The sequence below is a fragment of the Pinus tabuliformis genome, chromosome Q, assembly GCF_031772625.1.
Source record: "Pinus tabuliformis cultivar Carrire ecotype Pingquan chromosome Q, CPIR1, whole genome shotgun sequence".
NCBI classification, from domain to species: Eukaryota; Viridiplantae; Streptophyta; class Pinopsida; order Pinales; family Pinaceae; genus Pinus; species Pinus tabuliformis.
This window is the reverse complement of record NC_142296.1, coordinates 311,608,107-311,680,195: the sequence shown is the minus strand read 5'-3', so window position 1 is coordinate 311,680,195 and position 72,089 is coordinate 311,608,107.

Below are 72,089 nucleotides of genomic sequence, written 5' to 3'. Positions count from 1 at the left end.
CTTGGACCCAAAATACCTTGGACCAAATACCTCAGACCAAAACCTTGGTTTTCCAAAATGTACGCTCTTTTCCTCCTGTGGGAGTGCGTGTATATGTATACGTTCTTTTTATTTTGTGGACTAGTGTGTATACACTGTTTTGACTAAGTGGACCTGCGTATACTAATTAAACTGCTTTTCATCAGCCTATTCCTTTACCTTCTTTATTATGATCAGTAGACCTTAGTTCCATCTTCCTGTTCTTTTGTACCACTGCCTTGTTACCTCTGGATATACCCGTTGTACTGTGAGTTTCCTTTTACCAAAACTAAATTGACCTATAAGTGAGTTTCCATCAAGAACAACACTTGTATAATAATGCCAACACCATTGATTGCCGATATCGCGTATCGGTCGTCTGCGGGCTTGGAAGGAGTATATATTGTAATCAGCCATCGGTGGAGTCCTAGGGCACACACTTAAGGATTATTAATGATTCTCAACATCGAAGGTTGATATCGTAGTCCCGCAGTTCTGCGACATCGGCGTTCGGCGGATCGGTGGGGTTTCAACTTAAAAGACTCACAAACCACTGATCTTGCAGTATAATGGTACATCATTAGGGAGGCTGAGAAACCAAATACAAAGGAAAAATATGGAAAAAAAAGGTCGGGTCACCCCCTTCTCTCTCCTCCATGTGGTGGTACGACGATCAGTGACTTGGGGTTATCAGCCATCGGTGATCAGCGGGGGTCACAACTCCAAAATAGGGTAAACTGCCGATATTTCGATTTAGTGAAAAATCACCATGGAGGTCGAAACATCCTTTACAAAGGAAATGCCTATGAAAACAAGGTTGAGCAGTCCTTTTTCTCTCTCCTACAGGGGGCCACGTGGTGGCATATGATTGGTCCTTAGAGCTGACATGGCAGTATAGAGGACACATTGCAAAACCGATGTTGATGTGGTGGGTGGACATGTGTCACTCAGTTTCAACATTTTCAGGGGTCCTATGGGGCCATTTCCAGGTGACACGTGGTAGTGATGACATCACCCATCGTAATTGGAAATCGATAATTGCGTAATGTAAATTCTTTCTCTTCCACTGAAATTCCTGCCTGACTACGATTGTGATAAGGAAAGGGGCCCCCATATGTGATAGGTTATGTGTTGTATTGTATAGGGTTTTTGCGTGTGGGATATTGGCCAGTGTGGTGTAAGAGGCAATCAGAAGCAATTCAAATTATAAAGGGAAAGTGCCCCTGCACAACTGCTGAAAGCCTTGGTGCTCAAAAGACTAAACCCCTTGTCCCAGCCCCCAGTTATATTGAGTAATGTCACACAAGGGGCTATAATGAAGGGAGGCTAAGGGAGAAAAGAAATGCCCATTTCGCCTGTTTTAGAGGTACAAAGGCCCACGACTGAGAGATTTCACTATTACACTACAACAAGGCACTGATAGTGTAGGACAAAGATTTAAATGGGCAAATGGGACGACAACTGTAATAGTTAATAGAGCATGGCACAACTGCTGAGTAGTATGGGAGAGACTCAAGAAGTCTTAATGGCATGGCATGGTGCTCCACTCCCTCTACACAGAAAATGATCGCTCGAGCACATGCCTTTCCCACTCCGCTCCCTATTCCACTGAATAGGTCACTCAAGTAGTTAAGGAAGAATTGATAGAAACTGGCCAAGCAGCAAGTGGAACACATCACGACAGGGACGTGCCCAAATATTCCCCCAACATTTGGATCCATGAGTTGGCCTGAATCTACCTCATTGAAGGCTTATTGAACCAAGCCCCTCCTATTTCCTTTTTTTTTATGTGACAATTGGAGTGATGCAACCCCCTCACATATAACCTTACAAGCACTCCTCTATTTAAGATGTCCTAGGCACTAGTCTATAATCAATCCATAGGATGTCTCTAGGGAGCTTTGAATTCATTTCTCTTTGAGATTGCCCAAATGTTCCCCCAACATTTGGATCCATGAGTTGGCCTGAATCTACCTCATTGAAGGCTTATTGAACCAAGCCCCTCCTATTTCCTTTTTTTTTATGTGACAATTGGAGTGATGCAACCCCCTCACATATAACCTTACAAGCACTCCTCTATTTATGATGTCCTAGGCACTAGTCTATAATCAATCCATAGGCTGTCTCTAGGGAGCTTTCCTTGCCTCCTGCTGCACTTGTGTTGAAGGTGAAAGATTTAGCCACAAAAGCTTGTTAGCCTATACATTCATCAACCATTCAATCACTTATCAATCATAAAAAAGATCCATAGCTATAGCACATCATAGAACCATGCATATAAACAACATATAACCATAATATAAACCATGAAAAATCAAGAAAACCATATCAACATAATAACTAGTACATGTGTTGATTAGTGACAATAAGAAAATAGCTCATATAAACATATGCAAATTCCAACCAAGTCAGGAACTTCCATGTACCACCTAACCATAGATTGGCCTAAAACAAATCACTCTTTGAGCTAATCACCCTCGTGCCATATTCCAAGCATGAATGTGGGATCATATGGGTTAAATGGAAATAGAACCAACTAGAGCTTCTAGAGGTCAAACCACCTCAACCCTCAACCATAGTGATTTCACCTAAACGGTCTAGAAATCACTAATACCAAACCAAATCAGTCTCTTGCCAAGCTTTCCAAGACACCAGGGACTCCTATCTCGACCCGCAGTCTCTAGGGACCTAAGCTGTTATAGGGCTCCAAAGATTATATCGCAACCCATAGCCATATGGAACCTAGGAACCAATTAGAAATCCAAATGGAGAACCCACTGCATCATGGATATCCAGAAAATGGAAAGGAAAGGCTAAAACCACTTTCAATCCAATAAATTCTCCACACTAACGACAATAAATAACCAAGGAACCACATGCATGTACCATGCATCCAAATCTCAACAAGGAATTCAGACATGCAACTTATTACCTAAAATGAAATCTTGTTGTAGTTTTTTATCCAACGTTCTCCTTGTGCTCCCTTGATTTCCTTTACTTGATCTTTCTTTCCTTTTCTTACTTGCTTGCTCTCTCCTCTTGGAGCTCTCTCTCCCTAAAACTGATCCAAAGCCAAAACTGACAAAAAACTGTGAGTTGTTTCTTTGATTCCTTTTTATCATTGATGTTTATTCTCTTCCTTTCCTTTTTTCCTTTTTTCTTCACTTTCCTTCACTTTCTCTCTAATTTCCCTTAGAGTCATATTTGTGTCTCTTGATATTCCTTTTATCCTATTTTCCTTTATTTCCTTAATTAAATGCCATTTATTGCCTCTTTTCCTTTACAAATTTCCATAGGCATTAATAAATCACAACTAATGCCCACCATAATGTTTTACCCACCATTGAACCCAGAATATGTGTCTGATGACATTGGTCTTATTTTATTTACACAGAAAATCAACCAGGGGTCGTTACAAACTCCTCCTCCTTGGGGTAACACCATCATCAGTGTTCTATGATGCTTATAACTAGCAAAACAGATTTCCCATGGAGCTTTATAACACAACTCGATGCAACATTTAAAATGAACAACTACAAAACATGATCACCATACTGCTTATTAAATCTTTTTAACACAAATCAATGCAATATTTAAAACATACTTCTTATTGGAGCTTTAGAACTTAGCTCATTGAAGTATTTAAAATACACATATGCATATATATAAACCAAAACGCATATACCAAACACATATTCTCAACTAGAAAATAAGGAAAGGTACAAGGCTTGTATCTGACCAACCATCTCCCATGTAGCTTCATCAGACCAAAGTGGTTCCACTGCACCTTAACCTCCTCTATTACTTGGTTCCAAAGCATGAGCTATTTCCATTGCAAAATGCATTATGGCTCTACCTAGAATTCTCCCTCTAGTTCCACCTACAATACAGAGAAATTAATCACATGATAAACATCTTGCACATATCTCTTAAGAAATGAAACATGGAAAACATCATGGACTTCCATTATTAGTGGCAATGCAATTTTGTAGGCCACTGGTCCAATCCTCTCAAGGATCTCAAAATATCGACGTTCCATCTTGGGCACACATGACCCAATCCTCAAGGAGCTCCTCTTGGGATTCATGCACACGTACACATGCTCCCTAACCTGAAACACCATGAATTCTCTATGCTGATCCACATAACTCTTCTGTCTTTCCTATGTTGCCTTCAAGTTCCTCTTAATAACCTACATCTTAATATTTAGCCAATAATCCTGTACTGGAAGGAAGGATTTTTCAGTGGTTATTATTATTTTAGGAATTTACTTTTGAGGTGATTGTCAACTCGGGAAGATCGAATGTGGGGCCATACCATTTTTCCAAGTTAGAGTTAGGAGAATCAGGGGGATCAATTGATGATCAGTTGTTGAATGCTCATTTGTTTCGTATTGAAGTTTTCCCTGAGTACTTATAAGATATTGCCACTTTTATGGCTACAGGGAAATGCCCTCCTGAATATACTACTGTGAAAAAGAAGCATTTGGTAGTTAGAGTAACACAAAACCAACTTATTGTAGGACAAATTTATAAAATGGGACTAGACTAAGTTTTGCACTGTTGTATTGTTGATCGTGAATAAGAAGTCATATTATGGGAAGGTCATCCAATAATTACATGAGATCATGTTGGAGGAAAAGATACTACACAGAAATTTTTGCAAAGATGGCTTTTGGTGTCCAACTCTTATTGAAATACAAGGCTTATTGACTAAATATTAATATGTAGGATGTCAATATTCTGCACCACCGAATTTCATACAACACATCCTATGCACAACAATTCCCTTCTTCTAACCCTAACTTCCCACAACTTTCTTTCTCACCACTTGTCAACTATTCTTGCCCTATGAAACGCTCTAAAATATCTCGCCTTCCGCATCTTTTCTTGATTCATTATAATAACTTCTTCATTCTCCGACATCTACATGACATTCCTCTCCACTAATCCATTCACCTAGTACTAAGAATCTAATCTTATATTTGACCTCGTGGAAATGCCAACAAGCTATCTTCAACCATCAATACTTTAATCCAAAGAGGAATCTCTTTAAGCAATAGTCCTCGTAGCCCAAAATTGAATATGGCTTCTGCACGAGAGAAGGATTGGTTCTAATCAATCACAAATTCAATGATGTAACTCTCAAGAGTTGTGTCAACCCAAAATTTGATAACTCTCATTAAATCTGTATCCAATTGATGAAGATGAGTTAGATCAGTTGCAGTCCAATTTCTATTCAACCACTTCATGTTCTTCAGGAAACATGGACCAAAAGATCTCGTATTGATCACAAGTAGTGTCAGCATACAGAAACTCCTCTCAGAGCCAATCGTGATCCTTCTGTGTCAATTTTGCTTGCTAAAAAACAAAGTCATCAACTTTCTCATGCCACAATTCTTGGATTTCCCAGCCAATATACCTTGGTCATATGTTCTAGATCCCCTAAGAAGCTTGAGGTCCCGACAATGAAACCATTTGTTGGAATAAAAGTTTTAATGAATAATGACCTAGGGATCATCTTAGGGTGCAACAAATATTTCCGCGTATGCTAGCACTTCACCAAAATTTTCAATCCCTTAGATCAAAGGAGAATCTCACCCAAGGCAAGCTACGACCATAGAAAGATATAAGGGAATCTAGAATTAGATATTATGCAGTCTGTGCAACCATCCATACATTCATTCGAAACAAGCTAAATTATGCATTCAAAAGAGAATAATCAACATACATAAAATTTTAAGAGGGGGTGAAAAACACATAAACATGTGACAAAACTCCCATTCTCCTTTTATTATTAAACAAAAACCCTTAAGTACAACTTATGACACATTATAGACTTGTTCACATATATTACAGCTCAAAGTAATTATCAAAATACATCACTATATAATCTGATCTGCCTATAAGTAGTCTTTCTTTTACACCACTCATATTTAAACTTTGCAATGTCGTCTAAACTTGTTTCTCGTTGCTTTGCATCTTCTTTTATACCACACATTCACTTGATTGTTCTTCAATCCTTGTCTGGCTAGATCCGCAGCTTCCAAAAACCTTGAGCCATTACCTTTGTTTTCTGTTGACTATATCAAAATCAATTCCAGCTTTCTCAGTGTGCACCCTTGTTGGGAATGGGTTCCCTGGGGTCAAATTTTGTAAAGTTTTGTTAATATTGTAAAGACTCCACATTTTGAGGAGTGGATTGCAAGTAGCACAGGTAGATAGGAGTCAAAGGGGCTTTAGGAAGTTCAAAGCTACTTATTTTGTTAAGAGTCAAGTTGTTTAGTGACCTGCCCATGGTTCGCGGACCATGGTATTGTAATGAAGAAAGATATAAAAGTGAGTCATAGAAGAGTCATCGAGATATCAATAAATGATCTAAGTAATATATAGAAATGCAAGATTTGGGTCTGTTTTGATACTTAAGCAAATGGTAAGGCTCCTACAGTTGTGTGCATGGAGATCTTGGTAAGTCCGCAACTAAGTGCACGGGCCCCTACAGCTGTGTGCACAGGGTTGGAAGAGTCTGTAATTGAAGATCTAAGCATAATAAAGGTTGGTTTTGAAGAATTATCTGTGTATGCGTGTGTTACTGTTTAATTCTAAATTTACTTTATTATTGATCTATTGAATGCAATTAATCTGAGAAAGTACTTAATAGATGCACGAATAAGTATATTTGCTTAATTATATGATGTTATGAATGTTTAACGCAATCAGCGAAGGGTTTAGATCTGCTAACTATTAGTTGCTGTAATTTCTAAGTTTTAAGGGTTAGGGTTTGCAAAGGTTGGGATAAAGCCATAATTTTAACAGAAACACATCACATAGTCCTTTGGATGCAGAAACTTGGTTCTGACATTCCACAATACTACCTCGGGTGCGAATATAGTTTGTGCTACGCGGGTTGTTTCCGAAAAGGCTGGTACTGTAAGGTTTTATTGGTTAGTGTAGCTAACTCTGAACCTGGGTCCAAGCGCCCTTAAGGAAAAAAATGGTTCCGTTGCCAGGACTGGGACCTATCTGAGGAATGTGTGATGTGGCATAAGTGGATAATGACTAAAAAGGAGATTGAAAAGTGGATAGATCAGAAGCTTCAGGAGTTTGCAACCCAAGAAAAAAGGAATCTGCGCTTGTCAAAAGAAGAGTGGTTGCAGAGATACATGTATACAAAAGAACACAAAATTTTCTTCTGCTCTTTTCCATTTGAGTTATACGAATGATTGGCTAAATTGATGGATGGTCAAGGTACTTGGAAGTTGGATAACCCTATTGTGTGGACTCCAGATTTAGTGAAGCACTTGGAAGGATCATAAAATAAGGTCGCAAAGGCTGTTGATTATTGGATTGATAGTATTTTGTGAGGATTTATTATTGAGTTCGTGATTGATACGTCTGTCAGTTATACCAAAGTTGACCTTTGATTTTTCAAAGGACCAAGAGGTAAGTATCTGAAGTCTCATAAAACTTGGATTAAGATGCTATTGTGTGAGAAATGGGTTATGCCTTTAAATTGATGTTGAGATGAGAATTGACGAGAGCTATGTGAAGTGGGAGACCATTCAAAAGAGATCTAGATTCAAGTGCAAAGTACAATCCTTTGTTGGGAGCATCTGATAGTGACGAAGAAAGTAATAGTTCGAAGATGCCTCAAGGTGCACCGCAGATGGTAAATCAGGGTATTAAGGGAATACCACATCCATCCACTCCACCTCCGGCACCACCTATGCCTCACAAAACTACACCTCTACCCCCACCTCCACCTCCATTATTCAACATGGCGAATAATATGAAGATGCTTATATTCAATGGTCTAGGGATGGAAGACCCTGAACAATTTTGGTTTGTAGTAGATGCTATGTGGAAATCATAGTGGATAACGGAAAATGACCTGAAGAAAGCAAAGCTGGTCACAACATTGCAAGATAGGGCACTGAACTAGTATATTAAGTACAACATGATTCATCTAGCTGCGACATTGAAATACACAAAACATGCATTGAATAATGAATTCAAGAAGCTTAAGTCTCAAGCCCATTCTGTAACCGAGGTCAATGAAATTAAGCAGAAGGTGATCGAATCTGCATGGGATTTTAATCAAAGGTTGAAATGTCTTCTACAACAGGCTAATTTGTAGATATTAGATGAGCAGAATAAGGATTGATATATTGCTTTGCTGTTACCTCATTTGAGATTACCATTGTCAGAGAAGAAGTTTTTAATGCAGGCGAAAGAACTGGAAATTGCTATGAAGTTGGAGGCTTCACCTATTCAGGATGCAAATCTGAGAGTGTAGTAGATTCAGTGGTAGTTGGCTAGCCTGCATATGGAGTTACAAGATCTCAAAAAGGGAAAATAGGTCCAAAATGAGATCCACGCAGAAGTATGGTGCTTAAAGTTGATGAGTCTCATAAATGGGTAATTGTATGGGCTCATTTGACCTCCTAAGCTAGTCAAATCAACCATTATCTTAGCTTGTTGTATGATTTTCTAATTATAGTTATGCTTATAGAGTGAGTTGAGTTAGTTACTGTGCCATGTGGTTTAACATGTATTTAATGCAGATTATTGATGGATTTTGAGGTCAAAGTCAAGGATCTAGTGGACAAATGGCAACAATAACTCGAAGTGGATAGAGGAGAGGACCTATAGGAGGGAATCCCCCTCATTTATTACTCCTCACTTTGAATTCCCCTTCATTCAGCTTGGAGTACAAGCAGCCGAATCATGCACTAGAAGGCAACCGAGCAAGTGGAGGATAACTGATGATTATCTCGAGTTTTGGGAGCCAAGCCTCCCTGATTTTAAGGAAGCTATTGGTAGCTTCATTTGTATAAGTAGAGGGGCCTAGGGCCTCACTAGGGTTGGATTTTTGTTGAATCTTTTCTTATGTAAACTCTGCTCCAACTTCGAGCTTATTATTTTGTGACAGTTTCATGTAATCTTGCTATTGTTTTGATAATAAAGATGGGATCCTATTCGAGCTAGCACTAAGTTACCTCAAAGGGTTGAAGCTCTTGGATTAGGGCCCAATACAAGCAACCAAGCTCCTCTTTACTTGTATTTGTATTTTTTATTTCAGTTTGTAGATTAGGTTACTGTGAGATGTATTTCTTTTATGGTTAAGAATAGGTTGCTTTTGATGATTCAATAGTTTGCTTCCATTTGTGCTTTCTATAGCAGGTTAAAAAGTGATCAACAAAGATTCAAAATGCTAGCAACAGTGCCTTGGCCTCTCTTCCTCCCTTTGGGACCATGATTTGAGGCAAAGACCCTCTTGCTGCCCCAAAAACACATATTTTCCTCCTTCATAGGACTTCTAGTGTTTGCAGCTTTTTAGTAGGTTAATAGTCCAGATTTTCTTTACTTTAGATCTTCTTCATCATGCTCACTTCTTGATTTGCAATAGTCTTCTTTCATGCTTTCCTTTCCTACAACATTTCTTAGTATTTCCTTCCATAGATCATAGTTTAGACCATTTTTATGCAAAACTCCATTTTTCCTAAATGTATTCATTTCACTTGTTGCTTGATTTCCTTGGTTGACTGTCAGTTTCTATACAGTAGATCTCTTCCAACAGTAATCCATCTTATCAGCAATCACACCCTCCATCTGATCCATGCCATATAGGTCTCCCAAATCTCACCTCAATTCTGCCCTAGTTTCCTGCATTTTTCCATAGAACTTCCTCCTCTCTCCTTGAGCAAACCCAATCATGTTTTTCTCCCTTGGTGATTCATGGTAGACCTTAGGAACCGTAACACCTCATTCCAACCTTCATCCACCTTTTTCACCCACTCTCACACCCTCAAAACAGTGAAAACTTTTCTCGGCCTCCTCCTGTGGATTTCCTGTGTCGTCTTGTAGATTTTCCTGTAGGCTTTCTTTTGAAGGCTGAGTGTGGGAAAAGCCTCCAGAAGGCCACCTGAGACCTCCTAGGACCCATCCACGCCATCCTACATCCCCTCAAGTCCCAAAACCACCCTTCAGCACCACCTATTCGCTGCCACACTCACACACAATAAAATTACATGCATGCCAATTCACATAAAAATACATAAAAATCCAAAAATATGTTTTTTTGCTTATTTACTTCTAGAAATAGCATAGTTAGATGTTGTTTACTTCCTTTAATAGGTAATGGCATTCCTTTCATGGTTTTCATAGCGCTTTCTGCAAAAGTATAATTAGTTGGTTAATTAGGGTTCACTAGGTTTGCTTTACATTTCAGTCTTTCTCCTTTTTGCAGTTAGAATAACATCTATCTTTCCTTCCTTTCATCACATATGGAGATTTTTCTGGAATCCATAGAAGTTGGCTCAAGCTCCTAGTGATCTTGCGCTGGCTGACCAAGTGACAACCTGGAGTGAGAACTAGTACTTGTGCATACAACACCGACGCTTCCAAGTTTGTTACGAACTACTGGGTTGATAAGAGTAAAGTAGGCAGCCTAGGAGTTGCAACATTATTGTTGCAATACTGGTGCTCACCACTTTTTTGGCACCGTTTCCAGAGAAGCATAAAAGTATTCTTTGATTATTGCTTTCTTCTATTTCCTATTGCAACATTCTGCTAATAGTTTATTTTAGAAAAAGTAGACTAGTCATTTCTTTTCTTTCAAGTTCTGCATTTTTTTGCTTTCCTTTCCAATTCTGCAAATTTCATTTCGACAAAAGTAGACTAGTCATTTCTTTTCTTTTAGTTTTGAATTTCCTTGTTTTCCTTGTCAATTCTACAAATTTCCATATCAGCAAGTTCATTTAAGTTAGTTGCAATTTGTTTTTTCAATCAATTTCAGTTTTGCAGGTACTATCAGTGTGGGGAAAAAGAAACAAAAACCAACCAAAAAGATTTCCTTTCATGCCTTGTAGGAATAGAGATAACTCAGGAATTTTTTTTCCCAACAACCCCACTGCTTCACACAGCCAACCTTCTCTCTTCTTCGGTGGCTACGATCAGGAAGAACCCTTAGGTGAACAACCAAACATATTTGAAGAACCTATAGGGGAAGAAGAAGAATAAAACATTCCTTTGGAGCCAATGGCTGAAAACAAAAATGCTAGGGGGAATGGAGAGAGAATAGAGGGTACCTTTCCCATTCAGGAGACCAATGGGGACACCAAAATAAAGAATATAAGCCCTTCCACCCTACCTCATTTCCATGGTCTGACTACAGAAGATCCTGACACCTTCTTGTTCGACTTTTCTGTCATCTGTAGAACTTATGACTATGCAGAAGATGAGAAAAAGTTGAAACTGTTCCCTTCTACTCTCAAGGATGTAGCGCTAAGCTGGTTCATGGGATTACCTGGCAATAGCATCACAACTTGGGCTCAGATGCAGCAAGCCTTTAACAACAAGTATCCAGACTATTGTAGGTCGAAAGATACTAAAGAAGAAATTTTCCAAATGACCATAGGAAGTGATGAGTCCCTGGAAGACTATGAAGAGAGGTTTTAGCTCAGTTACAAAAGGGTCGGGTGTACACTTGATCCTGAGTCTCCAAAGTTGGTCCTGCTCAGGGGAATCCGGGAAGATCTTTTAGACACCCTCCATCTATTGGCTAGGGGAGACATCTACCAACTATCCTATGAGGTCATAAAGACTATTTTTCTAAACCATTCTAGAGCAGCCAGATAAAACGGTAGGGTGAGTCAACCCATAGCCAATACCTCTTCCTCCAACTCATCCATCAAAGGAGAAATTGGAAACATGCTAGAAGACTTCAAGAGTGAGATGCTATAGACTCTTGCCATGCAAATGGACACCTTACATATCAAAAGAAAACAAGAGGAAGCAGAGAGGGCTTTGGCCATTTTTTGCCCTAGATGCACCAGGAGGCATCCTAGGAATGAATGCCCATTGAACTCTATAGAGGTTTGTTCAGTCTGTGAGGAAAATCATTCTACAAATAAGTGCCCTTCCTTGCCTGGACTTAATGTTGTATATCAAGGGGCTGAGGGAGTCACTGAACATCTTTATTACATAAACCAAAGAAGGCCACATCGACCTAGACCATACCAGCAAGGGATGCAAGGGACTTCTCAGGCATACTACAACCCCAACCAAGTGCCCTGCATACCTTCTTGGGGCCCCCCTGCTCATCCTTCCTGGTCCACACCACCTCCTTGGTCCTTCAAATCTCAATATCATGCCCAACCAACCACCCATTCATTTCAATCCTATGCTCAGTTTCAGCCTCAGTGGAATGCATCTCATCAGGGGTGGAGGCCCCAATACAACTCTCTTCCCGCTCTTATGCCTCCAACACCTGCCCAACCACAACCGTTACCTTCTGCTCCACCAAGACAACCCCAAATGCCTGCCTAGCCAAATCCGAACCTGAACAACAGACAGGCTCAACAAGTGTATAGTGGGGAACCATCATGCCCAACTTATGCTATGGAGATTCAAGAAATCAACTTGTGATCTAGGAAAGTTCTCCCAGATAGCCAGCCTCCACCCAGGGAGGTTGAGGAAGATAAAGAGGAAAGCGAACCTAAAGAAAATCCACCATTTCCTGAGAGACTATCCGTAACAGTCCAACCTACCTGAGAAGAGATTGAACTCCTGGGAGAATTGAAACATTTATGTGTAAAGATACCACTTCTCCAAGCCGTAAAAGACATGCCTATCTACAATAGGTTGATCAAAGGGAAGTGCTTTAGGCATCCAGGGGAGCTCAAGGGAGATGCCCCAACCATCAATGTCATAGGACAACTGTCTGACTTGATGTTGGGGCAGGTAATCTGTCCAAAATATTTGGACCCTGGATGCCCAGTAGTTGATGTCCACATCAATGGCACAATGATCCCGCATACCTTGATTGATCTAGGAGCTGCCATTAATGTGATGACAAAGGACACAATGCACAAACTTAACCTCAAGGGCTCCTTGAGAAAGACCACAACCGTGCTACAGCTAGCAGATCACTCCACAATGACCCCTGAGGGGATTGTGGAAGATGTGATGGTCTCCATTGATTCTTGGGAGTACCCTACTGATTTCTTAGTTCTCCAGCCAAAGGCAAATCTCACTGGGTATCCTCTCATTCTGGGAAGACCCTGGTTGGCTACAGCCGATGCCTACATCAGCTGTTGAGCTAGGAACATGACCATAAAGAATGGGCACATGTCCAAGAAGTTAATCCTATATCCTCCTGCCCAACCCTTGCTAGAACATGATATACCTCTCTGGTTGGAGGAGGAAGATGAGGATGAAGTTTATTTTGCACCACTTTGTACATTAGAAACCGCCATGGGGGGAAAACCGCAAGATGAGGATGATATGATCGAAAATTTGATTCAGAATCCACCTCCTAGTGTATCACCATTAGAAGACATAGTAAGAGAAACCCAAAAAAACCCCTCAACTGATATCTGTGTGGAAAATACTACTTCTCTCCGTGTTAAGAATATAGAGTTCAGCCTAGAAAGAACCTTGAAAATCAATCCATCCCTATCCACTTCCCAGGAGAAGGAACTGTGCAGCCTATTGAGAAAACATCTAGATGCCTTCACCTGGAGCTATAAGGAGTTGAAGGGAGTGCACCCTTTAGTATGTACTCATCATATATACATCAAGGAAGATTGAAAACCAGTCAGGCAGCCTGAAAGGAGGATGAATCCAACACTTAAGGATATTGTTAAGGAAGAACTGTAGAAATTGCTTGATGCAGGATTTATCTATCCCATCTCTGACAGTGAATGGGTCTCTCCTTTGGTGCTAGTGCCAAAGAAAAATGGTAAGTGGAGAATCTGTGTCGACTATCGGGAATTGAACAAAGCCACTAAAACGAACCATTTTCCTTTACCTTCCATAGATCAAGTGTTAGACGTTCTGGCAGGGAAAAAGTGTTTCTCTTTCCTAGATGGGTTTAGCAGGTACAATCAGATTCAAATCAGCCCGGAAGACAAAGATAAGACCACTTTCACTTGTCCTTGGGGTACCTTTGCATATCGGGTCCTTCCTTTTGGTTTGTGCAATGCTCCAGCCACTTTCCAAAGAGCGGTATTTAATATATTTTCTGAATTAGTTCATTATGCAGTAGAGATATACATGGATGACTTTACTCCTTATGGTTCGGACTTTCAAGAAGCTTTATCTAACCTAGGAAGAGTTCTAGACAAGTGTATTGATATGAACTTATCCCTTAGTCCGGAAAAATGTGAGTTTTTTATGAATGAAGGGACCATGCTAGGTCATGAAATATCTCAGCAAGGATTGCAGGTGGACCCCAACAAAATTTCCATCATCCAAAGGGTCCCACCTCCTCAAAAGGTGAGAGATGTCAGAAATTTCCTAGGCTTAGCTGGGTATTACAGGAGATTCATTAAAGATTTCAGCAAGCTAGCCTCTCCTTTGTTTGGCCTCTTAGGCAAAGATGTTGAGTTCATATGGTCGGAAAACTGTCAAGAAGACTTAGATACCTTGAAGAGCAAGCTAGTGACTGCCCCAATTCTCATAGGACCAAACTAGGCCCTACATTTCCACATTCACATAGATGCCTTGAATAAAGTAATAGGAGTAGCCTTAGGACAAATTGATGACAATTTACCTTATTCCATATACTTTATAAGCAAGAACTTGTCAAAGATAGAGTAAAACTATACAGTGACCCTGAAGGAACTCCTAGCTGTCATGCATTCCTTAAACAAATTCAGACATTATATCACAGGCTATCAAACCTTTGTGCACATTGATCATGCTGCAATTAGATATTTAATGAACAAACCAAATGTAAATGCTCACATTATTAGATGGTTTCTTTTACTGCATCAATTTGATTTGACCATTATTGATAAGCATGGTAAAGAAAATGTTGTTGCTGACTTTTTGTCTAGAGTAAATTTTCTTGCAGGTGAAGAAGGAATGGTGGATGACCAAATGCCAGACGAACATCTATTTTCTATCTCAGTACTCTCTCCATGGTTTGTTGATATAACAAACTACTTGGTTTCAGCACAGTTCCCACCTCACTTGTCCTCAAAAGAGAAGAGCAATATAGTAAGGAAAAGCACCCCTTTCACCTGGATTGGGGGCAATCTCTTCAAACCTAGCCTAGATCTGATCTTGAGAAGATGTGTTAGGGAGGAGGAAGTCTTTGACATCCTCTTGACCTGTCATGATGGGCCTTGTGGAGGTCATTTTACAGCAAAAAGATTTTCCTTCAAGATATTGAAAGTAGTCTACTACTGGCCCACTCTTCATCAGGATGTGAGGAGATATACCAGCTAGTGTGATCGATGTCAGAGGATGGGGAAACCTACTCCAAACGATGAGATGCCCATGCAACCTCAAGTGACCTTTGAACCATTTGAGAAGTGGGGCATGGACTTTGTGGGTCTTATCAACCCTCCTTCAAAGCAGAAACAATACATCATTGTGTGCACTGATTACCTGACAAAGTGGGCAGAGTCAAAAGCAGTCAAAGCAACAACAGAGGAAAAAGTAGCTGATTTTTTGAGAAAAAACATATTCTACAAGTCATCCAAGAGAGTTGGTCACAGATCAAGGCAGTCAGTTCACTTCCAACCTGATCGAAGACCTGCTCACACATCATAAGATCAAACATAGGACTTCCACCCCTTACCATCCACAAGCCAATGGGAAAGTGGAGGTCACTAACACAACATTGGAAGGGATCCTAACCAATGTAGTGAGCAGCAACAGAAAAGACTGGGTGGACAGATTAGTTGAGGCCACTTGGGCCTACAACACAACATGGAAGACCACCACAGGGTTCACACCTTATGAACTGGTCTATGGGAAGAAGGCTTTGTTGTCAATAGAATTTGAGTTCAATACACTAAGGATGGCAGCTCAGTTGAACCTAGACCTCAGCCATGCACAAAAGGAGAGATTACTTCAGCTCAATGGATTGGATGAATATAGATTTCAAGCCCTTCCCCATACAGAGGTAGTTCAACTTCAGAGAAAGATATGGCATGAAAAAAGTATTAAGGAGAAGTAATTCCAAGAGGGAGATTGGGCACTACTCTAGGATTCAAGATACAAAGATTTCAAAGGCAAGTTGAGGACAGGATGGCTGGGACCCTACACTGTGGAGAAATCTAATGACAATAGTTCAGTTCTCATCAGAACCATTGATGATGAAGCCATCCCCATGCTTGTAAATGGACATCGGTTGAAAGTCTACAAGAAATCCCTCTCCAAGCGAGAGTTTATTGAAGGTCTGAATAAAACAGTGATGGTAGTGGAGCATGTCTTAGCTTCCACTTCACCCACTCACTGAAGAAAAAATAAAAAATTAATAAGGAATCAAGTGAAAACCTCCATGAGGCGATTGAGTCCCATCATTGGGTTGAAAACCTCCTCTGAGGCGGCCCAGTGATGTCAAAAAAAGAGAGAGAAAAAAGAATAAGATCCCTGGGTGAAAACCTCCCTTGGAGGCGCCCAGGGCAGGCAATTAAGGTGAAAACCTCTCTGAGGCGCCCTAGTTGTTTTTCAAAAAAAAAAAAGAAAAAAAAGAAGAAGAAAGAAAATGAATTTTTTTTTATTGCATTGCAGGTTTGCAGGGTGCCAAGGGGACCCTGACATTCATACCAACACCCATCTCATCTTCTCCACTCCTTCCTCCATCATTTTTGGCATTTCTTTCACCCCACTGTGCCTCTTTTTCAAAAACTGCGTTTTCTACAGGAGGCTCTATGTTTTCTACTGGAGGCTCTTACTGGGGGTCAAAGAAGCTTCATGAAGGACCTATAAGCCCTCCTACAATCTCCAAACCTCCTTTCCATCATTTCCAAACCTGCATCACACCCCAAGTATCATTTTTCTTCCTGCACAAGAAAAACACAGAAAAACAGTTTTTAGTTTTGTAAGAAAAAACAAAAAATGAGAGGAAAAAGCACCATTGACCTCACCTGAAGCCTATCAACTACCTCTCCATCTTTATCTACACCTCTGGCATCATCCTCGAAGCCCCAAGCATAGAAAGAAGCTGAATTTTCAAGGGGAGAAGTAGCTACAGGAGCTCCTGTAGGAATTCCTGTAGCAGTTGATCCAATTAAAATCCAGCACCAACAGCAAGAGAGTGCAAATATGAAGGTTGAGGAGGCACCTGAAGCTTAGATCCAGCCAGAGAAGAACCTGTACAAGCACACCGCCACACATCAACAAGCAGATAGCATGCATCAAAAGAAATAAAGGCATGCAATAGAGAGAACCACAACACCTCACAACAAATACATTTGGATCACAGGTAAGTAACTAAATCGCTCCTCTGTTTGCATTTGTGTAATTAGAAGTCATGCAAAAGCAATGATATGGTTGAGGTTGAATGAGGGAAAGGTGGCCAGTTAACTTGGCCACCTTCATCTAGTTGACTCCACTCATTTGAGATGTCACCCACACGTGTGCACAGTCAACTCTAGCACAAGATGCCAAGGACAGGTAGTGGAGGAAGTGTGAACTCTGATGCAATGATGGGAGATGATTACGAGGAGAAGCCATGATGACCAAGCAGGTGGGGAACAACGGTCCAAATATTGCCAACATATACCTTTCCAGCTCACCGCTCATCACCGGAAATATCCATAAAGGGTAATAAGTACTCCTCCCCGAGCATTCTCACCACCTTTTCCTTCATTCTCTCCTCGTAACTCATCTACAACAGTCTCCTTGTGCCCCCATAGCCTCGTAACCATCGTCCTCCATCGATCTCTCCCATATCCCTACTCTCGGCATTTTCTACAGGAGCACCTATAGGTTCTACAGGAGCACCTACAAGAATTCTACAGGAGGGACAACAAGCTTCTACAGGAGGGGCAGTGAGTTGTTTTGAAGGGAGAAAACATGAGTTTTAGCACGATTTTCAGTTTGAAGAGGTAGGGTTCATGCATGCCCCCTATTGAATATCAATATATGCAAGAAGTGGTTTCAATTTGAGGAGGAAATAAAGTCTTTAGGAGAGGAGAAAATACAAAAAAAATTCTGCTTAAAAAAAAAAACACAGTCTCCTTTGTTTCTCTGTTTTTCTCAAAATTTGTTGTCTCCATCTCCACATTTGGTTTCCCAAAAGAGTATAAACAAAATGACAGGAGGGTTTATGAGAAAGGATCCCACTAACTCCACTAGGCTCCATGCACATCCACAAGTGGTGGACATCTTCACAAGGGCAAATTGGATGAATTTCTTTGAGAAATTCCAAGGGTTTGATGAGGAAATTACCCAAGAGTTTGCTCTCTCTCTAGTACCCCACACAAGAACTCATGCCACTATCACCTTTAGAGTTCTTTCCATGGAGATAACCCTTGAATTTATCAGTAGGGTCACTACCCTTCCTCTTGGGTTGCCTTGGAGTAAGGATGAGAAACCAATTGCCCAGGCTGCCAAGAAAAACTTTTTCCAAAATAATGAAACCCCTCTAGAGGATAAAAATAGCATTAGAAGGGCTAATGTACCATATCCTTGGGATGAGATTAGCTATCAAATAATCAAATACATTTCCTGTGAGGGGAGGTACAACATTGTCTATGGTTATCACTTTAGAATCCTCCATGAATTAAGGTGTGGCATGGACACTCCAGCACCTTTGTCACACGGAATGAGTCGTTAGTGCGGACACAACCGACCTCCCTAGAAGCCTAAGACTTTCTAGTGACAAACAAGACAAATAACAGCAATCCTTCTCTAAATATGCTTTTACAATATGAGAAATCAAGTGTTTAGATCCTACCTATAACCCAACGCTGTTGTAGTAGTCCAGCTTCGTTGATCCGGATGAGCTCCTCCTTCCCTTCGAAACCTGCATTCACTAACAATCAAACGATTAAATAGCACCTGAATATCACATAAAATAAAACATATTTAACATATAGACCAAGGAGTATATGAAACAACTCATAAATAACAAATTGTTGAGAAGAATGGACTAATTTGTATTAAAAGTTAACAAAAGGAACCATTACAACCTGAGCCTTGGTGTTGTGCAAGTCCCTCCCAGGGTCCACAAGAGTTCTCCTTTACTCTGATCAGCTCACCCACTTCCAAATAGAACAAGCAAAGATGGTAATCTCTCCTCACAAGCTTCTACAAGGAAATCCTAATTCCAGTAGCATCTACCCTTAGGAATGTTCAGCTTTCAACCTCCCCTCCCTTTGGCCCAATGGCTGTATTTATAGTGCTCTAGAGGAAGTTATTCAGGTCCACCATCAATGGGATAAGCCCCTCCTTGGATGGGATAGCTCCCCTCTTGATGGGATAAGTTCCTCTTTGGTAGGGATACATGAACCATCTGGAGGCGCTTCATACACGTCAAACAAGCTTCTAGAAGACTCTAGAAATGGCCACAAGTAACTTTTTTAAGATGAAACTCGCGACTTTTGACCTTTACAGGGGTACGCACCCACCCCTTTACATACAGAGTGTACAAGTACGCAGGTATTGTGAACTTGGGTTGCGTACACGCAGGTAAGGCTAAGAGAAATTGCGTACCAGAGATAATTAACTTTAAATGACTTTTCTCTCTTTTTTGAAGTTTGACATGAAGAGCAGAGGCATGAGACTTGCCAAGGAGGATAGTATGACAGTGGATGGAGCCATACTAACTGCAAATAGTCATGGTGACATTTTTTAGTGTAACAGATTGCCCCCTAAAGTGCGAAGCCTGTAGTAGATTAGGGTTTTTTTTATGATCTAGGAAGGGTGAAGTACTTTATCATTTCAAGGAGTATCTTGCAGAGAGCCCGGTCAGAACCTGCAAATATTCAACACAAAATACATATATAAGATGTTATCATCGCTGAGGTAGGCATTCCCATACTCAGATTGAAAACTTTAACTAACAATCTAAATCGTAGACTTTTGTAGACACAATATGGACGCAGCTATCTGTTTATGGTTAGTCTACTATATAATGAATACAAAACTCCTCGCAGCCTGGATGGTGGAAACTAGATCCAGGCTCTTCATCTCTACTTCCTGAATTGGTACGATTCTATCCATGCGAATAAATGAGTTGATGTCGAACATGGTAGAAACCACTTGATTACCATTCGATGATGTAAACTGTTAACAAGTGTGAGAGAGACCATCAGTAATGTCAATGGTTCTCAAAGTACCCAGTACAATCCGTGAAATGTGAATGAATGGGTTGATGTCGAACACGTCACGGAATCCTTTGATCGAAAGTCAATGATGTAAACTGTCGTCAAAGGCGAGAAACCTGCCATTGATGCATGCAGACTCCAAGGTACTGACGATTTCTAAGTCATATTTCGTCATATTTCTAGATAATGTGCTGATGTCGATAGAAAGCGACCCGTTGCAGGCAAGCCCGCAACACGAAATCATTGTTCAAGTTGAAGAAATGTTGCTGTAAGGACTGACTCAGGGATGGTCAAATGGATGACAAGTATTTTGCATATGAATGGTTTATTTGCAGAGACCTCTTGAACACATAACGACACGACAGATGGCTTGGTGACGATTGACCCAAAGTTAATACCCAGAAACAGTTGAAGAATTTCAAAGTGGTTTTATCAGCTTTAAGGCAAAGGATTTCCCAACCCAGGTGAATGAAACGTGTCGTGTTCAAGAGCGGTGATAAGGTTCTTCTGTAACAAAGGATAACAAATAGGTTCATTCTTCTCTCTTTTCCCCCACCATTTCTGGCAAGTACCTCTTTATTTTTTACAAGCTTGAGGAGGATAACATATGCTTGATTATAAGCTCATCCTTTGGATGAGTCCAACTTAGTTTAGATTCGGACCCTAAGAAGGAGTGGTCCGTTCCTGTTTGTAATCGAACAGGTCCTTTACTGTGAAATTTTAACGAGTCTAGTATAGGAGAAACTCGGCGTTTTTCAATTTTAGAGAGTTTGAAAAACTAAAGAAGACTCCAAGATGAACTTTTTCGTAAATTTGTGTCTCCAAAGCCCAAAAAAGTATAAAATAATACCTGAGAGAACTGCTTGATCTTGCGACCAAGGAGTACTTTCATGATTAATGCCTTTGACCTGAAAAGTAAAAAGCAATCAGAGGCATGTCATTTTATTTCCAGTATCAAATTTGAAACGACAAAAATCCGGCAATCTTTTCTTGTTTTTTACGGTCAGAAAAGGGCTGTAAGAGGACCGTCTTTTAATTCCGTTTTAACGAGTGTAAAAGAAATGCTCGGCAATCTTTTCATGTTTTAGGAGTCAGAAAAGGGCTTAAAAGATGACTCTGATGTCTTGGTTCGTGAAAAATGATGATTTTACCCTAAAGTCCTTTTGTCCTGCACAAAAACAACACATTACTCATACCTGTTTAAGATGGGCAAAAATACATTGAAAAATATCCCTTCATGGTGAAAAATAAACAAACTTAGCATTCATTTATCCAAAAAACCTATAAAAAGACTTTTTACCATGTCATTTTTACCATTTTACTATTGAGGGTGAGAAAAGGGCTTTTGACAAGAAACTTCCCGTGGACTTTGCGGAGAATCCGACCGTCGGAATCGAGCACCGTCTCTTTTAGGTATTTCACAACATCCTCCTCTTCAATTTCATCCGTTTAGAATTCCATTTTAAGTTCTAGTTTGATTTTTTGGAGGGTTTGGGGTTTTAGGGTCCGCTTTTCGGGGGACGCAGGTGCCCCATGGGTGACCTGCGTACCCCGACATTTTCGTATATGGGAAAATGGTCGGAGTACGCAGCCCACCTTCAGAACAACTGCGTACCCACGCTCTGTTTTCTGAACGCGGGGTGCATACTCCGCGCAAAGCGGATTTTCAAAACCCAAACTCAAAACCTAACAATCAAAATTTGATTTAATGAATTCTAATCAATGTTTTTTGGTGTGTAGATTGCCCACCATGCTAGATTGGCATGAAAGAGAACACGAAGATGTCGATTTGGCCGCAATAGGTCATCAACCTTCCATTGATGCTTTAAAGGCATGCGGTCTTTACAAGTACTGGGCCATACCTGGCATGAGGGCCCAGGTGCCATTCTTAGAGTGGCTGGTTGAAAGGTGGAATATTCAGGATCAATGTTTTTACATCGGAGAACACCAGCTCGAGATAGAGTCCTCCGACATATATTTTCTCACTGGCTTGCCTAACAGGGGCGAGCAACTCTCTCTATTCGGGACTAGGCCGGGTGGCCAATCCCTTGCTAGTCTCCGGCTAGAGTGGTGCAACAATCAAAACCAGGATAAGGGGATAGAAATCAAATACATATCCCGACCTGAACTTATGGTAATTGCCTTTACAGTTACCAGACTTTGCGGTGCTGCCGCTTTGCACATAGCCACTGGTTCCCAAATGCGGATGGCTATAGATTGCTTCCGAGGCACCATTTTCAACTGGTGCGATGCTGTGCTGGCCAATATGAAAGGCCAACTGACTAGGGCAAAGAACGGACAATTGAAGACCTTTGGATATGGGCCTTTAGTTGTGAGCTTTGCCCTAGAGAGAGTTCCAATGCTGATCCCCCAGCATCTTACTGTTCCAGTTGGGCCTCCTCGGGAGCCTAAGTTGACGCGATGGGTTTCGGTAATGGCCCGGTATCCTGATGAGGGAGCGGGAGTTGTCCGATTTCCTGCGGGTTACTTTCACTCGTTGGAGAGCCAGGTCTTTGCGATTCAGGATTTTCCTTATGTCGGAGTAGATTTTCGCAATGATCCGGACATGGTTCTTCCACAGGGAGAACAATGGGACGACAAAGGTACCTCATTTTTCACAAGTTTTTAAATTATCTATTTTTATTTGTTTTTTATATATCGTCTCAAAACTGACAGCAAAAAATTTTCAAAATGCAGATGTAGGCCCAGGGCATCCGGCCAATCTCCGGGCTTTTGAGAGAAGAGTACCAGTTGCACCAGCACCAGCCCCACAGGATGCAGCCGCAGAGACCTTAGCCGAGCTGGAACAGGATATAGAGCGTCTCACGGCGGGCATACCAGAGACGACTATAGACGATATTCCTATCCGACTTCAACGCTATGTGGTCGCAGTCCCAGGACCTTTCAGGAGGTTCCTGTGTAGGGTAGCGTGGGCAGTGGTCTCATATAGAGAGCACCACCAGTGATTGGCTAGTCACTTTTGTAGACACATGTGACATTTTTGGTTTTTTGTACTTATCATTTTTGCCGATCATAAGGTGTTTTTCAACCTATGATCGAAGACGATGTATATTTTTTGACACACTCCTATCTATATATATATCATTATTACTGGCTTATTTTGTTAAACATATGTGATGAAATGTTTATAAATTTACATTTATGATTGTTACAAATGTCTATTTAACATTCGAGACGCCATTGCATCTGCTAATGTATTTAAAGACCTTGGAATATGTTGATATTAAATGTAATCAAATTCACGTTCCAAGAGACGCACCCTCAAAAAAAATCTTAATAAGACTGGATTTCTATTGGCATAGACTCTATTAAGCTGTAATACAACGAGTTCAGAATCTAACCTCACTATCAAACTCCGAATCCAAAATGAAATAGATTCAGATAATAGTTCAATCACTGCACTGTATTCTGCAATGTTGTTTGTTGTTTGACCGAGGCTCACCCCATGCATAGAAACTAACTCGTCAGAGGGCGAATAGATAACCCAAGCCGCGGAAGAGATATTCCGTGTACTACGACAAGCACCATCAGCAAATCCAATGTACGTTTGGAGAGGCGTCGACATCTGCAATATCAAGAGTAAAACCAAGATAAGCCAGAATAACGACGAAAAACACACTCTCTAAGCTAAGCACACTGTCTAAACTAACAAAACACACCAGCTAGAAAGAAAAATTAACCTAACTAAACTAACTGAATCTCCATACCCACCATTTAAGCATAATACCTCTTTAGGTAAAGTCCATTTCTGGGCTTATCCAAAGAGTCCCCATCAAAATCTACCAGCTCATAGGCCCCTTTTGCTAGCTTTCGCTTGACAATGTAGGGCCCATGCCACATGGGAACGAATTTTCCAGCACCTAACTTATCGTTAGCTTGATCATATAATAGCACTAGGTCTCCTTCCGAAAAATTACGAGGGGTCACGTTACGATCATACTGAGCTTTCATTCTTTTTGCGTGAGTCTCGATTGCCAAAGCAGCATCACGTCGAGTCTCATCTAATTTAGCTAAGTATAACAGACGCTTCTCCTCTTCGGAAGTAGCTGGGAGTAATTCAATAGCCATTTGAAGTGATGAGATTTCGCATTCAATGGGCAACACTGCTTCCAAACCATAAACTAGTTGGAAAGGAGTGAACCCTGTTGATGTTTTTACTGAGGTTCGGTACGCCCAAAGTGCTGAAAATAATATGTTATGCCAATTCGACCGATGAATACCAATGATTCGTCGGATCATGATAACTAGAACTTTGTTGATGGATTCAACCAAACCGTTCGCTTGGGGATAATAAGGAGTAGAACTATCATGGCGTAAACCAAGCTGGCTTGTAAGTTCTGTCATCATAATGTTTCGAAAATGGCGCCCATGGTCAGTGATTATCGCTTGTGGGACACCAAACCTAGCAATAATATGATTGAATACGAAAATCGCAGCTGTCTTGCCATCTGCCTCGAATGTAGGCATCGCCTCGGCCCACTTAGTAAAATAATCAACCGCAAGGATGATATACGCATGCCCCCCAGCCGAGTGAGGGTTACATGTAATAAAATCGATACCCCATTTATCAAAAGGACCAACGACAATTATAGGGTGGAGAGGAGCAGGTGGTGCACACATCTTGCGATCAAACACTTGACAGTTGTGGCATTTTCGGACCGCAATGATACAATCTTTAAACATGGACGGCCAGAAATAGCCAGCACGCAACACCTTCTGAGCTGTGGCATACCCAAACATATGACCGCCACATGCTCCAGAATGATAGTCATTCATAACCCTTTATGCCTCTTCATGAGTTAAACAACGACGAAAAACTAAATCTGCCCCACAACGATAAAGAGTATCTCCAATAATTTTGTACTGTTGGGACTGGAATCGAATTTTCCGACGTTCCGACTTTGAAGCTTCGGGCCGAAAGGATTGGGTTTGGAGATAGACGATTATATCTCCATACCACGGATCTAAAGTGCTGATGAGAAACAAAGATTCGTCCGCAATGGGTTCCTCTACCACAGTTTCCGTGTTAGCACGCGGGAAGTCACACATCAATTCCGCAAAAACTAAGGATTTCTTAGACTTAGACTTCTCGAATTCCAAATCGAACTCCTGCAGGATAACAATCCATTTGGAGTACTTTCCCCCTTGCAATTGTTTAGTCAGAATATAGATCATAGGGTTGCAATCTGAAATCACTGTAGTTTTACGGAGAAGAATGTAATGACGAAAACGCTGGACAGCTTGAACGGCTGCCAGTGCCAACTTTTCCACATGCGAGTACTTTAGCTTGGTTGGATTCAACGTCTGACTGAGGTAATATATCACATGTTCCGTTCCAAATTCGTCTTCCTGAACTAAGACCATTCCAATGGTGGAGTGGGAGGTGGCGAGATACAAAAAGTAGTCCTGGTTGTAGTTGGGAGGATGTAGCAACGGTGCATGGGTCAACGCGTGCTTAAGTGCATCAAAAGATTTCTGAGCTATCTCATCCCAAGAGAATTGTGCATTTTGTTTCAACAACCGGGTGAAACCCTTTGTAATCTCGGCGTAGTTAGGAATGAATCGACGTAAAAAGTTTGCTTTCCCCTGCAAACTTTGGAGTTGGCGCAAACTTGAAGGAGGAGGCAATTTGATGATAGCTTCGACCTTCGAGGGATCGACGCGAATACCGGCTTTTGAAACGACAAAACCTAGCAATCGTCCCACTTCTATGCAGACGACACATTTGTGTGGGTTCAACCGAATTTGATAATGCCAACACCTCATAAAAATAGCGCGTAAGTGGACAAGGTGATCAGCTTGATGTAAAGAATGAGCAGGCAAATCATCGAGATACGGTTGCACAATGTGCTTGATGTCGTGAAACGCGTAAGACATTGCCCGTTGGAAAGTGGCTCCGGCATTCTTAAGTCCAAAAGGTAATTTGCAGTAAGCAAATGTCCCCCAGGGACAAATGAAAGCCGTTTTTGGTTGATCGGCAGGTAGAATATTGATTTGGTTGTAACCGGAAAAACCGTCCATAAAGGAAAATATTTCACTGCTAGCACAATCATCAATTATTTGATCGATATAGGGCGTGGGATAGTTGTCTTTTGGACAAGCACGATTTATATCCCTATAGTCGATGCATATTCTTATTGTTCCTTGTTTTTTGTTAACCGGAACAATATTCGATACCCAATCCGTTAATGGGATCGGATAAATGAAACCTGCTTTCAACAGCTTTTCGACTTCTGCTTTAATCGCAGCCACTTTCCTAGGGTGTATCTGACGCAGACGTTGCCGAACGGGTTTAGCGTCTGGGTAGGTCTTGATTTCATGAACAACAATGGAGGGATCAATTCTTGGCATTTCCTCATAGGACCAGGCAAACACGTCGCAGAATTCTTGAAATAGGACCTTGTATGTTTGAATTTCGTCATCTGTACACGAGGCACCTATATGAATGTTTTCAATAACTCCGGTTTTGACTGAAATGTCAATGGCAATAGTTTGGGAAATGTTTCCCAAATTCAACTCTGAATCAGGATGTTTCATGGGATTCTGAGCGTCCTTGACATATTCAGCCGTAAAATTGATGAAAAATCATTTTCAAAGTCATCATCCTCAGGTAAAAACGAAGATCGATGATGAAGATCTTCCCATGGTAGATCATCTACACTTAGGATTTCGCGAAGTTGTTCGTCAGATGACACAACTTCAGGAAACGTTATCCATTCTGAGGTTGATGTGAAAAGTGATTCCTCACGGACCACTTTCATTTGGTCGATTTGGGTTGAACTTGAGTCGGAAAAAGACTGCACGGCCTCATAAGCAATTTCATATGGACTCAAAGGCATTGCATTATCGAATGAGTCTATCTCAGATTCAGATGGGACAATCCAAGGATCATCATAGATAATAGTGTCTGAAGTAATCATATGAATGGTTGCGAATGAAGGGTCTGCATTGATTGGAGGGAAAGGAAAATAAGGTTGTAATCTAGAGGGGCATCAACCACCTCCACATCCAGACTAACCGTTTTTCCTTCAACCCCTATAGGCAAATCCTGTAGAATGCCAAACGGATGGAACCCACGGCCATCAAAGGCCTTAAGAATCGTTGGGGATTGGTTCAGTGAAGGAGAGCCAAGCGATCTCCAACACTGAATCGACATAATACACGTAGAAGCTCCTTCATCAATTACAGTCCGATGAATTGGCCTGTTTTTGACTATCACTGGAATTTGGAAAGCCATCTGATGAGGGAGACGCGGTGTACTATTTTCTAGATCAAAGATTATCAGGTTCGGGTCCTGAACATCAACAGCTCCTATAGCCGACAAAAGTAACTTTCGTTGTGCTGGACATGATTGCAGCACTTCCAAAGCCGACATTACCGAGGGTGAAACAGCTAAATCCTCAACAATATTGTAATTCTGGGCCGCTCTCGCATGTGGATTGAAAGCAGACCTTCGAAGTACACCCTTGGTGGGCGGTTTTATTACTAAGTCCGGGTTAGGTTTCTCGATCTGTAGTGGATCGGAACCGGGAGCTGAGGTTGATGGATTAGAATGAGAAGATTCTGCTTCTTTGCCATCAACAGGACTCTTACTACCATAATCTTGCGATCGAGTCGCAATCCGTACATGAGACATCATCAATATGGTTTCTTCACTGGCACTCGAGGAATAACCTATCATTTTACTCTCCTTCTTTGGAAATGGATCTTTCAAAACAGCAGGAGTTGGGGAACCTTTAACGATTTTCACAACCTCTGCCCGATGAGGGCAATCTCTTGTGAAATGATCTTCTTCACAAATTAAACAAGGATAACGAGGTTTGCGCTTTTCGTCGTTAGATTCCGACTTCTCTTTTTTCTCCTTTAGAGCCTTCTCTTCTTTATCCTTCTTCTTGCCTTTCTTCTTACCACTGTTTTTTGATTTAGCCGTAGATGACTCTACAACGTGAATGTCGGCGGTAATTTCAGGAGAAGACTCTCCTGTCGGGGAGTCTGGTAAGGTTATTATTGGAGAAGAATTCTTTGATTTCTTCTTACTTTTAGTATTTACCGTACCAATCATGCCATTAGCAGCATGAGATCCCGAAGGAGCAGCAGCGATTTGATTCGACTTAGGAAGATCTGGGATCTTCTCGTGCAACGTACCTGACTGGGTGTAAACTAAGTCAAGGTACTGGGCTTGAGCAATGACTTGCTCCTCAGTAACTACTCCGGCCTTAGCTACGTCTTCAGTAATCTTCGGTAATAATGATTTTACAAACCATTCAGCTAAAATTTGGTCCGGGATAAAAACTTTCACTAAACGTCTTCGACGTCTCCATTCATGGATATGATCGGAAATATAAGTGGACGTCGATTGTTTTAATGAAGTTAATAACTCAGTACCATTATCGTATCTGACCGACAACTGAAAATGAGTTAGGAACGAGGTAGATAACTGGCTGAAATTGTAAAAAGAGGCCCGTGGTAACTCAATGTACCACTTGGCCGCGAGACCAATGAGCGTACGCTGGAAAAGACGTAAGCGGATCGAATCATCCGAGATGGAATTTGAGGCACACCAGAGGTGGTAAGTCATCACGTGATTGGACAGATACTCTCTAGACTTACCTTCGAACTTGGGTATATCACTGGGAAACTTATTTGGCATTGGCGGCCAGAACGGAAGATATTGTATTGGATCGTTCATTAGGCGCGTCAAGTCGGGTAAATCCAAAGTTGCGATAAACGGTAACTGCCGGTTAGGATCTCTAAAACTCTGGGTCACAAGACCAGTCCCAGGAGGAGGATATCCAGGATAACTTGGAACAGGAATCGCATTCGGGATATTATATCCTCCTGGAAAACCAGGATTAACCGGACCGTACTGGGGTTGTTGAGGTTGTTGATAAGTGTACCCAGGATACGGTTGATACTGGTAAACCGGTTGTTGGATAGCAGGACCGAATTGGTACTGTCCCTGCTACTGTTGGTAGGTAAATTGAGGTTGACTTGTTACAGCAGTACTTAAACCAGGCTGCCCTACAGGCATCTGGACCGTGGTTTGAATCGTAGATCCAGACAATGGTAAAGATGTCTGAGGAGTGGTTGCAGAGACAATAGAAACCAGAGCTGTCGATACTCCAGAAGTAAGTGCGGTAGATGTTGCGGTAGTTGCAGCAGTCGTTTGAGATGGAGTACTAGGTGCAATTGGTGGCTGAGTAACTACCGAAGTTACAAAAGTTTGAATATTTGACTGGACAGGTTGCGGTTGCTGGGGTGAACCTGTTAGCTACCTATACCAATAGGTTTCATATTTCATGATTGGCAAGGAAAGGTCCAAATATGCTCTGCTTTGATGATGCAAAGATCACATATTTCCAAAAGAATACAATCTGTGCTTATAGCTTGATGTGGACTCAATTTTTATGGATGGTCCAACAACCTAATCTGGATCATGCCATGTTTTAAATTTCCAGTTGTAGAATAGAGAAAGAAGTCTGTCCAAACTGTGTAATCTTGGCAGACAAGTAGTTTAGGTAGAGAAGAAAGGCTCCCAACTGCTTAATCTAGGACCTTGGAGGAAATAAGGGTAGAAGTAGATAGAAAAACAAAAGAAAAAAGCCAAAGAAAAGAAAAGGCAGATAAGGGTCTGCAAGTCCAAGTGCACCCTCCAAGAAGAAACAAAAAATGCTAGGCAAGTAGATGGGTAGGCAGTTGGGGTTGCAGAAATGTCACTCCCTACAGTTGAAGATATGTTAGCCTTGTTCACAAAGCAAAATCAATGAAGTAAGAAGGTGTTCTTCTCCATCAGGTTGCAGCAAGCAGAGAAGCATGTCTAACTTCCCAATTTTCCCCTCTCCATTCATTACTAACATCCCCTCATCAGTTGATATTCATGAAAGAATTGGTGGTTTTTAGTGGTTCTTAGTCCTATTAGAAGCCACATTTCTTGTCTAAAACTCTTTTCATTTTGATCTACTCCTTAAGCTAAGTTATTTTCAAATAAACTTAGTGTTATCTCCCCTCATCCACTCCTTTCATCCATATTAACCCTAACTCTATTATATAATTCCCCTATGATTCCCTTTCCCCTAGTATTATAACACCATGCTGTATAAACCCCAAGCATTGTATAAATATCCCTCCCCTTGGCATTATAGCCAATAAATCCTCTGTCAGGGATCAAATTGGCATCTGGTCACTTTGATGAACCTAAGTCTAACCCCCTCCCCTCTTCTGAATTCATTTGGCCCCTTAAAACCCTCATTTGCCAAAGAAAGGCTTATAAAAGACCTTGTTCTACCTATACCCGCTTTAATTTGCAAAAATAAACAAAAAACCCACTTTTCTCATTTATCCAAAGTATGGGCGCCTTGTTATTTTTATATTAAAAGGGCATTGAAAAACCTTTATAAATCCGCCTATACCAAGAGGTCTCCGCCAAACACAGATCCCGAAATAAATATTAAAATAACCCCCGCCCCCTTCCGTAATGTCCGATCATTTCACTAACCCGACAACCGTCGGATCGGACCCCTTTGATCCGATGGTCCTCATTCATATCGGAGCAGCCTCGACGTCCGACAGATACCTTCCGATATCTGTCAGAGGGTGACGTCAGGCCTCCGCCACGCGTCGTCCCCACAGCTTATCGGAGGTACGCTTGACAAATCCCTCTTCCGTATCATAAGCGGTGCGATGAGAAACCGCTAACCGCTCCCGGTTTTCGGTTGACCCGCCCAGCCAACGTCACCACCACGTCATACCCACGTCAGTGCCACCCCGCCGTCGTGTCAGTTCCTTCGTCCGCCCCCACGCTGATATGTCCGCCACCTCATCATATCCGTGGACCAATCACAACCTGCCACCTCACCCGATGACGTCATGCTGACGTCATCCGACCTTGACCCCACCTGATGACGTCATCCAAAAAAACGCGCCAATATGCCAAAAATCCATATTGAGGCCAATTTTTGCGTTTTTTCATACTTTTTGCCACAAGAGCTGTTGCTTTCTCTGCATGATTTTACGTCCAAATTTGCACCACCTTTGCTGAAATCAATTCGGGGACCTCCGGCGCGCCATTTCTACAGTCATTCGTGACCACTGCTTGCTTTTTACCAGGTATTTTCCCTTATAAATCCTTCATACGCCTACTTTGTCTGTGAATTCCCTCAACAGAGCTTAGAAGACAAAAAACTTGTAAATTCACCGGCAAAATCTCTGTGCCTAGCCCCCATTTACAACTATAAGCTCGAAAAGCACCAGCCGAGCCTTGTTTGCCCACATTTTCACAAAAAACTGGACTCTGTTCGCGCAATCGCGAAACAACTTACTCAAACTGTACCTACCTGTTAAAAAAGACAGATTGAGACCACACATTGGTCTTATTTGCACTTCAAACAATATTTCAATTGCTGCAGCTGTTTCACTCACCCTCTGTTCCATACAATTCACAGTTTTCCATTGAAGAAAAACTCTTTTGTGTTGCTCTGCATAGCAACTCCATCCATAATCTCAGGAGAAATCATGGATCCACCAGTAGCTCCTATAACGTTGAACGTTGCTCCATTGAATGCCCCTCAGAGGCAATTGGAATGGCAGTCTCTGGCAGACATGGACTATCAGATTTCAGAGGAAATGCTGATGAGGACTAAGTTCCACATCCACCTGCTCAATGAATTGAAGGCCAAGCATGAGGGTGGAACAGATGTGCTGGGCATATGGGACTCATTCCTCCCTATTTTTAAGCTCCCTCAGGTTAGACAATTCCCTGATTTGATCCATCTGTGTGCTGAAAACTATGACCCTACTCAAAGGGCAGTTCTTGACCCTTCAGGATCAGCTGTGTTTTATGTCACCCCAGAAGCTATCAAGGATATGCTCTGCTTCAGGACTGAGAAGAAACTGGTCCCTCTATCACTTGTAGACCTGATAAATCAAGGAGCCAGAATGACAGATGCTCAGGTCACCAAATTAAACCAGCTATACATTGACTCTGACTCTGTTAAGTATCCTCCTATCAATCAAGTATACCTCAACCAACTGGGTAGAGATCTGGCAGACATGATTAGTCCCATTTTGGGCTACAACTCAATTGAGTTTGTTGATCAAACTGTGCTGGTAATCATGCTCATGTTTGCTCCTGGCAAGTCTCCCATCTTCTATGACTATGCCACATATATAGCAGACAAAATACATGAGCAACTAATGAACCTGGCAAGAGAAAGAGTGTTCAGATATACCTCTTACATTTACCATTTGATCTTATATCATCAACATCAGAAATTCTCTTTTCCAATCAAAAGAGAGGATGCCCAAGGCAATCCAAGATCAGTGGTCTATTGGTCCTCTGTTTTCCACTGTAGATTTGAGTCTCCTTATACTTATTGTGAGTTCATAGATCAGTTCATCCACCCAGCTATGTCAATGATGATGGGTTCACCTCCTCCGAGGCTCACAGATGAAATGCAAAGGATCCTGCAGTTATCCAAATCATACAGCATTGGGGACTGGTACTTTTACCAGAACCACACCGTCATCAGGATATATGGGTGTGAATTGCCTCCCTACAGACTGCCCAAATATGTGCCTATGAGGCTATTTGCCCTAGAATACTTCAGACAGTTTGGCAATGTTGATGTGCTTCACTTTTTAGGCAAAGGCAAGAAAGCACAGTTGAAAGTCAGGAACCAACTTGGCCACTTTGTCTATAACCAGAGGGAGGAAGGTTGGAGAGAAGCAGACAGGATGCTTGAGTCCCTTGGCCTTCAAACCAGTTTCCTCTGGAAACCTTATGACCCCAACCACTTCATCACTTTGAGAAGGCTCAAATATAAGCTATCTGGCTATGATCATGTAAAGATCCCTCACATTGAAAAACATGCAAACCAAGCAAAATGGAGGAGAGGAACCCTAGAAGAGCCGGTTACACAAGAGGAGCTGAATCAAAGAGCGGTGAGGAATCTAAAAAAGATGGCTGACCTTGAATTTTGTTCACAGGTGTTCTCCCTTCCAAGCACACAAGTGGGAGCAGTTGCATCCTCCTCGACTGCAAATCAGCAAGCTCCCAAAGCCACTGAAGATATATCTAGCAAGGGCAAGGAAAAGGAAATGGAGACTGAACAGCCACCTCATGACAAGGTGCAGAAACAACAGCAGCAGGTAGAACAACAACAACAACAGGAATTGCAGCAAGAAGAAGGGCAGCATGAAAAAGAGCAGCCCCCACAGCAAGAAGGGGCAGTTGAGGCCCCAATTTTTACAGAACAGCAGGCACAAAATACGGTGCCTCCTAGGCAAGAAACATCAGTTGATGCATCAATCCTCCAAACTCCACAAAAGGAGGATACTAGCAGAAAAAGGGACAGAGAGACTCCCTTGACCACATCAGAAAGTCATGGTGAGAAAAGACAGAGATTGAACCCTTTCTCTGATGAGGAAATGCCAACAGGGCAGTCTCTGGGCATGGGCCCACCTAGCAGGGAAGCATCTGCAAGTTCCTTCCAAGAGGAACAGAACCGAACTGTGGGAGGAGAAGTCAGCTCCTCTAGCCAGCAGAGAGAGGGTGAACTGAGTATTAAACAGCAGTTCATAGACATAGAGAAAAGAAACGAGCCCATAAAAATACAACTCTACAATCATTTGCTGAAGATGGCTCCCACTAACCAGCAAAGACTGATGTCTGCTTTTGATGTTAGTGAAGGCAAAATGATCATGAGTCATTTCTTGCCAGCTGTAGCACAACCCCAGTCTCATGCAGATTATATAAGGACCAATCTTGAGGTCCTTGCCAAAGACATCCACCCAATGGATAAAATTGAGTTGCATAAACAAACAGGTGAGATGGTCTATGCCTCCTTGGCAGACAAAACATTGGACAATTATAGGCTGGAAAATAGCCTTAATAATACAGCTGCCCAACTTGAATTGGAAAGGGCATCCTCACAAGCTAAGGACAACAGAATAAGGTCCTTAGAAGATATAATTATTGAGATTGGGCATGATCCCAAAGATATCAAGGGCATACAGGAAATATTGAAGTTAAGGGATGCAGACATGGCTGCTTTGAAGAAAAAGATCAAAATGCCAGCCACCATTCACCCTCAAACAGATGAGGTTGCCCAGCAGAGGCATGATCAAGAGGCCTCAACCTTGCTGGTGTCTCTATATAAGCAGTTAATCCAGACACAAGAAAAGCTGGGAGAATCAGAGGCTGCACAGGCAGCATTACAGGCAGCTTTGAAGCAAAGAGAAGAAGGTCAGACCTCCCAGCCTCCTCCTGAAGTAATAAACCTGGAGGAAACTGCTCCAACTACTGTTCCTCCTCCTCAACAAACAGAACAGGCAACAACATCCACCTCAGCAGCACCACCAGCAACAGAGCAGGCCCCAAGCCTGGACATGCAAAAGCTGAGGAATGAGATCCAGGCCCTGGAAGCACAAATGACAGAGCTGAATGAGACCAGGGATAAATTGGCCAAAGTGAATGATAGATATGACAAATCCAAGCAGTCTGTGGCAGAAAAGGGCAGGGAGATAAAAGCCCTCAAAGACAGGATCAAAGAGCTAGAGAATGAGCTCAAATTAGATAAGGTTGTGGCTGAGCTTAAAATAGTGCTGTGGGCTAACATTGGTCAATCTATTAATGACCAATGGCAATATATTGAAACAATCCATGAGCAGTTAGAGCTCATTTCAAAAGCACAGACTGAAATTCAAAGATCAAGAGCTGCTCTAAGCAACATGCCTGAAATAGCCACCAGGATGATTAATGTGCTTAACAATAGAACAAGTACTCAGTTGGCTGCCATGGGAATTTCAAACAGAACTGAGCACATTCAGTTAATCAAGAGGGTTCTCACACTGAGAAACTTGGTGCAGACATTAGAGAGAAGAACCCAGGACATGCAGACTGAGGTAAACAGGTTTTTGGAGAAGTTTCAGGTATTGGAAAACATAGGGCTCCCTAGCTTACTGAACAGCGCAGGGAGACTGTTCACTCATGAGCAGTATGCCAAAAGGGTTAATGCATTTGCTACAAGTCAGATCAATGAGAAGCCCCGCACATCAGAGGAAACAGGGCCAGCCACAGGACAGACTCTCTACAATAGAGTAGAAAGTTTATTTTTTATAATGAATGAAATCAAACACCTGTTTGAGGTGCCTCCCAATTTTTACAAATATACAGAGGCAGAAGAGACTATGGATGCAATTCTCAGGCATCAACTACCTACACTAGAATGGTGGACTAAGGCCATACAGATGATTTTATAAACAGGAGGCCATTCTATAAATTTTGTTCATGGAAAATACAAATTGTCATACACAGGAGAGTTTAAAAGAATCGGCATGCATTAAAGATGAAGGCTGAGCCACCTCAGCAGAAACTAACAGCCAATAAAGCAAGGCGAGAAGCTACAGGTGTCCAGGCCGAGAAAGCTACAGCAGAGCAGCTCCAAAAGCGCATTTCTCAGCGTTAATGCAGATCACTCCAACCGACTCAGTGGCCTCCTAAGGCCAAAATATCTTCTGACAAGCATAAAGATGCATTTACTTTGTATTCAATGATGTAATAACTTTATTATCAAATATCTTGAAAAGTTGGTGAACGTATTCATTTCTGAGATAACTTAGCACTCAGATATTTTGTATAACTGATGGTATATATTTGCCCCTCGCACAAGCTTGAGGGGTTGTTGTTGATTTCTCTTGAAGAAGTTCTTATGCTGTAATCCTTTCAGAGTTTAATAAAGAAAGTGATGGAATTTCTCGGAGTTCTGAAGTGTTGAATGCGTTCTGGTGTCTGTTGAAAACTGCAGGATTCCTGTGTACTTCACAATACAATAAGTTTCTGTAACTCTCTTTGTTATGTGTTTCAATCTTTTACAATCCATATATGTTTCTAATTTCTAAGTGTTTAACAACAAAGAAAAAGAATAACCTTCAGGACTTATTCATGCAATACCCTGAGTTCAATCTGTGTTGTTAATAAATGTTTTCTTCAGCTATAATCTTGATAAGTGTAATTCTTAATTGCTGCACTTTCAGAATATATCTTTCACAGTGACCTTTGTTTCAGGAATTCAAGTTTGCTCCTGAGCAACATGTTTCACTTTCACATCACCAGCTTAATGGAGAATTCTTAAATGCTTTCTGTTGGCTGACCATACATCACCATTTAAGTTTAAATTTTGTTTGTTTGAGATACTCAATAGGCCCTGCAGTCTGAACATCATCACTCCAGCATTTCAAAACATTTCACAGCGCTAGACTCCATTGCCCAATGATATACTACTACCTGAACACTACACCTTAAGCACTGAAAGAAGTCCTTCAACCAAAACACAAACCAAAAACCTGAGCCTAATAGCTAGCCTAAAAAACACTATCAAAACAGAGACAAATCATAAAGAGAGAGCCCTCTCTGATTACAGTTTGGCTAGAAACTGTGATCCAAAGATTGGTTAGTGGTTACCCCGACCGTATTCCCTTGGGAGTCATAGGGAACAACCTGGGTGTTAACATAATTGGCGACTCCACTGGGGACTTCCTCAAGACTTTCTAATTTCTGTTTATCTCTTGAAAGCTGCTCATTCCCTTTGCTGCTAGCTTTGGAAAATATACAGTAAGTTCAAATCTTGTCTGGTCTCTGTAGACACAAAAATATCCTGCAAAATACCAAAAAGAAGTTTAGAAACTGGCTCCTAAAAGGAAAACCATACATACTAGGTCAAACCCTGACCCAGAACCACCAGCTGTTTTTGAAAATCCTAATATAATCCCTAGGTTCATCAGGAAGCAGCAGGGACAGCAAACTCTGGCTGACTCAACCCTTGAAACAGGTTATCCAAACCTTGTTCCAACCCCAATCAAGGTTTTGTTTCGATCTACCCTTGATTCCCCCAGTTCCCCTTCTACATCTCACAGCCCTCCTATCACACCCACATCCACTGCACATACTCCCTTAACCAACATTCTAGTTTCTACCCCTCCCATTAACCCTGCTATACCAGTCACCCCGGTCCCATTCATCCCTGTCAACCCCTTAAACCCTGTGAATATGGCTAACAGATATGCACCCTTGCAAATACCAGCTAATGCTGCAGCTCTACCCCAGGACTACCAAACCAAAATCTCATATTTTGACTCCAATGGCCCTTTGACAGCTGTTCAGCATGCCAAAAGGATGCAAGACCATTTTGAGACCTATGAAATAGATGATGACAGTGTGAGAATGAGGATGTTTGTTCAAAGTCTGACTGGGGATGTAAGAACTTGGTTTAGATCCCTGAATGCAAATTCCATCACAACTCCTGATGAACTGTATCAAGCCTTTACTAGCAGATGGGAAAAGAAGAAGGATCCTCTGCACATACTTGGGGAATATGACACTATCAAAAGAGGTCCCCAAGAGACTGTTTTGGAGTATTGTGCAAGATTCAACAATGTTTATAACGCAATCCCACAAAATTTAAGACCCCCTCCTGATTTAGCTTTGTACAAATTCCCTGATGGTTTTGACCCTGACATGGCCTATCAGTTAAAGGAAAGAGACCCTCAAACCCTTGCAGAGGCCCAAAGGGTTGCTGTCACAGTGGAAGCTAACCTGATTGCCAAAAGAAACAGAGCAAGGTTGGAAAAGAGAACAGCCTTCAAAGAAGAACCCTCTGCTTTTGATCAAAAGCTGGATGCAATACTCACTGGAATGAAAAGATTGGGTGATAGAGTGGAATCGGTTGAGAGAAAATCATCATGGGAAGCACCACAAAACAACCCTCCTAGGAATCCAAATTTTAGGAGAACTCAAAACCCAGGCAGTGGCAAGGCCAGTGCTGACCAAGACATAAGACCTCCTTTCCAAGAAAACTATGCTGAAACTTCCACATCAACTGAACCCAATGAAGATCCTCAGATCAATTTAATGGGTCTAGATGGTGAAAGTCAAGTTTTCTTGACACAACAAGATCATGAGGATGATGAAATCAAACTGTTCCAAACTAAATCAGGTGAATCCTTTGACTTTAAACAAGGCTATGACACTGCTGTTTATGAAGTCCATAAACAATACAAGCTAAGGAGCAGAACTGTGAATGTAAATCAGCCTGAAAAGATAAAGGATAATCAGCAGCCTAAAACAGGCATAGTCACAGAGCCTAATGACAAAACCAATTCACCTGCAGAAGAAGTAATTATTGAAGAGATCACTGAACCATTGTCCTTAAAACAGCAGCCTATGGCTACTTCATCCTCTCACCCTAATTTAAATGTTACTCCTCAAGAGATGGGTAAAAAGGACAAGTCCCAAAATCAAGATAAGAATCAACAAGAAGATTTAGTGAACAAGGAAAGGACTGTTATCCACAACCCTAAGACCCAATCTGAAAAACCCTTTGACCTAGAAACTGAAATTGGCAAACTAAAGATAGCAATTCCTCTCTCAGAACTAGCCAAGCATGACATCTATAAACTACAGATCAAGAAGTCCCTTCAACTCACTGGCAACAAAGATGATGTTAATGTGTTGGATGATACCCCAGAATTACTGTTCGGCCCAGAAGTGGATGGAAAAACAGTAGTCACAGGGGTATTACCTTTTTATGTCAGCTTACATATTCATGATAAAATATTACATAATGCAATGTTTGACTCAGGTGCCTCTCACAATCTCATGCCAAAAGCAGTCATGGAGAGATTGAATCTAGATATAACAAGACCTTACAAGGACCTGTTTTCCTTTGACTCCAGCCAAGTCAAGTGTTTAGGCCTCATAAAAGATTTATGTGTGTCTCTGGTTCAATACCCAAACAAAACCATTCTAATGGATGTTGTAGTTGCTGATATCCCACCTAAGTATGGGATGCTGTTATCAAGATCATGGGGAGCTAAACTCCAAGGTTCCCTACAATTAGACATGTCATATGCCACCATCTCTGTTTTTGGGCAACCAAAAAGACTATACAGAGAAACACTCATGAAATACATGGTCAGCAGTGAAGAAAAGCCTCAAAACTTTCCCATATATGCTGTCCATTCAGACATAGACTCATACATTCTCTTCAATGACAGCACAACTCTCTCAAAAAATGATGTTGAAACCAAAATACTCATACAGGAGGAAGACTCTAATGAAAGAATTACCACCCATGAAACAACAGTCAATCAAACACTAGACACTGCTGCTGCCCTAGTTGTCAAGCATATCCAATCAAATGATGAGACTGTCCTAGAAGACAAGCCAGATGAAAAACCAGAACTTCAACTTACATTGCCAGCCCATGAACAGATCATTAAATCTCCTTCACAACAAGATATTCTATGGTTCCTTGAATTTGATGGCTCAGTCAACAAATTAGGGGCAGGAGCTGGAGTTTGGGTACACAATAAAGAAAACAGTCATGCAGAAGGCAGAGCCTATAGATTAAACTTCAGATGTACTAATAACATGGCAGAATATGAAGCTCTTTTACTAGGCCTCAAGTTAGTAAAGTTCTTGCAAGCTGCCAGGGTTTCAATCATGGGTGATTCAGATTTAGTTATCCAGCAAGTGAAGGGAAATTTTGTCACCAATGACAAAAGACTAAGGTCTTATAGGTCTGCTGTTGCTGAGGTACTAAACTTTTTCTCTGAATTCCAAATCACTAAAATTCCTAGAACCCACAATCTGCATGCTCATAGTTTGGCCACATTTGCTAGTACTTGCAAATTACCATTGGAACCTAACAATTGTTTCACAGCTGAGATAAAACACAGACCCTCCATTCCAAACAATGTTAAAGATTGGCAAGTATTTGAGGATGATATGCAAATAAACAATTTTTTAACGCTGCAACAAGAGTTTGCAGGATTAAATATTGACACTGACAAAGCAAGTCAATCACAAATACTTGAAAAAGCAAGTCAATCACAAATACTTGACAAAGCAAGTCCATCACAAATACAGTTTCAACAGATTACTCACCCAATATCACCTAGAACAGCAAAACAAATGCTAAATCCAACTATTTTCAACAAGGAAAACATTCAGCAAATTCAACCAATCAGTTGTGAAGAAGTGGCCAATGCTGAAACTGACATCATAGAGCTGAAAGACAATTTTCTACCAACAGGCCTAACTCCACTAGAGGACATCTTTGATTCAAATGATATTCCCAGAAAACCAAAAATGCAGCCCTTAAATGCAGCCATTGAAGAATGCAACATTGGTACCATTGACAAGCCCAAAATAATTAAATTGTCTGCTTCCTTACCTCCTGACCAAAAGCCTAAATACATTGACCTCTTTAAAGAGTTCCAGGATGTTTTTGCATGGAGTTATGAGGACCTAAAGTCCTATGACACCTCTGTTATCCAGCATACTATCCCTCTCAAGCCTGATCAAAAACCCTTTAAACAAAAATTGAGGAGAATCAATCCTATGCTTCTCCCAGCAATGGAACAAGAGGTACAGAAAATGTTCAAGGCAGGCATCATAGCACCTATCAGATTCTCTGAGTGGATTTCAAACTTAGTCCCTACAAGAAAGAAAACTGGTGAAATAAGGCTGTGTGTGGACCTAAGAAATCTGAACCAAGTATCCCTCAAAGACAACTATCCCTTACCCAAGATGGATCACATTCTCCAAAGAGTGGTAGGGGCCTCAAGGATCTCATTACTTGATGGATTCTCAGGATTTAATCAAATCTTAGTACACCCTGATGATCAAGACAAAACTGCATTCACAACCCCATGGGGAACTTTCAAATATGTAAAAATGCCTTTTGGATTGAAAAATGCAGGGGCAACTTTTCAAAGAGCAATGGATATTGCTTTTGCCAAAGAGATTCATGACTTCCTTGTCATTTACTTAGATGACCTTACACCTTTCTCAAAATCAGATCAAGAACATTTAAAACACTTAAGGCAGATTTTCTTAACATGTAGGAAATATGGAATTTCCTTGAATCCCAAGAAATCCCTGTTTGGTTTAGAGGAAGGTAAACTATTGGGCCACATCATTTCTAAAGATGGCATTAGAATTGACCCAGATAGGATACAGGCTATCTTACAAATGCCCCACCCAAGAAATATCAAAGAGTTGCAAGGATTCTTGGGAAAAATCAATTTCTTGAGAAGGTTTATCCCAAACTTAGCAGAACTAATCAGATTACTAAATAACATGCTAAAGAAGGATTCAAAAGTAAAATGGACTGTTGAAGCCAATCAAGCCTTTGAAGGTATAAAGCTGGCCCTTACCCAAACCCCAGTCTTGACCAATCCTCAATTTGACAGAGAATTTATCATTTTCTCTTTTGCCTCCCAGCATACTATTGCTGCTGTTTTGTTACAGAAAGATGACCAAGGAAATGAGAAGCCAATTGCTTTCTTTAGCAAAGCTCTTAGAGATGCACCTTTAAAATATCAAATCATGGAGAAACAAGCTTATGCTTTGGTTAAAGCCATTAAGGACTTTAGGATTTACATCCTTTATTCACATGTTATAGCCTATGTACCAAGTCCTATTGTTAAAGACATTCTCACCCAAGAAAATTTAGAGGGCAGAAGAGGAAAGTGGATTGCCAACATTTTGGAATTTGATATTGAGATAAAACCTACAAAACTAATAAAAGGGCAAGGTTTGGCCAAACTAATGACAGAAGCAAACTTCCAAGCCTTAGACATCAACCAGCTGGACAGTGAACCGGAGCTGGCGACTCCAAAGATCAATGTAGCCTTTGAACAATCCCCTTGGTACTCTGATATATGTTATGTATTGCAAAACCTGTGTGCTCCCCCAGGATTGTCCAGAACTAAATGTAGGTTCTTAAAAATGAAAGCTTCTAAATTCTGTGTTATGGATGGGAATTTATTTTGGAAAAACCATGAAGGGATATTGCTAAACTGCCTAATTGAGAATGAAACTGACAATATCATAAAAGAATTTCATGCAGGTGACTGTGGTGGACACTTGTACTGGAAGTCCACTGTGGATAAAATACTAAGGGCTGGTTACTACTGGCCCACCATGTTTTCTGATGTCAAGAAATTCACCACCTCATGTCATAAATGTCAAGTATTTGAGGGAAAGAGACAGTTACTGCCACTTCCCTTAAGGCCTATTGCAACAGAGAGACCTTTTCAACAATGGGGCTTGGATTTCATTGGGGAAATTCATCCCTCATCCTCAGGCCAACATAGATGGATCTTAACAGCCACAGACTACTTCACCAAGTGGATTGAAGCTGTTCCATGCAGACAAGCAAATGATTCCACTATCATTCAGTTCTTGGAGAACAACATATTGGCTAGATTTGGCTGCCCTGACAAAATAATAACAGACAATGCTGCTGCTTTCAGATCCAAGAAGATGGTGAATTTCTGCCATAAATTTCACATTACCTTAGGCCATTCTACTGCATACTATCCCCAAGGTAATGGCCTTGCTGAGTCATCAAATAAAAGCCTGGTAAACATTATAAAGAAAGTGCTAGAAGAGAACAAAAAGAATTGGCATAAGAAGCTTGTGAATGCTCTATGGGCAGATAGACTAACAACCAAGAGATCAATTGGGACCAGCCCATATGAGTTGGTTTATGGATTAGAAGCCAAATTTCCTTCATCACTAGGGGTGCCTGTTATGAAACTTCTTCAAGAAAGCCAAGCTGAACCAAATGATATGCAAAGAAGGATCAATCAAATAATATGTTTACAGCAAACTAGAGACCAGGTTTTCAGCAGAGTTCAAGTTCTACAAGAAAAGCTAAAGAAGGCCTTTGACAGAAGAACTAAGGCAGAAGACTTTAATGTTGGAGACAAAGTCCTCAAATGGGACTCAAGAAGAGAGGATAAGGGAAAACATGGAAAATTTGATTCCCTTTGGAGAGGACCATTTGCTGTCCAAGCTGTACAAGGAAACAACACTTTTTTCCTTAAAAGTCTTAATGAAACTGATTTGGATGAAGGTCCTGTGAATGGCAGGATGCTCAAGCACTATTTTGACTACCACCCATAAGTACAGCCTGAGTTCTCCCTTGTACATATCCAGATGTATATATTACTTTCTGTTAAGATGTAAAAATGCAATTTCTCAAAGTTTTCTTAACTACCAGCAAAAGGTAAATAGGATCAGAGGTCTGCCAAGAAGGGAAGCACACAATTTTGGCATTTCAAAGCAGCGAACTTCAAGATTGGCAAGAGCAGTCAAGGGCCAAGGCAATCTGACCTGCTGTTCTTGGTCTTTCAAATGAAAAACCATCCCCATGTGGAGCCACTGTTAGCTACCTATACCAATAGGTTTCATATTTCATGATTGGCAAGGAAAGGTCCAAATATGCTCTGCTTTGATGATGCAAAGATCACATATTTCCAAAAGAATACAATCTGTGCTTATAGCTTGATGTGGACTCAATTTTGATGGATGGTCCAACAGTCTAATCTGGATCATGCCATGTTTTAAATTTTCAGTTGTAGAATAGAGAAAGAAGTCTGTCCAAACTGTGTAATCTTGGCAGACAAGTAGTTTAGGTAGAGAAGAAAGGCTCCCAACTGCTTAATCTGGGACCTTGGAGGAAATAAGGGTAGAAGTAGATAGAAAAACAAAAGAAAAAAGCCAAAGAAAAGAAAAGGCAGATAAGGGTCTGCAAGTCCAAGTGCACCCTCCAAGAAGAAACAAAAAATGCTAGGCAAGTAGATGGGTAGGCAGTTGGGGTTGCAGAAATGTCACTCCCTACAGTTGAAGATATGTTAGCCTTGTTCACAAAGCAAAATCAATGAAGTGAGAAGGTGTTCTTCTCCATCAGGTTGCAGCAAGCAAAGAAGCATGTCTAACTTCCCAATTTTCCCCTCTCCATTCATTACTAACATCCCCTCATCAGTTGATATTCATGAAAGAATTGGTGGTTTTTAGTGGTTCTTAGTCCTATTAGAAGCCACATTTCTTGTCTAAAACTCTTTTCATTTTGATCTACTCCTTAAGCTAAGTTATTTTCAAATAAACTTAGTGTTATCTCCCCTCATCCACTCCTTTCATCCATATTAACCCTAACTCTATTATATAATTCCCCTATGATTCCCTTTCCCCTAGTATTATAACACCATGGTGTATAAACCCCAAGCATTGTATAAATATCCCTCCCCTTGGCATTATAGCCAATAAATCCTCTGTCAGGGATCAAATTGGCATCTGGTCACTTTGATGAACCTAAGTCTAACCCCCTCCCCTCTTCTGAATTCATTTGGCCCCTTAAAACCCTCATTTGCCAAAGAAAGCCTTATAAAAGACCTTGTTCTACCTATACCCGCTTTAATTTGCAAAAATAAACAAAAAACCCACTTTTCTCATTTATCCAAAGTATGGGCGCCTTGTTATTTTTATATTAAAAGGGCATTGAAAAACCTTTATAAATCCGCCTATACCAAGAGGTCTCCGCCAAACACAGATCCCGAAATAAATATTAAAATAACCCCCGCCCCCTTCCGTAATGTCCGATCATTTCACTAACCCGACAACCGTCGGATCGGACCCCTTTGATCCGACGGTCCTCATTCATATCGGAGCGGCCCCGACGTCCGACAGATACCTTCCGATATCTGTCAGAGGGTGACGTCAGGCCTCCGCCACGCGTCGTCCCCACAGCTTATCGGAGGTACGCCTGACAAATCCCTCTTCCGTATCATAAGCGGTGCGATGAGAAACCGCTAACCGCTCCCGGTTTTCGGTTGACCCGCCCAGCCAACGTCACCACCACGTCATACCCACGTCAGTGCCACCCCGCCGTCGCGTCAGCTCCTTCGTCCGCCCCCGCGCTGATATGTCCGCCACCTCATCATATCCGTGGACCAATCACAACCTGCCACCTCACCCGATGACGTCATGCTGACGTCATCCGACCTTGACCCCACCTGATGACGTCATGCTGACGTCATCCAAAAAACGCGCCAATATGCCAAAAATCCATATTTAGGCCAATTTTTGCGTTTTTTCATACTTTTTGCCACAAGAGCTGTTGCTTTCTCTGCATGATTTTACGTCCAAATTTGCACCACCTTTGCTGAAATCAATTCGGGGACCTCCGGCGCGCCATTTCTACAGTCATTCGTGACCACTGCTTGCTGTTTACCAGGTATTTTCCCTTATAAATCCTTCATACGCCTACTTTGTCTGTGAATTCCCTCAAAAGAGCTTAGAAGACAAAAAACTTGCAAATTCACCGGCAAAATCTCTGTGCCTAGCCCCCATTTACAACTGTAAGCTCGAAAAGCACCAGCTGAGCCTTGTTTGCCCACATTTTCACAAAAAACTGGACTCTGTTCGCGCAATCGCGAAACAACTTACTCAAACTGTACCTACCTGTTAAAAAAGACAGATTGAGACCACACATTGGTCTTATTTGCACTTCAAACAGTATTTCAATTGCTGCAGCTGTTTCACTCACCCTCTGTTCCATACAATTCACATTTTTCCATTGAAGAAAAACTCTTTTGTGTTGCTCTGCATAGCAACTCCATCCATAATCTCAGGAGAAATCATGGATCCACCAGTAGCTCCTATAGCGTTGAACGTTGCTCCATTGAATGCCCCTCAGAGGCAATTGGAATGGCAGTCTCTGGCAGACATGGACTATCAGATTTCAGAGGAAATGCTGATGAGGACTAAGTTCCACATCCACCTGCTCAATGAATTGAAGGCCAAGCATGAGGCTGGAACAGATGTGCTGGGCATATGGGACTCATTCCTCCCTATTTTTAAGCTCCCTCAGGTTAGACAATTCCCTGATTTGATCCATCTGTGTGCTGAAAACTATGACCCCACTCAAAGGGCAGTTCTTGACCCTTCAGGATCAGCTGTGTTTTATGTCACCCCAGAAGCTATCAAGGATATGCTCTGCTTCAGGACTGAGAAGAAACTGGTCCCTCTATCACTTGTAGACCTGATAAATCAAGGAGCCAGAATGACAGATGCTCAGGTCACCAAATTAAACCAGCTATACATTGACTCTGACTCTGTGAAGTATCCTCCTATCAATCAAGTATACCTCAACCAACTGGGCAGAGATCTGGCAGACATGATTAGTCCCATTTTGGGCTACAACTCAATTGAGTTTGTTGATCAAACTGTGCTGGTAATCATGCTCATGTTTGCTCCTGGCAAGTCTCCCATCTGCTATGACTATGCCACCTATATAGCAGACAAAATACATGAGCAACTAATGAACCTGGCAAGAGAAAGAGTGTTCAGATATACCTCTTACATTTACCATTTGATCTTATATCATCAACATCAGAAATTCTCTTTTCCAATCAAAAGAGAGGATGCCCAAGGCAATCCAAGATCAGTGGTCTATTGGTCCTCTGTTTTCCACTGTAGATTTGAGTCTCCTTATACTTATTGTGAGTTCATAGATCAGTTCATCCACCCAGCTATGTCAATGATGATGGGTTCACCTCCTCCAAGGCTCACAGATGAAATGCAAAGGATCCTGCAGTTATCCAAATCATACAGCATTGGGGACTGGTACTTTTACCAGAACCACACCGTCATCAGGATATATGGGTGTGAATTGCCTCCCTACAGACTACCCAAATATGTGCCTATGAGGCTATTTGCCCTAGAATACTTCAGGCAGTTTGGCAATGTTGATGTGCTTCACTTTTCAGGCAAAGGCAAGAAAGCACAGTTGAAAGTCAGGAACCAACTTGGCCACTTTGTCTATAACCAGAGGGAGGAAGGTTGGAGAGAAGCAGACAGGATGCTTGAGTCCCTTGGCCTTCAAACCAGTTTCCTCTGGAAACCTTATGACCCCAACCACTTCATCACTTTGAGAAGGCTCAAATATAAGCTATCTGGCTATGATCATGTAAAGATCCCTCACATTGAAAAACATGCAAACCAAGCAAAATGGAGGAGAGGAACCCTAGAAGAGCCGGTTACACAAGAGGAGCTGAATCAAAGAGCGGTGAGGAATCTAAAAAAGATGGCTGACCTTGAATTTTGTTCACAGGTGTTCTCCCTTCCAAGCACACAAGTGGGAGCAGTTGCATCCTCCTCGACTGCAAATCAGCAAGCTCCCAAAGCCACTGAAGATATATCTAGCAAGGGCAAGGAAAAGGAAATGGAGACTGAACAGCCACCTCATGACAAGGTGCAGCAACAGCAGCAGCAGGTAGAACAACAACAACAACAGGAATTGCAGCAAGAAGAAGGGCAGCATGACAAAGAGCAGCCCCCACAGCAAGAAGGGGCAGTTGAGGCCCCAATTTTCACAGAACAGCAGGCACAAAATACGGTGCCTCCTAGGCAAGAAACATCAGTTGATGCATCAATCCTCCAAACTCCACAAAAGGAGGATACTAGCAGAAAAAGGGACAGAGAGACTCCCTTGACCACATCAGAAAGTCATGGTGAGAAAAGACAGAGATTGAACCCTTTCTCTGATGAGGAAATGCCAACAGGGCAGTCTCTGGGCATGGGCCCACCTAGCAGGGAAGCATCTGCAAGTTCCTTCCAAGAGGAACAGAACCGAACTGTGGGAGGAGAAGTCAGCTCCTCTAGCCAGCAGAGAGAGGGTGAACTGAGTATTAAACAGCAGTTCATAGACATAAAGAAAAGAAATGAGCCCATAAAAATACAGCTCTACAATCATTTGCTGAAGATGGCTCCCACTAACCAGCAAAGACTGATGTCTGCTTTTGATGTTAGTGAAGGCAAAATGATCATGAGTCATTTCTTGCCAGCTGTAGCACAGCCCCAGTCTCATGCAGATTATATAAGGACCAATCTTGAGGTCCTTGCCAAAGACATCCACCCAATGGATAAAATTGAGTTGCACAAACAAACAGGTGAGATGGTCTATGCCTCCTTGGCAGACAAAACATTGGACAATTATAGGCTGGAAAATAGCCTTAATAATACAGCTGCCCAACTTGAGTTGGAAAGGGCATCCTCACAAGCTAAGGACAACAGAATAAGGTCCTTAGAAGATATAATTATTGAGATTGGGCATGATCCCAAAGATATCAAGGGCATACAGGAAATATTGAAGTTAAGGGATGCAGACATGGCTGCTTTGAAGAAAAAGATCAAAATGCCAGCCACCATTCACCCTCAAACAGATGAGGTTGCCCAGCAGAGGCATGATCAAGAGGCCTCAACCTTGCTGGTGTCTCTATATAAGCAGTTAATCCAGACACAAGAAAAGCTGGGAGAATCAGAGGCTGCACAGGCAGCATTACAGGCAGCTTTGAAGCAAAGAGAAGAAGGTCAGACCTCCCAGCCTCCTCCTGAAGTAATAAACCTGGAGGAAACTGCTCCAACTACTGTTCCTCCTCCTCAACAAACAGAACAGGCAGCAACATCCACCTCAGCAGCACCACCAGCAACAGAGCAGGCCCCAAGCCTGGACATGCAAAAGCTGAGGAATGAGATCCAGGCCCTGGAAGCTCAAATGACAGAGCTGAATGAGACCAGGGATAAATTGGCCAAAGTGAATGATAGATATGACAAATCCAAGCAGTCTGTGGCAGAAAAGGGCAGGGAGATAAAAGCCCTCAAAGACAGGATCAAAGAGCTAGAGAATGAGCTCAAATTAGATAAGGTTGTGGCTGAGCTTAAAATAGTGCTGTGGGCTAACATTGGCCAATCTATTAATGACCAATGGCAATATATTGAAACAATCCATGAGCAGTTAGAGCTCATTCCAAAAGCACAGACTGAAATTCAAAGATCAAGAGCTGCTCTAAGCAACATGCCTGAAATAGCCACCAGGATGATTAATGTGCTTAACAATAGAACAAGTACTCAGTTGGCTGCCATGGGAATTTCAAACAGAACTGAGCACATTCAGTTAATCAAGAGGGTTCTCACACTGAGAAACTTGGTGCAGACATTAGAGAGAAGAACCCAGGACATGCAGACTGAGGTAAACAGGTTTTTGGAGAAGTTTCAGGTATTGGAAAACAGAGGGCTCCCTAGCTTACTGAACAGCGCAGGGAGACTGTTCACTCATGAGCAGTATGCCAAAAGGGTTAATGCATTTGCTACAAGTCAGATCAATGAGAAGCCCAGCACATCAGAGGAAACAGGGCCAGCCACAGGACAGACTCTCTACAATAGAGTAGAAAGTTTATTTTTTATAATGAATGAAATCAAACACCTGTTTGAGGTGCCTCCCAATTTTTACAAATATACAGAGGCAGAAGAGACTATGGATGCAATTCTCAGGCATCAACTACCTACACTAGAATGGTGGACTAAGGCCATACAGATGATTTTATAAACAGGAGGCCATTCTATAAATTTTGTTCATGGAAAATACAAATTGTCATACACAGGACAGTTTAAAAGAATCAGCATGCATTAAAGATGAAGGCTGAGCCACCTCAGCAGAAACTAACAGCCAACAAAGCAAGGTGAGAAGCTACAGGTGTCCAGGCCGAGAAAGCTACAGCAGAGCAGCTCCAAAAGCGCATTTCTCAGCGTTAATGCAGATCACTCCAACCGACTCAGTGGCCTCCTAAGGCCAAAATATCTTCTGACAAGCATAAAGATGCATTTACTTTGTATTCAATGATGTAATAACTTTATTATCAAATATCTTGAAAATTTGGTGAACGTATTCATTTCTGAGATAACTTAGCACTCAGATATTTTGTATAACCGATGGTATATATTTGCCCCTCGCACAAGCTTGAGGGGTTGTTGTTGATTTCTCTTGAAGAAGTTCTTATGCTGTAATCCTTTCAGAGTTTAATAAAGAAAGTGATGGAATTTCTCGGAGTTCTGAAGTGTTGAATGCGTTCTGGTGTCTGTTGAAAACTGCAGGATTCCTGTGTACTTCACAATACAATAAGTTTCTGTAACTCTCTTTGTTATGTGTTTCAATCTTTTACAATCCATATATGTTTCTAATTTCTAAGTGTTTAACAACAAAGAAAAAGAATAACCTTCAGGACTTATTCATGCAATACCCTGAGTTCAATCTGTGTTGTTAATAAATGTTTTCTTCAGCTATAATCTTGATAAGTGTAATTCTTAATTGCTGCACTTTCAGAATATATCTTTCACAGTGACCTTTGTTTCAGGAATTCAAGTTTGCTCCTGAGCAACATGTTTCACTTTCACATCACCAGCTTAATGGAGAATTCTTAATTGCTTTCTGTTGGCTGACCATACATCACCATTTAAGTTTAAATTTTGTTTGTTTGAGATACTCAATAGGCCCTGCAGTCTGAACATCATCACTCCAGCATTTCAAAACATTTCACAGCTCTAGACTCCATTGCCCAATGATATACTACTACCTGAACACTACATCTTAAGCACTGAAAGAAGTCCTTCAACCAAAACACAAACCAAAAACCTGAGCATAATAGCTAGCCTAAAAAACTATCAAAACAGAGACAAATCATAAAGAGAGAGCCCTCTCTGATTACAGTTTGGCTAGAAACTGTGATCCAAAGATTGGTTAGTGGTTACCCCGGCCGTATTCCCTTGGGAGTCATAGGGAACAACCTGGGTGTTAACATAATTGGCGACTCCACTGGGGACTTCCTCAAGATTTTCTAATTTCTGTTTATCTCTTGAAAGCTGCTCATTCCCTTTGCTGCTAGCTTTGGAAAATATACAGTAAGTTCAAATCTTGTCTGGTCTCTGTAGACACAAAAATATCCTGCAAAATACCAAAAAGAAGTTTAGAAACTGGCTCCTAAAAGGAAAACCATACATACTAGGTCAAACCCTGACCCAGAACCACCAGCTGTTTTTGAAAATCCTAATATAATCCCTAGGTTCATCAGGAAGCAGCAGGGACAGCAAACTCTGGCTGACTCAACCCTTGAAACAGGTTATCCAAACCTTGTTCCAACCCCAATCAAGGTTTTGTTTCGATCTACCCTTGATTCCCCCAGTTCCCCTTCTACATCTCACAGCCCTCCTATCACACCCACATCCACTGCACATACTCCCTTAACCAACATTCTAGTTTCTACCCCTCCCATTAACCCTGCTATACCAGCCACCCCGGTCCCATTCATCCCTGTCAACCCCTTAAACCCTGTGAATATGGCTAACCGGTATGCACCCTTGCAAATACCAGCTAATGCTGCAGCTCTACCCCAGGACTACCAAACCAAAATCTCATATTTTGACTCCAATGGCCCTTTGACAGCTGTTCAGCATGCCAAAAGGATGCAAGACCATTTTGAGACCTATGAAATAGATGATGACAGTGTGAGAATGAGGATGTTTGTTCAAAGTCTGACTGGGGATGTAAGAACCTGGTTTAGATCCCTGAATGCAAATTCCATCACAACTCCTGATGAATTGTATCAAGCCTTTACTAGCAGATGGGAAAAGAAGAAGGATCCTCTGCACATACTTGGGGAATATGACACTATCAAAAGAGGTCCCCAAGAGACTGTTTTGGAGTATTGTGCAAGATTCAACAATGTTTATAACGCAATCCCACAAAATTTAAGACCCCCTCCTGATTTAGCTTTGTACAAATTCCCTGATGGTTTTGACCCTGACATGGCCTATCAGTTAAAAGAAAGAGACCCTCAAACCCTTGCAGAGGCCCAAAGGGTTGCTGTCACAGTGGAAGCTAACCTGATTGCCAAAAGAAACAGAGCAAGGTTGGAAAAGAGAACAGCCTTCAAAGAAGAACCCTCTGCTTTTGATCAAAAGCTGGATGCAATACTCACTGGAATGAAAAGATTGGGTGATAGAGTGGAATCGGTTGAGAGAAAATCATCATGGGAAGCACCACAAAACAACCCTCCTAGGAATCCAAATTTTAGGAGAACTCAAAACCCAGGCAGTGGCAAGGCCAGTGCTGACCAAGACATAAGACCTCCTTTCCAAGAAAACTATGCTGAAACTTCCACATCAACTGAACCCAATGAAGATCCTCAGATTAATTTAATGGGTCTAGATGGTGAAAGTCAAGTTTTCTGACACAACAAGATCATGAGGATGATGAAATCAAACTGTTCCAAACTAAATCAGGTGAATCCTTTGACTTTAAACAAGGCTATGACACTGCTGTTTATGAAGTCCATAAACAATACAAGCTAAGGAGCAGAACTGTGAATGTAAATCAGCCTGAAAAGATAAAGGATAATCAGCAGCCTAAAACAGGCATAGTCACACAGCCTAATGACAAAACCAATTCACCTGCAGAAGAAGTAATTATTGAAGAGATCACTGAACCATTGTCCTTAAAACAGCAGCCTATGGTTACTTCATCCTCTCACCCTAATTTAAATGTTACTCCTCAAGAGATGGGTAAAAAGGACAAGTCCCAAAATCAAGATAAGAATCAACAAGAAGATTTAGTGAACAAGGAAAGGACTGTTATCCACAACCCTAAGACCCAATCTGAAAAACCCTTTGACCTAGAAACTGAAATTGGCAAACTAAAGATAGCAATTCCTCTCTCAGAACTAGCCAAGCATGACATCTATAAACTACAGATCAACAAGTCCCTTAAACTCACTGGCAACAAAGATGATGTTAATGTGTTGGATGATACCCCAGAATTACTGTTTGGCCCAGAAGTGGATGGAAAAACAGTAGTCACAGGGGTATTACCTTTTTATGTCAGCTTACATATTCATGATAAAATATTACATAATGCAATGTTTGACTCAGGTGCCTCTCACAATCTCATGCCAAAAGCAGTCATGGAGAGATTGAATCTAGATATAACAAGACCTTACAAGGACCTGTTTTCCTTTGACTCCAGCCAAGTCAAGTGTTTAGGCCTCATAAAAGATTTATGTGTGTCTCTGGTTCAATACCCAAACAAAACCATTCTAATGGATGTTGTAGTTGCTGATATCCCACCTAAGTATGGGATGCTGTTATCAAGATCATGGGGAGCTAAACTCCAAGGTTCCCTACAATTAGACATGTCATATGCCACCATCTCTGTTTTTGGGCAACCAAAAAGACTATACAGAGAAACACTCATGAAATACATGGTCAGCAGTGAAGAAAAACCTCAAAACTTTCCCATATATGCTGTCCATTCAGACATAGACTCATACATTCTCTTCAATGACAGCACAACTCCCTCAAAAAATGATGTCGAAACCAAAATACTCATACAGGAGGAAGACTCCAATGAAAGAATTACCACCCATGAAACAACAGTCAATCAAACACTAGACACTGCTGCTGCCCTAGTTGTCAAGAATATCCAATCAAATGATGAGACTGTCCTAGAAGACAAGCCAGAGGAAAAACCAGAACTTCAACTTACATTGCCACCCCATGAACAGATCATTAAATCTCCTTCACAACAAGATATTCTATGGTTCCTTGAATTTGATGGCTCAGTCAACAAATTAGGGGCAGGAGCTGGAGTTTGGGTACACAATAAAGAAAACAGTCATGCAGAAGGCAGAGCCTATAGATTAAACTTCAGATGTACTAATAACATGGCAGAATATGAAGCTCTTTTACTAGGCCTAAAGTTAGTAAAGTTCTTGCAAGCTGCCAGGGTTTCAATCATGGGTGATTCAGATTTAGTTATCCAGCAAGTGAAGGGAAATTTTGTCACCAATGACAAAAGACTAAGGTCTTATAGGTCTGCTGTTGCTGAGGTACTAAACTTTTTCTCTGAATTCCAAATCACTAAAATTCCTAGAACCCACAATCTGCATGCTCATAGTTTGGCCACATTTGCTAGTACTTGCAAATTACCATTGGAACCTAACAATTGTTTCACAGCTGAGATAAAACACAGACCCTCCATTCCAAACAATGTTAAAGATTGGCAAGTATTTGAGGATGATATGCAAATAAACAATTTTTTAACGTTGCAACAAGAGTTTGCAGGATTAAATATTGACATTGACAAAGCAAGTCAATCACAAATACTTGACAAAGCAAGTCAATCACAAATACTTGACAAAGCAAGTCCATCACAAATACAGTTTCAACAGATTACTCACCCAATATCACCTAGAACAGCAAAACAAATGCTAAATCCAACTATTTTCAACGAGGAAAACATTCGGCAAATTCAACCAATCAGTTGTGAAGAAGGGGCCAATGCTGAAACTGACATCATAGAGCTGAAAGACAATTTTCTACCAACAGGCCTAACTCCACTAGAGGACATCTTTGATTCAAATGATATTTCCAGAAAACCAAAAATGCAGCCCTTAAATGCAGCCATTGAAGAAAGCAACATTGGTACCATTGACAAGCCCAAAATAATTAAATTGTCTGCTTCCTTACCTCCCGACCAAAAGCCTAAATACATTGACCTCTTTAAAGAGTTCCAGGATGTTTTTGCATGGAGTTATGAGGACTTAAAGTCCTATGACACCTCTGTTATCCAGCATACTATCCCTCTCAAGCCTGATCAAAAACCCTTTAAACAAAAATTGAGGAGAATCAATCCTATACTTCTCCCAGCAATGGAACAAGAGGTACAGAAAATGTTCAAGGCAGGCATCATAGCACCTATCAGATTCTCTGAGTGGATTTCAAACTTAGTCCCTACAAGAAAGAAAACTGGTGAAATAAGGCTGTGTGTGGACCTAAGAAATCTGAACCAAGTATCCCTCAAAGACAACTATCCCCTACCCAAGATGGATCACATTCTCCAAAGAGTGGTAGGGGCCTCAAGGATCTCATTACTTGATGGATTCTCAGGATTTAATCAAATCTTAGTACACCCTGATGATCAAGACAAAACTGCATTCACAACCCCATGGGGAACTTTCAAATATGTAAAAATGCCTTTTGGATTGAAAAATGCAGGGGCAACTTTTCAAAGAGCAATGGATATTGCTTTTTCCAAAGAGATTCATGACTTCCTTGTCATTTACTTAGATGACCTTACACCTTTCTCAAAATCATATCAAGAACATTTAAAACACTTAAGGCAGATTTTCTTAACATGTAGGAAATATGGAATTTCCTTGAATCCCAAGAAATCCCTGTTTGGTTTAGAGGAAGGTAAACTATTGGGCCACATCATTTCTAAAGATGGCATTAGAATTGACCCAGATAGGATACAGGCTATCTTACAAATGCCCCACCCAAGAAATATCAAAGAGTTGCAAGGATTCTTGGGAAAAATCAATTTCTTGAGAAGGTTTATACCAAACTTAGCAGAACTAATCAGATTACTAAATAACATGCTAAAGAAGGATTCAAAAGTAAAATGGACTGTTGAAGCCAATCAAGCCTTTGAAGGTATAAAGCTGGCCCTTACCCAAACCCCAGTCTTGACCAATCCTCAATTTGACAGAGAATTTATCATTTTCTCTTTTGCCTCCCAGCATACTATTGCTGCTGTTTTGTTGCAGAAAGATGACCAAGGAAATGAGAAGCCAATTGCTTTCTTTAGCAAAGCTCTTAGAGATGCACCTTTAAAATATTAAATCATGGAGAAACAAGCTTATGCTTTGGTTAAAGCCATTAAGGACTTTAGGATTTACATCCTTTATTCACATGTCATAGCCTATGTACCAAGTCCTATTGTTAAAGACATTCTCACCCAAGAAAATTTAGAGGGCAGAAGAGGAAAGTGGATTGCCAACATTTTGGAATTTGATATTGAGATAAAACCTACAAAACTAATAAAAGGGCAAGGTTTGGCCAAACTAATGACAGAAGCAAACTTCCAAGCCCTAGACATTAACCAGCTGGACAGTGAACCGGAGCTGGCGACTCCAAAGATCAATGTAGCCTTTGAACAATCCCCTTGGTACTCTGATATATGTTATGTATTGCAAAACCTGTGTGCTCCCCCAGGATTGTCCAAAACTAAATGTAGGTTCTTAAAAATGAAAGCTTCTAAATTCTGTGTTATGGATGGGAATTTATTTTGGAAAAACCATGAAGGGATATTGCTAAACTGCCTAATTGAGAATGAAACTGACAATATCATAAAAGAATTTCATGCAGGTGACTGTGGTGGACACTTGTACTGGAAGTCCACTGTGGATAAAATACTAAGGGCTGGTTACTACTGGCCAACCATGTTTTCTGATGTCAAGAAATTCACCACCTCATGTCATAAATGTCAAGTATTTGAGGGAAAGAGACAGTTACTGCCACTTCCCTTAAGGCCTATTGCAACAGAGAGACCTTTTCAACAATGGGGCTTGGATTTCATTGGGGAAATTCATCCCTCATCCTCAGGCCAACATAGATGGATCTTAACAGCCACAGACTACTTCACCAAGTGGATTGAAGCTATTCCATGCAGACAAGCAAATGATTCCACTATCATTCAGTTCTTGGAGAACAACATATTGGCTAGATTTGGCTGCCCTGACAAAATAATAACAGACAATGCTGCTGCTTTCAGATCCAAGAAGATGGTGAATTTCTGCCATAAATTTCACATTACCTTAGGCCATTCTACTGCATACTATCCCCAAGGTAATGGCCTTGCTGAGTCATCAAATAAAAGCTTGGTAAACATTATAAAGAAAGTGCTAGAAGAGAACAAAAAGAATTGGCATAAGAAGCTTGTGAATGCTCTATGGGCAGATAGACTAACAACCAAAAGATCAATTGGGACCAACCCATATGAGTTGGTTTATGGATTAGAAGCCAAGTTTCCTTCATCACTAGGGGTGCCTGTTATGAAACTTCTTCAAGAAAGCCAAGCTGAACCAAATGATATGCAAAGAAGGATCAATCAAATAATATGTTTACAGCAAACTAGAGACCAGGTTTTCAGCAGAGTTCAAGTTCTACAAGAAAAGCTAAAGAAGGCCTTTGACAGAAGAACTAAGGCAGAAGACTTTAATGTTGGAGACAAAGTCCTCAAATGGGACTCAAGAAGAGAGGATAAGGGAAAACATGGAAAATTTGATTCCCTTTGGAGAGGACCATTTGCTGTCCAAGCTGTACAAGGAAACAACATTTTTTTCCTTAAAAGTCTTAATGAAACTGATTTGGATGAAGGTCCTGTGAATGGCAGGATGCTCAAGCACTATTTTGACTACCACCCATAAGTACAGCCTGAGTTCTCCCTTGTACATATCCAGATGTATATATTACTTTCTGTTAAGATGTAAAAATGCAATTTCTCAAAGTTTTCTTAACTACCAGCAAAAGGTAAATAGGATCAGAGGTCTGCCAAGAAGGGAAGCACAGAATTTTGGCATTTCAAAGCAGCGAACTTCAAGATTGGCAAGAGCAGTCAAGGGCCAAGGAAATCTGACCTGCTGTTCTTGGTCTTTCAAATGAAAAACCATCCCCATGTGGAGCCGCTGTTAGCTACCTATACCAATAGGTTTCATATTTCATGATTGGCAAGAAAAGGTCCAAATATGCTCTGCTTTGATGATGCAAAGATCACATATTTCCAAAAGAATACAATCTGTGCTTATAGCTTGATGTGGACTCAATTTTGATGGATGGTCCAACAGCCTAATCTGGATCATGCCATGTTTTAAATTTCCAGTTGTAGAATAGAGAAAGAAGTCTGTCGAAACTGTGTAATCTTGGCAGACAAGTAGTTTAGGTAGAGAAGAAAGGCTCCCAACTGCTTAATCTGGGACCTTGGAGGAAATAAGGGTAGAAGTAGATAGAAAAACAAAAGAAAAAAGCCAAAGAAAAGAAAAGGCAGATAAGGGTCTGCAAGTCCAAGTGCACCCTCCAAGAAGAAACAAAAAATGCTAGGCAAGTAGATGGGTAGGCAGTTGGGGTTGCAGAAATGTCACTCCCTACAGTTGAAGATATGTTAGCCTTGTTCACAAAGAAAAATCAATGAAGTAAGAAGGTGTTCTTCTCCATCAGGTTGCAGCAAGCAGAGAAGCATGTCTAACTTCCCAATTTTCCCCTCTCCATTCATTACTAACATCCCCTCATCAGTTGATATTCATGAAAGAATTGGTGGTTTTTAGTGGTTCTTAGTCCTATTAGAAGCCACATTTCTTGTCTAAAACTCTTTTCATTTTGATCTACTCCTTAAGCTAAGTTATTTTCAAATAAACTTAGTGTTATCTCCCCTCATCCACTCCTTTCATCCATATTAACCCTAACTCTATTATATAATTCCCCTATGATTCCCTTTCCCCTAGTATTATAACACCATGCTGTATAAACCCCAAGCATTGTATAAATATCCCTCCCCTTGGCATTATAGCCAATAAATCCTCTGTCAGGGATCAAATTGGCATCTGGTCACTTTGATGAACCTAAGTCTAACCCCCTCCCCTCTTCTGAATTCATTTGGCCCCTTAAAATCCTCATTTGCCAAAGAAAGCCTTATAAAAGACCTTGTTCTACCTATACCCGCTTTAATTTGCAAAAATAAACAAAAAACCCACTTTTCTCATTTATCCAAAGTATGGGCGCCTTGTTATTTTTATATTAAAAGGGCATTGAAAAACCTTTATAAATCCGCCTATACCAAGAGGTCTCCGCCAAACACAGATCGCAAAATAAATATTAAAATAACCCCCGCCCCCTTCCGTAATGTCCGATCATTTCACTAACCCGACAACCGTCGGATCGGACCCCTTTGATCCGATGGTCCTCATTCATATCGGAGCGGCCCCGACGTCCGACAGATACCTTATGATATCTGTTAGAGGGTGACATCAGGCCTCTGCCACAAGTCGTCCCCACAGCTTATCGGAGGTACGCTTGACAAATCCCTCTTCCGTATCATAAGCGGTGCGATGAGAAACCGCTAACCGCTCCCGGTTTTCGGTTGACCCGCCCAGCCAACGTCACCACCACGTCATACCCACCTCAGTGCCACCCCGTCGTCGTGTCAGTTCCTTCGTCCGCCCCCGCGCTGATATGTCCGCCACCTCATCATATCCGTGGACCAATCACAACCTGCCACCTCACCCGATGACGTCATGCTGACGTCATCCGACCTTGACCCCACCTGATGACGTCATGCTGACGTCATCCAAAAAAACGCGCCAATATGCCAAAAATCCATATTGAGGCCAATTTTTGCGTTTTTTCATACTTTTTGCCACAAGAGCTGTTGCTTTCTCTGCATGATTTTACGTCCAAATTTGCACCACCTTTGCTGAAATCAATTCGGGGACCTCCGGCGCGCCATTTCTACAGTCATTCGTGACCACTGCTTGCTGTTTACCAGGTATTTTCCCTTATAAATCCTTCATACGCCTACTTTGTCTGTGAATTCCCTCAACAGAGCTTAGAAGACAAAAAACTTGTAAATTCACCGGCAAAATCTCTGTTCCTAGCCCCCATTTACAACTATAAGCTCGAAAAGCACCAGCCGAGCCTTGTTTGCCCACATTTTCACAAAAAACTAGACTCTGTTCGTGCAATCGCGAAACAACTTACTCAAACTGTACCTACCTGTTAAAAAAGACAGATTGAGACCACACATTGGTCTTATTTGCACTTCAAACAGTATTTCAATTGCTGCAGCTGTTTCACTCACCCTCTGTTCCATACAATTCACATTTTTCCATTGAAGAAAAACTCTTTTGTGTTGCTCTGCATAGCAACTCCATCCATAATCTCAGGAGAAATCATGGATCCACCAGTAGCTCCTATAGCGTTGAACGTTGCTCCATTGAATGCCCCTCAGAGGCAATTGGAATGGCAGTCTCTGGCAAACATGGACTATCAGATTTCAGAGGAAATGCTGATGAGGACTAAGTTCCACATCCACCTGCTCAATGAATTGAAGGCCAAGCATGAGGCTGAAACAGATGTTCTGGGCATATGGGACTCATTCCTCCCTATTTTTAAGCTCCCTCAGGTTAGACAATTCCCTGATTTGATCCATCTGTGTGCTGAAAACTATGACCCTACTCAAAGGGCAGTTCTTGACCCTTCAGGATCAGCTGTGTTTTATGTCACCCCAGAAGCTATCAAGGATATGCTCTGCTTCAGGACTGAGAAGAAACTGGTCCCTCTATCACTTGTAGACCTGATAAATCAAGGAGCCAGAATGACAGATGCTCGGGTCACCAAATTAAACCAGCTATACATTGACTCTGACTCTGTGAAGTATCCTCCTATCAATCAAGTATACCTCAACCAACTGGGCAGAGATCTGGCAGACATGATTAGTCCCATTTTGGGCTACAACTCAATTGAGTTTGTTGATCAAACTGTGCTGGTAATCATGCTCATGTTTGCTCCTGGCAAGTCTCCCATCTGCTATGACTATGCCACCTATATAGCAGACAAAATACATGAGCAACTAATGAACCTGGCAAGAGAAAGAGTGTTCAGATATACCTCTTACATTTACCATTTGATCTTATATCATCAACATCAGAAATTCTCTTTTCCAATCAAAAGAGAGGATTCCCAAGGCAATCCAAGATCAATGGTCTATTGGTCCTCTGTTTTCCACTGTAGATTTGAGTCTCCTTATACTTATTGTGAGTTCATAGATCAGTTCATCCACCCAGCTATGTCAATGATGATGGGTTCACCTCCTCCAAGGCTCACAGATGAAATGCAAAGGATCCTGCAGTTATCCAAATCATACAGCATTGGGGACTGGTACTTTTACCAGAACCACACCGTCATCAGGATATATGGGTGTGAATTGCCTCCCTACAGACTGCCCAAATATGTGCCTATGAGGCTATTTGCCCTAGAATACTTCAGACAGTTTGGCAATGTTGATGTGCTTCACTTTTCAGGCAAAGGCAAGAAAGCACAGTTGAAAGTCAGGAACCAACTTGGCCACTTTGTCTATAACCAGAGGGAGGAAGGTTGGAGAGAAGCAGACAGGATGCTTGAGTCCCTTGGCCTTCAAACCAGTTTCCTCTGGAAACCTTATGACCCCAACCACTTCATCACTTTGAGAAGGCTCAAATATAAGCTATCTGGCTATGATCATGTAAAGATCCCTCACATTGAAAAACATGCAAACCAAGCAAAATGGAGGAGAGGAACCCTAGAAGAGCCGGTTACACAAGAGGAGCTGAATCAAAGAGCGGTGAGGAATCTAAAAAAGATGGCTGACCTTGAATTTTGTTCACAGGTGTTCTCCCTTCCAAGCACACAAGTGGGAGCAGTTGCATCCTCCTCGATTGCAAATCAGCAAGCTCCCAAAGCCACTGAAGATATATCTAGCAAGGGCAAGGAAAAGGAAAAGGAGACTGAACAGCCACCTCATGACAAGGTGCAGCAACAGCAGCAGCAGGTAGAACAACAACAACAACAGGAATTGCAGCAAGAAGAAGGGCAGCATGACAAAGAGCAGCCCCCACAGCAAGAAGGGGCAGTTGAGGCCCCAATTTTTACAGAACAGCAGGCACAAAATACGGTGCCTCCTAGGCAAGAAACATCAGTTGATGCATCAATCCTCCAAACTCCACAAAAGGAGGATACTAACAGAAAAAGGGACAGAGAGACTCCCTTGACCACATCAGAAAGTCATGGTGAGAAAAGACAGAGATTGAACCCTTTCTCTGATGAGGAAATGCCAACATGGCAGTCTCTGGGCATTGGCCCACCTAGCAGGGAAGCATCTGCAAGTTCCTTCCAAGAGGAACAGAACCGAACTGTGGGAGGAGAAGTCAGCTCCTCTAGCCAGCAGAGAGAGGGTGAACTGAGTATTAAATAGCAGTTCATAGACATAAAGAAAAGAAATGAGCCCATAAAAATACAGCTCTACAATCATTTGCTGAAGATGGCTCCCACTAACCAGCAAAGACTGATGTCTGCTTTTGATGTTAGTGAAGGCAAAATGATCATGAGTCATTTCTTTCCAGCTGTAGCACAGCCCCAGTCTCATGCAGATTATATAAGGACCAATCTTGAGGTCCTTGCCAAAGACATCCACCCAATGGATAAAATTGAGTTGCACAAACAAACAGGTGAGATGGTCTATGCCTCCTTGGCAGACAAAACATTGGACAATTATAGGCTGGAAAATAGCCTTAATAATACAGCTGCCCAACTTGAATTGGAAAGGGAATCCTCACAAGCTAAGGACAACAGAATAAGGTCCTTAGAAGATATAATTATTGAGATTGGGCATGATCCCAAAGATATCAAGGGCATACAGGAAATATTGAAGTTAAGGGATACAGACATGGCTGCTTTGAAGAAAAAGATCAAAATGCCAGCCACCATTCACCCTCAAATAGATGAGGTTGCCCAGCAGAGGCATGATCAAGAGGCCTCAACCTTGCTGGTGTCTCTATATAAGCAGTTAATCCAGACACAAGAAAAGCTGGGAGAATCAGAGGCTGCACAGGTAGCATTACAGGTAGCTTTGAAGCAAAGAGAAGAAGGTCAGACCTCCCAGCCTCCTCTTGAAGTAATAAACCTGGAGGGAACTGCTCCAACTACTGTTCCTCCTCCTCAACAAACAGAACAGGCAACAACATCCACCTCAGCAGCACCACCAGCAACAGAGCAGGCCCCAAGCCTGGACATGCAAATGCTGAGGAATGAGATCCAGGCCCTGGAAGCACAAATGACAGCGCTGAATGAGACCAGGGATAAATTGGCCAAAGTGAATGATAGATATGACAAATCCAAGCAGTCTGTGGCAGAAAAGGGCAGGGAGATAAAAGCCCTCAAAGACAGGATCAAAGAGCTAGAGAATGAGCTCAAATTAGATAAGGTTGTGGATGAGCTCAAAATAGTGTTGTGGGCTAACATTGGTCAATCTATTAATGACCAATGGCAATATATTGAAACAATCCATGAGCAGTTAGAGCTCATTCCAAAAGCACAGACTGAAATTCAAAGATCAAGAGCTGCTCTAAGCAACATGCCTGAAATAGCCACCAGGATGATTAATGTGCTTAACAATAGAACAAGTACTCAGTTGGCTGCCATGGGAATTTCAAATAGAACTGAGCACATTCAGTTAATCAAGAGGGTTCTCACACTGAGAAACTTGGTGCAGACATTAGAGAGAAGAACCCAGGACATGCAGACTGAGGTAAACAGGTTTTTGGAGAAGTTTCAGGTATTGGAAAACAGAGGGCTCCCTAGCTTACTGAACATCGCAGGGAGACTGTTCACTCATGAGCAGTATGCCAAAAGGGTTAATGCATTTGCTACAAGTCAGATCAATGAGAAGCCCAGCACATCAGAGGAAACAGGGCCAGCCACAGGACAGACTCTCTACAATAGAGTAGAAAGTTTATTTTTTATAATGAATGAAATCAAACACCTATTTGAGGTGCCTCCCAATTTTTACAAATATACAGAGGCAGAAGAGACTATGGATGCAATTCTCAGGCATCAACTACCTACACTAGAATGGTGGACTAAGGCCATACAGATGATTTTATAAACAGGAGGCCATTCTATAAATTTTGTTCATGGAAAATACAAATTGTCATACACAGGAGAGTTTAAAAGAATCGGCATGCATTAAAGATGAAGGCTGAGCCACTTCAGCAGAAACTAACAGCAAATAAAGCAAGGCGAGAAGCTACAGGTGTCCAGGCCGAGAAAGCTACAGCAGAGCAGCTCCAAAAGCGCATTTCTCAGCGTTAATGAAGATCACTCCAACCGACTCAGTGGCCTCCTAAGGCCAAAATATCTTCTGACAAGGATAAAGATGCATTTACTTTGTATTCAATGATGTAATAACTTTATTATCAAATATCTTGAAAAGTTGGTGAATGTATTCATTTCTGAGATAACTTAGCACTCAGATATTTTGTATAACCGATGGTATATATTTGCCCTTCGCACAAGCTTGAGGGGTTGTTGTTGATTTCTCTGGAAGAAGTTCTTATGCTGTAATCCTTTCGGAGTTTAATAAAGAAAGTGATGGAATTTCTCGGAGTTCTGAAGTGTTGAATGCGTTCTGGTGTCTGTTGAAAACTGTAGGATTCCTGTGTACTTCACAATACAATAAGTTTCTGTAACTCTCTTTGTTATGTGTTTCAATCTTTTACAATCCATATATGTTTCTAATTTCTAAGTGTTTAACAACAAAGAAAAAGAATAACCTTCAGGACTTATTCATGCAATACCCTGAGTTCAATCTGTGTTGTTAATAAATGTTCTCTTCAACTATAATCTTGATAAGTGTAATTCTTAATTGCTGCACTTTCAAAATATATCTTTCACAGTGACCTTTGTTTCAGGAATTCAAGTTTGCTCCTGAGCAACATGTTTCACTTTCACATCACCAGCTTAATGGAGAATTCTTAAATGCTTTCTGTTGGCTGACCATACATCACCATTTAAGTTTAAATTTTGTTTGTTTGAGATACTCAATAGGCCCTGCAGTCTGAACATCATCACTCTAGCATTTCAAAACATTTCACAGCACTAGACTCCATTGCCCAATGATATACTACTACCTGAACACTACACCTTAAGCACTGAAAGAAGTCCTTCAACCAAAACACAAACCAAAAACCTGAGCCTAATAGCTAGCCTAAAAAACACTATCAAAACAGAGACAAATCATAAAGAGAGAGCCCTCTCTGATTACAGTTTGGCTAGAAACTGTGATCCAAAGATTGGTTAGTGGTTACCCCGGCCGTATTCCCTTGGGAGTCATAGGGAACAACCTGGGTGTTAACAGAACCAGAAACTACGGGCTGTCCAGTTTGAGGTAACAACTGTATACTTGGCTGCAACACCTGTTGACCTTGTGATGGATCCCACACTATCATTCCGGGGTATTGACCCGTAACTGGTTGAGGATACTGAGATCCATAACTGGATTGAGGATAGGTTTTGATAACTGAAAGGCACAGTTCCCATACCTTGAACATATGACTGACCTTGAGGTGGTTGATAACCTTGACTCAAGTATTGACCTTGAGGTTGATAACCTTGGGGTAAATACTGATACTGGGGTTGACCTTGACCTTGAGGTTGATACCCTTGAGGTAAATATTGATACTGAGGTTGACCCTGGGGTAAATATTGAGGCTGGGGTTGACCTTGAGGCATGTATTGTACTATGGGTACATACTGTCCTTGAGTTTTCCCCCCAGACACGATTTGTGTACCTTGAGGTTGTCCCCCAGGCGTTAATTGAGGCTGCCCCCTAGGCGGTAATTGGCCACCTTGAGGTTGAGAAATGGGAACTGAACCTGACATCATGTAAATGTCCCCTACACCCAATGGTTTATTACCATTGTTTCCAGCTAATAACCCATGATCAATGGGTTGAGGAGATGCCCCCGCAAAGGTACCAGAAAGTGACTGATACCCGGCGGGAACAAAAGGACCGCCATGCAAGAAAGATTCAGGAGATTGAGTGAACACGGATGACTGACCAGACATATTTACAAGAGTGTAAATACCTCCAGGTGGAAAAGGAGTACGAGGTGGAGAAAAACCTATCCCTGAGTTGTCTAAATAATTGGTTAACGAAAGGTACCAAGTAGTACTTCTAGGAGGACTGTAAAAGATAGATTCACGCTTCTTTAGATCAATAGTAGGTTGATCTTCAAGGATAGATACGCCTAACTCTTCCTCTGGAGCAAGTTCTTCAATAGCTACCAAACGAGCAGGAAGATTTTCGGTGATGACTCTTTCTACCCTAGGTGAATCTGGTGCACTAGAAGTTGGAGTAACAGGTTCAGATACTTCAGGTTCTTCGCCTATATCACTAGTAGATGAAAAACTACCAGCAAGCTCAGAAACTGCAACAGCTTCAGGATTATAACCTGTTTCTAGACCTTGGTAATCTGGATGGACTACCAATGACGACTCTCCTTCTTCAGGTGAACCTACTTTACTGCCACTAGGAGTTACAAGGACCTTTAAACCTTCGTAATGACTTGGGACGTCTTGAGGAGGCTCACCCCGAAGTCTACGGGATTTCCTCAACAATTCGGCCACAGAAACAACCTCAGGAGACTTGCCCCGAAGTCGACGGGACTGTCTCGGTAATTCCGCCACAGTTAAAAACTTTTAACTACTGCACACGCAAACAAAGTAAAATCTCAAAGCAAACCACCTAAAGTCTCTAAAGAACCAAACAAATTTGAATCACACGCCTAAAGAATCTAGGGCGTCAAACCAAGCACAAACAGTAGCCTTCCGGACCAAAAACGCTAGTTGGAGATGAAACCCAACATCGCCGGATTTAGTACAGAAGTGGCGGGTGGAACAGTTACCCTGGCAACCTACTTAATGAATAGACCGGCACAAGTTCCTCCACCTTAACCGTCTCGAGTGAAGTGAACCCCCCGGAAAGTCCAAGTGAGTCTAGCCGACGTCTGCTCCAGGTACAGTGGGATCTTCCCTCCACCGTCACCTCGGTAGAATCCTAAAGATAATGGTCACTAAGGTTACCAACAGCAACAAATGCACCTGGGGGAACAGTCTACACTCCGACAACACGCAAGGGCAGAGTATCAAGCTCAATCCCCTTGCCGGCTCCTTGACAATAATCCAAGGTTTGCCGACAAGTGACCCCTGGCTCCTCGACAATGGTTAATCCGAGGTTTACCGTTTGTAATACATACGTGTATGGCATCGTTCCCAACGAGGGAGGATTGATCCCCTCATTGGTTCGGACACGAGCTCGTGCTTCTCCTTTAAGAGGAGCTTTCCTAGAGTACAAATGAAACAATTGGATTTATTCTATCACAAGATAAGCTACTTGTTTGGTTTTGTTGTCTTGGAGAGTTAATTACTCTCCTACTCCAAGACACTAGCCTGATCTAAATTGGTGTTTCAGAGCCCTAGTAAACAAAAGTTACTAAGTTAATTTTACTTTAAGCGTTAATTTTATGGTTTTTCTTAAAGACAAAAAGGTAGTGGAGATGAAACTGGTGGTGTGTAGACTCGACTCGCAACCACTACAAAAATGCACCTAAGATGATTTACACTACTTTTCTTTTTCAATGAATCTCCTAGCTAAGAGAGTTGGAAAATGCAAATTTTATAGAAAACAACTTTCTTGGCAAAGACAATCAAAGAAACAATTTCTTTATCTTTTCAAAACATACAACTCATGACCACTAATTACTCTACGAAATTTCCTTTTTCTCCCAAAAGTCTACAAATGCTACCAAAGCAAACTTTTTCCAAAAGAATTTTTTGTGTTTTTTCTATATTAATAAAGCATGTAAAAACTATTTATCAAATGAAATTTAACAAATCTAAGACAATCAAATCAAATTCACTCAAAAGAAAATTAAAAGGAAATTTACCTAAAAGTAAAAGATAATGAGGACAAAAGCCTACAAGGATAATTCCCGGATGTTTTACTCAGTCAAAATGCAACTAAGGATCAGTTCATGCAGAATCATAAACTAACCAAAAAACAAAATCGAAATCTTTTTGTTCTTTTTTCTCAAGAATGAAATTCAAGGTTTTAACAAACAAACTTTTCGAGATTCGCAAAGAGAAGACACAAAGGTAGGTCTCTCACAAGGGTGACTTCTATGACAGGCCCGAATCCTAAGAGGACTGACCAAAACCAAGGAGATCCAAAGTTTGACAACCTCTAACGCCAAAGTCACTACAGGACCAGTTAAAAATCAAACCCTAAGGCAAAATCCCTATGAATTCCACCAAAACCCTCGACACTAACGGGACAAGTTCAGGTGAAGATCTCTGATAGTAAACTAATGGATTTGGGCAGTAAAAACAAAGTAAAAACAAAATCTAAAGAGCAAAAAGAGGAAAAATGAAATTTTCTCAAATTTGACAGGGGTACGCAGGTGATCTGTTGACACAGGCGCGGGTACGCCCTGTGCACAAAGACGCAGTGCGTACAAGTACGCATTGTGCCTAACTTAGAGACTGTGTACTGCTGGCAAAGCTAAGAAAAATAAAAATCTAAATTGACTCTAAGCTAACCCACACAAATACACAGTAAGACAGCCAAAAATCAGAAAACAAGCGATTTTTCTCAGACCAAAATATCAAATCAAAAAGAACTCAAACACATTCATGGAGTCCCCAGTGGAGTCGCCATTTTGTCACACGGAATGAGTCGTTAGTGCGGACACAACCGACCTCCCTAGAAGCCTAAGACTTTCTAGTGACAAACAAGACAAATAAGAGAAATCCTTCTCTAAATATGCTTTTACAATATGAGAAATCAAGTGTTTAGATCCTACCTGTAACCCAACGCTGTTGTAGTAGTCCAGCTTCGTTGATCCGGATGAGCTCCTCCTTCCCTTCGAAACCTGCATTCACTAACAATCAAACGATTAAATAGCACCTGAATATCACATAAAATAAAACATATTTAACATATAGACCAAGGAGTATATGAAACAACTCATAAATAACAAATTGTTGAGAAGAATGGACTAATTTGTATTAAAAGGTAACAAAAGGAACCATTACAACCTGAGCCTTGGTGTTGTGCAAGTCCCTCCCAGGGTCCACAAGAGTTCTCCTTTACTCTGATCAGCTCACCCACTTCCAAATAGAACAAGCAAAGATGGTAATCTCTCCTCACAAGCTTCTACAAGGAAGTCCTAATTCCAGCAGCATCTACCCTTAGGAATGTTCAGCTTTCAACCTCCCCTCCCTTTGGCCCAATGCCTGTATTTATAGTGCTCTAGAGGAAGTTATTCAGGTCCACCATCAATGGGATAAGCCCCTCTTTGGATGGGATAGCGCCCCTCTTGATGGGATAAGTTCCTCTTTGGTAGGGATACATGAACCATCTGGAGGCGCTTCATACACGTCAAACAAGCTTCTAGAAGACTCTAGAAATGACCACAAGTAACTTTTTTAAGATGAAACTCGCGCCTTTTGACCTTTACAGGGGTACGCACCCACCCCTTTACATACAGATCGTACAAGTACACAGGTATTGTGAACTTGGATTGTGTACACGCAGGTAAGGCTAAGAGAAACTGTGTACCAGAGATAATTAACTTTAAATGACTTTTCTCTCTTTTTTGAAGTTTGACATGAAGAGCAGAGGCACGAGACTTGCCAAGGAGGATAGTATGACAATGGATGGAGCCATACTAACTGCAAATAGTCATGGTGACATTTTTTAGTGTAACAACCTTAGAAGCTATCCCCTACTTCCTCTTGCAGTCCCTCATTGACTCCAGCACTAAGGTTCAAGCAGGAAATTCAGAGCAGCTATCTCACCATGGGTTAATCAAAATCCTAGTGGAGGAATCCCTCCATACATTTACACTCCCTATAGCATTGAAAGTTTTCCGAAACATGACAACTGAGGATCACATAAAGGCCTTAACCTATGATGTCAATCAAATTGGCAGTGAGGAGGAAGAGCAGCAAAGGGGAGAAGGTGAAGCCACTAGTGACTTAGCAGAACAAGAAAGGAAGGAGGAAGAAACTGAAATAGAGGAGTAGAGAGTTGAAGAAACAAAGCAGGAAGAGACAGAAAAAGAGATAGAAGGAGGAGAAAAAGAGGAAAAAAAGGCAGAATAAGGAGAAGAGTCCCCTAAGACTCTAGAAAGGGAGGCAACAGCTGCCCTCACTACCATTAGTACACCAATCAAGCCAAAGGAAAAGAGGAAAAGACAGGTGTTATAGACATATATGGGCACATCAACCCCAAACTTACATGTCGATATATTAGGGTTCATCAACCCCTAAAATGGTTGTTTATGCCCTAAAAGAACTAAGTCATCTAAATGCCTCATTCCCCAAAAGTTCCATCTCAGAAATCATCCAGAAAGTGCCTAAACTGAACCATATTTGAAAGCCTTGTGTTAGGGTGAGATGCATCTCACCTGCTACACTGTCAAAATAAGATGCATCGTAGTTTGGCCCTTTAGTAAGTATGATAAAGGAGGTTGGACAAAATTCCGAGACAATTTGTTAGTTGGTTGCTCATGGAATCTTCTAGAAACTTCTCCTGTGCCACTTGCCTCTCTGAATTCGCCCAAGGATGACCAAGGGAACTAGGAAACCATCTCCAATTCCCCTCTCTTGTGGAACTAATTTCAACAAATGGAATGGCATTCATCATCCCCATTGATGACTCACCCTCTTGCAATCATCTATAAAAGGATCTCCCATCCAAGAGATCAGAAGGCTGAATTATTCTGAGTTGTAAGGAAGTGCTGCTAGTTTTAGTATTGAGGTGAGAGCATTGTGATATTATTGGTGTGTTCTTACTGATTCATGAGGTGAAGAAGGCTTGAATTTGGGAGGATGGCACTGGATCAGACTTCTTATGGGTTGTAATTCTCCTTGATATCAATAAAGTTCTTCAAGATTTTTCCCAATTGATTGTGTTAACTGTAAATGCTTTCATTTGTTCATTATATTTCTGATTCTATAATGTTTATGTTGTGATAGATCACGATGCTTTGATAGGTCTTTGTTGCTGTAGCTGTGCAGGTACTCTCCAAGCGTGTTAAGTACAGGGAGGAGTTACGAGATCAGCCAAAGGAGAGGGAGATCAAGCGAGGAATCAAGCGAAAGTTCTAGGTTGGTCCTCTACAATCTTTCTCTTATTTGTCACTCATAGGAAATATATTTGAATTGCTTTAAACTGTTGTTTCTAGGTTAGCTACCAAACCTAGAGGGTTAGTCGTTCGACAAGACACTAATTTTCCCAAAAACAAATTGGCGACTCCACTGGGGATGAACTAGATGATTGTTTGTTGCTATTTGTTGTTCTATGTTGAATTATATAAACTATAGATAGAGTCTGAAGCTAGCCAGGAAGCTTTCGAACCGCTCTTGTTATGCAATTGCGTAGTAGATAAATGTTGCTTCAGTCAATCTCTGGTTTAGTTTATGAATTAAACATTTGACTTGCAAACACATCTAGATGCCCTTTTGGTAGCTCAGTAACCTCTTAGGACATTCCATCATACTTTTCTTATCATTGTTCATCAAAACCAAGCTTGATCCATTGAAAACTACTGCAAATTTGAGCCAAAACCATTTTCAGAAGCGCTCCTTGACCATCGCATTGTCTTCCACTGTGACTTGATATGCATCTCACCTCCCGAGTGAGAAAATTGTGATGCATCTAATTGTCTACAAAGGGCAGGTGTGATGATTGAATGAACTCAATTTCCCATCTAAGAGTTGAGTGTTTTTGACTAGTTTCCATTCTTGTTTGGTTGCTTGCTGAATTTGAACAATATCTCATCACTGAAGCCAACTTACATCACTTAGATCAGCCTCAATTTAGATTAGGATTGGTAAACGTTTTTGTGTTTTTGTCTTTCATTTACAATCCTTTATCAAAAATAGTAATAGTCAATTTGTCGTTTTCGATAGAAAAAGTGTCGTAAAGCCTTCCATTTTCGTCGAAAAAGTGAAGCGTTGCAAAATCCTCCTTCATATCTTATCGATTAAACTATTTTGATGCATTTGATTTGATTTGAGTTTTTTCAAAGTGTCAAAAAGATATTTCTTCAAGTTTGAAAGTGTTGTTTTGAGTCTTCCTTTCCCTCTTTGAAGAAAAAATTGTCGAAAATTGTCATTTTGAGTGAAACTTTTTGAGTCATTGCTGCATTTAGTTTTCCTTTTTGAATCATTCACATTAAGGAGAGCTGAAAACAAATACATGCATTTGCATTTATCATTTTGGTTTGTGTGCAAAAATATGATTTAGGGAAATTGCATTAGTGAGTGCTCTTTGCTGTTTTCTTTAAAAGCGCTTCTATGCTCTATCCCTTGTAGTTAGGATTTTCATTGGTAAAATAAATGGAAAGATTGTTTATCATTGTAGATTCCATCTTTAGGAATTTCAGATCACATTTAGCGGTGAACCATCAAAGGAAAACTCTTAAGAAAGATCAACTTTAAAATGAACCTCAATGAAATTAACAATGCTTTGGAATCTAACGCAACACATTTAGAGGTCTAGGCTAGAGACGTGTTCCGACGTCGTTAAACCTAGTGGCTATCGTTTTCATCGAAGGTTTGGTGATTCCTCCTCTTTGATATGACAAGTGCTAGCACAGACTTGTGCTCCCCGTACCATTGCGTATATATTGGGAGACCACAATAGAATTAAATGCTTTATCCATACTAGAAACCAAGTCTGCTGCCTTATAAATCGCAATGCACTAAACACAACATTCGGGAAGATTGATTGTCGCACATAAGTCCTTGGTAATTTCACTTTAATTTATCACCAAGGTGTATATTGTAGTTTTGCGATTGGTCTGGTAA